The sequence below is a fragment of the Chiloscyllium plagiosum genome, chromosome 41 (assembly GCF_004010195.1).
Source record: "Chiloscyllium plagiosum isolate BGI_BamShark_2017 chromosome 41, ASM401019v2, whole genome shotgun sequence".
NCBI lineage: Eukaryota > Metazoa > Chordata > Chondrichthyes > Orectolobiformes > Hemiscylliidae > Chiloscyllium > Chiloscyllium plagiosum.
Window position 1 is genome coordinate 18,307,750 of NC_057750.1, and position 72,089 is coordinate 18,379,838.

At 42.9% G+C, this 72,089-nt stretch overlaps 2 protein-coding genes and 1 long non-coding RNA gene across 6 annotated transcripts in view; 1 reads left to right on the forward strand and 2 right to left on the reverse strand.

Annotated features, from left to right (window-relative positions):
* Window positions 1-3,212, reverse strand: part of LOC122542908 — a 14,951-nt gene extending 11,739 nt beyond the window's left edge. Inside the window, exon 1 of the long non-coding RNA XR_006309883.1 lies at window positions 3,022-3,212. This is a non-coding gene — a long non-coding RNA (uncharacterized LOC122542908). The remainder of the gene's footprint in view (window positions 1-3,021) is intronic.
* A 15,277-nt stretch (window positions 3,213-18,489) lies between these two features.
* LOC122542909 (galectin-4-like) lies at window positions 18,490-50,411 on the forward strand. Of its 4 annotated transcripts, XM_043681050.1 has the most exons (11): window positions 18,498-18,626; window positions 19,276-19,364; window positions 28,407-28,614; window positions 29,625-29,744; window positions 32,009-32,059; window positions 36,075-36,134; window positions 36,852-36,896; window positions 38,778-38,810; window positions 41,722-41,807; window positions 43,568-43,733; window positions 48,908-50,411. In XM_043681050.1, the coding sequence occupies exons 1-11, from the start codon at window positions 18,600-18,602 to the stop codon at window positions 49,052-49,054; spliced, it is 1,032 nt and encodes a 343-aa protein (XP_043536985.1). In that variant the 5' UTR covers window positions 18,498-18,599; the 3' UTR covers window positions 49,055-50,411. The 4 variants fall into 4 exon arrangements, with proteins under 4 accessions (XP_043536988.1, XP_043536989.1, XP_043536985.1 ...); XM_043681053.1 differs by lacking the exon at window positions 32,009-32,059 and having other exon boundaries at window positions 18,490-18,626; XM_043681052.1 differs by lacking the exon at window positions 36,852-36,896 and having other exon boundaries at window positions 18,501-18,626.
* A 10,946-nt stretch (window positions 50,412-61,357) lies between these two features.
* Window positions 61,358-64,301, reverse strand: LOC122542910 (zinc finger protein 239-like). The gene is made up of 2 exons (XM_043681055.1): window positions 63,904-64,301; window positions 61,358-63,238 (listed from the first exon to the last, which is right to left on the reverse strand). Exon 2 carries the CDS (start codon window positions 63,195-63,197, stop codon window positions 62,346-62,348), a length of 852 nt encoding a protein of 283 aa, XP_043536990.1. The 5' UTR covers window positions 63,198-63,238; window positions 63,904-64,301; the 3' UTR covers window positions 61,358-62,345.
* Window positions 64,302-72,089: the final 7,788 nt, after the last annotated feature.

The following is a 72,089-nucleotide window of genomic DNA, read 5'->3' on the forward strand; positions in this document are numbered from 1 at the left end:
TTTTGGGGAGGTCAAATACAGAAGAAAATGTATAGTAAATGCCAGGACCTTCAGGAACATTGGGATCTTATATAAGTATAAAAGTTGGCAAGTCATGTTGCAACTGTGGTCAGGCCACATTTGGAATATTGTGCGCAGTTCTGATCACTGCACTATAGGAAGGATGTGGAAGCTTTGGAGATGGTTCTGAAATTTACTATGATGTTGCCTGGTTTGGACTGCTTTTGCTATAAAGAAAGGTTGGACAAACGTCGATTGTTTTCAATAGAGTATCGAAGGCTGAGGGGTGATCTGATAGAAGTATATAAAATTTAGAGAGGCATGGACAGGATGGATAGTTGGAGTGTCTCTCCCAGGTTCAAACACTGGGGGGATAGATTTAAAGTCAGAGAGGAAAAGATTTAAAAAGACATGAAGGGCAACTTATTTACAGAGAGAATGCTTCTTATGTGGAATGAACTGCCAGAGAAAGTAGTGGATGCAGGTAAAGTTTAAAAGATATTTGAATAAATAATGAATAAGAAAGGTTTGGAGGGATCTGGGCCAAATGCAGGCAGGTGGGACTAGTTTGCTTTGGGAATATTTTCAGCGTATAATAGTTGGACCAAAGTGTCTGTTTCCATGTTGTATAACTCTATGATTATGACTCTGTACAAGGAAAGGTTATTACACAGAGCATAGTAGGTGCTTGAAGCGCCCTGACAGGGGAGGTGGTAGAAGCAGACACAATAGCAAAGTTTAAGAGGCATTTAGACAAACACAGAGTCACACAGCACGGAAACAGACCTTTTGGTCCAATCATCCGTGCTGACCAGACATCCCAATCTGACCTAGTCCCATTTGCCAGCATCTGGCCCATATCTATCTAAACACCTAAACCCTTCCTATTCATAAACCCATCTTTTAAAAATTATAATTGTAGCTGCCTCCATCACTTTCTCTGGCTACTCATTCCATACACCCACCACTCTCTGCGTGAAAAGGTTACTCTTCAGGTCCTTTTTAAATCTTTCCTTAAACCTATATCCTCTAGTTTTGGGCTCCCTCATTCTCGAAAAAAGACCTTGGCTATTCACACTATCCATGTCACTCATACTTTTATAAGCTATAAGGTCTCCCCATAGCCTCTGACGCTCCAGGGAATAAAGCCCCAGCCTATTCAGCCTCTCCCTATAACTCAAACCCTCCAGTCCCGGCAACATCCTTGAACAGGCAGGAACAGGAAGATGATGACCATGTACAGACAGGTGGGATTAGTTGAGAATAGCATCATGATTGGCACAAAAAGCACTTGTTCCTGTGCTGTTCTGTTCTATGCTCTAGGCCTGAGTGTTATTTGAATACTCCCCACTTATCCTCACTGATGCAGCTCCAGCAACACTCAAGAAGCTCGACACCATCCATGGCAATTCAGCCTGCTTTATTATCACTCCATCCACCATCTTCAACATTCACTCCCTTCACAACCAGCGCACAAAGGCAGCTGTGTGTATCATCTACAAGACATATTGCACCAACTCACCAAGGCTCCTCCAACAGCACTTTCCAAATCTACCTAGTAAATCAAGGGTAGCTAATGCTTGGAAACACCACTACTTACAAGACAACAGCCCCCCCACCATCTCCCCACTCCCCCTCCCCAACCAAGCCTCAAAGTATTCCAACTTATAACTGTATATTTATTTCTTCAGTGTCGCTGGGCCAAAATCATGAAAAGTCCTGTCCATCTCAAAGAGGGCTCAAAGACTTCAAGAAGGCAGCTCACCACCTTCCCAAGGAGCAGTTAGGGGTGGGCAGTAAATACTTATCTAGTCTGTGGTTCCCACATTATGTGAACAAATATAAAAGTGTAGCATCAGGGAGTGCCACTTCCTCCACTCTGTAAAACAACTGTTTGGCCAGCATTCTTTGCTTTCTTTCCATGAACTTTGTAACTAAGCTGCCACCGTTCCATTCATTCCGTGAGTTTTGATGCTAACAGGTCTTTGAGATCGCTTTGCCAAATGCCTTATATACGCTGCATTAGCCTTAACTCTGTTATCCTCACTTCAGGAACATTTTCAAAGTGCTTGACAACGTTATTCAAACAAACTTTACTTTGCAAAAATTTGTAATGGTTTATACTTACTAAGCAATATTTTTCCAAGTGTCAATTAACTTTGTCCCCTGGCCTGAAGTTACTGAGTTATCCCTCTCCCTATTAATAAATAGGGGTGCAATGTTTGGAATCATTCAGTCCTCTGAATCACTCACATAGCGAAAGATAATTAGACAATTATAGGCAGAGCCTCTATAATTTCCAAACTTACTTTATTAGCAAACTAGGTTGTAGCTTATCCAGACCAGGTGACCGTTCCACTTCAAATATTGTCATTTTAAAAATATATTTTCATCAGCATGTGTTCTATCTGATCTCTACTGCTCCTCTCCTGATTCGATCTTTGAGTCTCTATTTCCTCTTGCAGTTCTCCTTTTTATTTTCTATATCAAGGCTGGTTCTCTTTCGTCTTTTGAAAAAGATAGCTGGCATAAACCTTCCATTTTTATTTCATTTTAACCTCTACAGGCAGGGGTTTAAAGGGTGCGACATGGGCTATAATGAGATGTAATGTGTGGCAGAATTGGGGGGACAAGTATCATGAGGCCCATTTTAATATGGAGATTTTATCTTGCTCCATATTTAATACTTTTCTGATGTGGGTGAGGCAAGATTCTTGCTCGGCAATGCGAGATGCCAATTGATGGTCATTATTGATTGTTAGCAGCCAAACGCACCTCATTCATGTTCAGACTCCCATCTTACCAAACTTACTAAATATTGATCAAACTCAACAAGGAAACCAGATTTCATTTTAACCTACATATCCAGGAAGATCAGGCTTTGGAAGACTTCATTCCCTTCTCCGAAAATGTGTCTACTCTGTTCCTAAACTATCTCCTCTTTGAAGGTACCTCCATTGTTCAATCAATATTTTTTCCATCAATTCATATGAGCCAAACATTTTTTTCCAACTCACCGACCTTTGTTCTCCTAATGTTGAGCATTTCTGGCTTTTTCTTTCTTGTCTATTTGCATAACTGCCATTAATCTTATAATGTTACCATCACTGTTCCGCAATTGATATCCAAATCAAACATGTATTTGTTCAAACACAGTCCTCAGAACTAGATTCAGCATTATTCCCTTCCTTGATGGACTGGAAAAATGTTGTTGAAGCAATGTCTTTGCTGCACAAATTTCAGGAAGCTTCCCCACCCCCCTCCCATGCTGTAACTATCCTAGTCTGCCATATGGTCAGATAATATTATGGCAACTCATACTCACACGCTAGCAGCATTGAAGTCAAACATTATCACAAATCTACAGCTCCTTTGTCTTGTTGTAATGCGTTTTGCTCCTCTGTTCCCTTCTCATTATTTGGTGGCCTATAGATGATAGATTTGGATGGGCCCCTCCCATATCCACTGCTTTGTAATACTTTGATGAGTATTTTTATTTTATTTCAATTTTTCCATCCTATCTTTCCTAAAAAAATTGTAATCATGAATATTATAGGCATCCAATCCTTCTTTTATTTAACCAGGTCTGTTATAGTCACAATATCTTAGTATTATATAGCAATTTCTGTTTATTCACTATTCATTCACAGGGTGTGCTCATCACTGCCAAGACCAGCATTTATTTCTCGTTTTCCAATTCTCCTGGAGAAGGTGGTAGTTTATCATCTTCAGGAATTACTGCAATCCCTTTCAGATGGCAGTTAAGAATCAGCCACATTAACGTGCATCAAGAATCACAAGTAGGGCAGGCTAGGTGAGGATAGACAAGCAGGAGGCTGGAAGAACACAGCAGGCCAGGCAGCACCAGGAGGTGGAGAAGTCAATGTTTCGGGGGTAACCCTTCTTCAGGACTGGGGGTGGGTGTAAGGAGAGCTGCAGATAAAGTGAGGGGGTGGGGGAGAGTTTTGGGTGGGGAGAGTGGCGGGGTGTTGAGGTAGGGATAGATAAATAAAGGTTCAGAGTGCAACCTGATTGGTCAATGGGAGGAATGAATCTGGTTGGTAGCTGGAAGGAAGGGTTGATGAGAGGAGTTGGAAGGGAGGGGAAAGAGCTAGAAAGGGAGTCGGGGGATGGGAAGGGAGGTTATTTGAAATTGGAGACCTCAATGTTGAGTCCTCCAGGCGATAGGCTGCCCAGGCGGAAGAAAAGGTGTTGTTTCTCCAATTTGCAGTCTGATTTGCTGTGGCAATGGAGGAAGCCAAGGTTGGGAATGTTGGAAAGGGAGTGGTAAGGGAGGTCCAGCTGAGATGTTTGGCTCACTGGTGTAGAGAAGGCCACAATGGAAGCTCGGATACTATAAAGAAGGTTGGAAGAAAGGCAGGTGAACCTCAGTCTCACCTGGAAGGACTGTTTGGGGCCCTGGATAGAGGTGAGGGGTGTTATGCCAGCAGGTTTTGCATCTTTTCTGATTGCAGGGGAAGGTACCTGAGGGTTCGGGTGGTTGTGGGAAGAGTGGCATGAACCAAGGATTGGCGAAGGGAACAGTCCTTGCGGAAAGCAGAGATGGGTGGGGAGGGGAAGATAGCAAACTTCATTCCCTAAAGAAATTTGGTGAACCAGATGCGTTTTTATAGTAATCACAATGGTTTTATGGCCCTGCTGAAGGGCTTATGCCTGAAACGTTGATTCTCCTGCTCCTGGGATGCTGCCTGATCTTTTCCAGCACCACAATCTTAACTTTCATGGTCAATGTTGGATGAGTTTATAATTATAGATTTATTAACTGAATGTCAGTTATCTCTACAGCTATCTTGCTGGGATTTGAATACATGCTCCTGTGATATTAGCTTGTGGATTACTAGTCTGGCAACGTTACCATTATGCCAACATCTCTCCATACATATGTTTGGAGATAGTGGTATTTACCACTACATGCATTTATACAAAGGCACTCTAAGCCCATCTTAAGCTGCCTTGTTTTACCCTATAACCGATTTCTCCTATGGCTGAATTTCTTTTCATTCTAATGTTATTTGTTTTCTGTGCAGCTTGTTTATCTTCCCCTTTGTTAAACACTATCGGTTAAAGGTTGGTTAACCCTATCCAGGCATATAGTTTGCCAGACAGAGTTTTATTCCAACTCACACATCACAAACCTTCAGCATTACTTATGACTTGTTTCCCGTACACATACACACAGCTAATTGCTCATCCAACTACCCCCTAATTAATGTTGAATGATCACCCACTCAACCAGTTCCATTGGGCTCAGGCATCCCTGTCAGATGATTGCACTTTCATCCCGGGATTTTGTCCCAGTAGATTAATTTGACTTCTCTCTGTGGGATAGAAATGTTTACTCTCCCATCAAGGACATTGGTTCCCAAACACTTGATCTGCAACTAGAGCTGTTCCTAAAGGAGAAGAGGGGCCCAGACAAAGCACATTGTACTGGGCACCTTCACACACCCTGCCCCTTCAGCTTTTCCTTCTGGTTCCTCCCAAGTCTCCATGGTCCCTGCACAGGGCTCCCCCGAATGTGGACAGTTCTGGCTGCAACTTATTTATTATGTTCAAATATCACATGTCCCCAGGCAACCCAGAACTGTGAACCCCTCTCTCCTGCAGCTACCATGAGTTGATTGTTGGAAACCCATCTGATTCACTAATGTCCTTTAAGGAAGAAAACCACTCTCCTACAGATCTGGGCTCTAGACCCACAGCAATGTGGTTTACTCTTAATTGCCTTCTGGGCAGTTAGGGATGGGTAATAAATGCTGGCCTAGCATTTATTACCTGGCCAGTAATGCCCTCATCCCATGAAAAAAAAAGACAAAAATGAAGATGAAAACATCCCTATCATAACAGGGTCTGAGGTGTTGGGGTAGGTAAAGGTCATTGAGAAAAAAACTGCCAACACAAATTGAAGATGAGGTGCACAGAATTCCCTGGAAATTATCACTGAGGAGGGATGACCAATTTCCAATGATTTCAGCTACAACAATGAATAAACTACCTGTTTCAGCAGAGAACAAGTTCTCTGTGAAGAAGATCCAAGAGACTGAAGATTATAATTTCTAGATGTTCTCCATTCCCTTTGCAATGTCCTGCACATTTTCTGCAATGTCCACTACCCTGACTTCAGGGAACTCACTAGATTCACATCAGCAGCTGCCAGAACACTTGTCTCTCCCCATAACTATTGAAACTCCATCACCACATTATTCCAATGCTTGATGATGTTCCCAAACCGCCTTATTGGCCCCTGAAATAATTCCATGAAGATCCGTATCCTGTAACCAACTCACCCTTTACTTACATGTGCACAGTACATGACTCTGACCCAGCTAGCTCAGAGCCTGCACTCGAGTGATCAGAACCCCTGAAACTCCCGTTTATATTCTGTCAGCCAGGGTTCCCTGATTGAACCAGGTTTACACACCCAATCAGGAACTCATATTTTATGAAGTCCACCTGGCTGATCTTTTTCCAATCACTGCAGTACTGTCCAATCTCATTGTATCATGCCCTCCTTTCACACTGTCTCTGCCCTTGCCATATTCAGTACTGAAAACTGTTCTGTGAAGGCCATCCATCTGGGCCACATTTCTGTTCTCTCTCTCTCCCAATCCTGTGATGATCACAGATCTCTCAGTGGAACCAGGAAATTTTCAATTCCCATGTGACCTGACTTGGGTTGTTTACATTTGAAATCAGAAGTGACTTTCCAGCAGTGTTTATTGTTATGAAGGGCTACAATAGAGTAACAAACCTTATCCAGTGGTTAAGGAGACTAGTTGAGATGACAATCATTTAAAAATGATTCTTTTATGGGCTCTGAGTGTCTTCGCTGTCATTTATTGCCCATTCCTAGTTTGCCCCTTGGGAAGGTGGTAGCAAGCTACATTCTTAAACCACTGCAGTCCATGATGATGTTCTATGATTTTGTGGGAGGAACAGTTTAGGAACTTGAAGGAGACCTGGCACTTTCCAGACAATTGAGCACTTCTGAAATTTAAAAAAATCACACGACAACAGGTTTATTTGGAAGCACTAGTTTTCAGAGCTCCGTTCCTTAATCAGTGGTTGTGGTTGTTAAGATCATGCCCACAGAATGTATAACCAAAGGAGTCCATTGTCATGGAGATATGATATAGTAAATAATCTGAGATTAAAGCTGTCATCTTTTAGAATGGGATATACTGGTTTCTGTTCTTTGTTATGTAAATCTCAGAACTTCTTTCAAATTACATTCTCAAATTAGCTTAGTTTTTCGAACAATAGGTGTGAAGTCTGCCTGTGTCTCAGTGTTTAGTCAGACGGACAAACCCTCTGTGTAGTTTTACAGAGTTTTACATGGATTCATGCAATTTTTGAGCAAAATGAAATGTAATACTGCAAAAACAAATTCACCCCTTAAGCTTATATGTGTGCGCAGGTAGGAGCAACAGAGTGAGCGTGCATGTGAGTGTCTGCGTGTGGGTGTGTGTGCACGTGATAGAGTGTGTGTATATGTGTAAGCTTGGTTAAGTGTGTGTGTCAGTGTGATGGGGTTAGTGTGGGGGGTGTATTTGTGTGTATATGAGAGAGAGCTTGTGTGTGAGGGAGGGTCTGCGTGGTTGAGTGTGTGAGCATGTAAGAGTGCCTGTGTATGTGTGTTTGTGTGTGAGTGTATAGTGCAGTGGGGTCACCTATAGTGTAACATGAACCCAAAGTCCCGGTTGAGGCCATCCCCATGGATATGGAACTTGGCTATCAGCTTCTGTTCAACCATTCTGCATTGTTGCTTGTCCCGAAGTCCACCTTGGAGGATGGTCAGCTGAAGGTCCGAGGCCGAATGTCCCTGACTGGGAGGGAACACGCCTGCGTGGTGATTGTTGTGCAGTGTCCATTCATCCGTTGCTGTAGCCTCTGCTTGGTCTCACCAATGTACCATGCCTCAGGGCATCCTTGCCTGCAGCATATGAGATAGACATTGTTAGCTCTCTGAAAGCTAGTGCTTCCAAACAAACCTGTTGGACTATAACCTGATGTTGTATGATTTTTAACTTTGACCACCCCAGTCCAACACAGGCACCGCCAAGTAGTCACTGCTCTAATATAAGAAATGTGGCAAACAATTTGCATACAGCAATCTCCCACTTACAACAAAGTGACCAGTTCATCTGTTTATGTGATGTTGATTGAAGGATAAATATTGGCCTGGACTCTGGGGAAAACTCGACTATTCCTATTTGAGTACATGTCATGGGACTTACCAGAGGGTAAGGTTGGTATCTTAAGAGAAGATCTGTGTATTGGCAATATTATTCAATAGAATAATCTGATCTCATGACAGTTGTTCAGGGAGAAATATTCCCTTTTAAGAGAACACCCCACGAGCAGTGCAGCATTCCATTGGTTTCAGTGTCCGTCAAGTTTATGTATTCAAATTCTCTGAGTCTAACCCTTAATATTAAATCTTATGATCAGGAGAGAAGAATATGGTCTCTCAACTATGGCTGATGCCTCAGTAAACAATAAGCACAATAAACATGGGAATAAACAGTGTCATGGTCTTGATTTGTCAAAATCAAATCTCCAAAGACTGCACCGTGCCTCAGCTGGTGAAGGGAGTATGCAATAAACTGTACAGAGCTGGTGGACTCAGCTTCAACTCTCACTTTGTGTAAAGCTGTGTACTTTGTGCACCTGATGACAATGTCAGTGTCAAAGGAGTTAATTTATTCACCAGGTCACCATTTCATAGGAGAGCAATGACAGCTCTCCTTGGTGTCCTGACCAATATTTCTCCCTGAACAACTGTCATGAGATCAGATTATTCTATTGAATAATATTGCCAATACACAGATCTTCAGACTGACTGCTCTACTCTCACCTTGATACTTCACAGCTTTCTCTCATCCTCTCAGCAAAACCATCAACATTTTTTGATTAGATTACAGTGTGGAAACAGGCCCTTCAGCCCAACAAGTCCACACCGACCCGCCGAAGCACAACCCACCTATACCCCTACATTTACCCATTACCTAACACTACGGGCAATTTAGCATGGCCAATTCACCTTCCCTGCATATCTTTGGACTGTGGGAGGAAACCGGATCACCCGGAGGAAACCCACGCAGACACGGGGAGAATGTGCAAACTCCACACAGTCAGTCGCCTGAGGCGGGAATTGAACCCGAGTCTCAGGCGCTGTGAGGCAGCAGTGCTAACCACTGTGCCGCCTTACCTCCTTCTCTTCACTCTTCTCTTCTCTCTGTTCACCATATCAACAATATTCACTTCAAACTCTCATTGTGGTCATGAGTTCCATTTTTTTTATTCATTTGTGGGAAGTGGGCATCACTGGCTGGCCAGCATTTATCGGCCAACCCTGATGAAGGGCTTTTGCCCAAACATAGATTTTCCTGTTCCTCGGATGCTGCCTGACCTGCTGTGCTTTTCCAGCACCACATAATTTTGACTCTGAACTCCAGCATCTGCAGTCCCCATTTCTGCCCAGCATTTATTGTCCATTCCTAGTTGCCTTTGAGAAGGTGGTGGTGAGCTGCCTTCTTAAACCCTCACAGTTCACATACTGTAGGTTGACCCCTAATACTTTTAGGGTGGGAATCCTCACCACCCTTTGGGTAAAGGGGTTTTTATTGAATGCATCAGTAGATTTATTCGTGATTATCTGACATGATTCAAGAAAAACATATTGGTCCATTCAAACTCAGTGACCTCACTGGCACCAAACATAAAAGTACATACAGGAGAGAACTGCACCAGCCTGCACTGCATTTGATAAAATTATGGTTGATAGAATCATGGTCATAGGGTCATAGAGTTATACAGCACAGAAACAGACCCTTAGGTCCAACCTTAGGCTGAACATAATCCCAAACTAAACTAGTTCTACCTACCTCCTGGCCCATATCCCTCCAAATCTTTTCTATTCATGAGCTTAGCTAAGTATCTTTTAAACATTGTAACTGTGCCCCACATCCACTGCTTCCTCAGGAAGTTCATTCAACACATGTACCAATCTCTGTGCTGAAGATTTGCCCTCATATCTCTCCTTAAAGATATTCCTTCCCCCCCCCACCCCCACCCCAAGTCTTGAAATCCCCATCCTAGGGAAAACACACTTACCATTAGCCTATCTTAAAGAAACAGAGAGAAAGTGAGGGCTGCAGATGCTGGAGATCAGAGCTGAAAATGTGTTGCTGGAAAAGCGCAGCAGGTCAGGCAGCATCCAAGGGACAGGAGAATCGACGTTTCGGGCATAAGCCTGAAACGTCGATTCTCCTGTTCCTTGGATGCTGCCTGACCTGCTGCGCTTTTCCAGCAACACATTTTCAGCTCAGTATCTTAAAGAAACAAACAACTTACAATTGACTGATGTTCGAACTACAAAGGAAACTGTTAAGAGCTCAACTCCTTGTTGAATTATCAGTTTTACAGACTTGTGTTAAATAATGGGGAAGGGGAAAGCCCTCTGTTCAGCAGGTGCAAAGGTGAGTGATTCTGAATGCTTTTCTTTTATCTCTCATTCATTCCTCTACCAAAAATGGGTTTTGGACTTCAATTCTTTCTGAAGTGCAGCAAAGTTAACAGTTGAAAGTGGGCATACTCATGGCATTCCTGATGCTTATTCCACTTGAACTCATCCGCCACACATTCTCTTGCCCTCTACACCACAAAAGTATTCATCAGCATCTTGGCGATTCTTGAAATTTTGGGGTGGGGGACATTTTGTACTCTCTAGCCTGTGTCACAAAGCTGGTCCCTTTTTACTAAAAGCTCTTCCTTTTCTCAAGGGTATTGTGTCCTGGGTTTTTTTCAGAGGGGTTGTAAACAGCTCCCGGTTCTGATTAGACTGGCTTGGTACAGAGATTAAAGGGTATTGATGAGCTTTTTTGCTTATATGTAAACAGATGAGACTTCAAGTCAAAGTGGTCATGTGTTAGAAGTGTCCTGTATAATGAAAGGGGAGTGGTTAGCTCTCTAGCTGAGCAATTCCGTCTAAAACTAGTTAGGAGTTCAGCTGTGTGGAAACAGGCTGTGAAACTCTCTCTCTCTTTCTGCCCTTCTCACTTCAACCTTAAGCATATGCTCCGTTCTTTTTTTCCAAGTGAGGGTTTGATTATTGGGACTGTTACGTATAGTCGGAACAACATAATTAAGTCTAGTTTGGATAGACTAAGTTCTGTAGAGTTCCTTTATTCTGTTCTTTGTGTTTCATTGTGTAATTTTGTGAATACATTTCTGTCTGTTTGAAAACCAAATAGTCAACCTAGCTGACTTACTCCAGGTAATTTTCACTGTACACTTACTGAAACAAATTGCAAAGATATGGTCTGGGCTGTCTGCTTAAGAATGTTTTGAGTGGTCTGGCCTAGTCCATAAACCTGTCCTTCTACGACCAGCTCAATGCTCATTCTAGACCAGTCTCCTGCCACCGTTCACAGGGATCTGGGAACCATCCTGTGTGGTCTCTTTGCCTTCATCTGCTCACATTCCAGCATGCTGCTTGGGGTCTCATGCTCTGGCCCAAAAAAAGCCCCAAAGAAACCATTCCTGGGCCCCGAGAAAATTCCTGACCTTGCAGTCTATGCAACCTTCACTACTGATTGACAGCCCATGAAAATTGTGGGAGTCAAAGTGAGTCAGAAAGACAGTGCAGTCTTCTCACTGCACTTTGTCTAATGGCCCCTCATTTTGGTCTCCTCCACAAACCTCCAAGCATACAATATCAGTCACTTCTTCATCTTAAAAGATAAGATCATAATATTGAGGATCAGAAATAAGCCATTTATCCCATCAAATTTGCTCAGCTATTCAGTGAGATTCTGGCTAATCTGATAATACTTAACTCTATTTTCCTGACTTATTCCCATAATCCTTGGTTCACTTAGTGATTAAAAATTGTCCTTCTCAGCCTTGAATGCAGCAATAAAATAGACTCCGAACAACTACTTGAGGGTAAATCTATGGCACAGCAGTGGGTTCAAAAAATGACTGACGGGAATACAGGCCCACATGTTCCCTTTAGGGTGAAATGTAGGACCAAAAGGCCTGGAGAACCCTGGATATCTAGGAATATGTAGGATTGGATGAAAATGGAAGAACGACGCATAAAAGGTACATGGGGAGCAAAACATTGGGGGTCATAGAGGAGGACAGGAAGTGCAAGGGAGCTGAAGAAAGCAATTAGGAGAGCAAAGAGGGGATTTGACAAAATTGCGGGCAGGCAAGACTGGGGAGAATCCCAAGATAGTTTGCAAGTATTTCAAGTTGAAGAGAATAACCAGGGAATGGGTAGAGCCCATACGGCACCCAGGTGGGCAATCTATGTGTGAAACTAGAGGATATTGGTAGAGTGTTAGATGAGAACTTCACACCTGTCTTTACTTGGGAGAAGGAGGTGCATGTAAATAATTTGACTGCATGTACTGAGATGCTTTTGAGCAGATTGATGTAAGAAGCAAGGAGGTAAGTGGACCCATCCCCAGGTCCACATGAGTTATATCCAGGGAGAAGATTATAGGCATTCTGACCAAAGTTTTATAGTATCTCTTGCCACAGGGGAGACATCAGAGGACTGGAAGATAGGTATAGAATTATATAGAATCCCCACAATGTGGAATCAGGCCCTTCAGCCCAACAAGTCCACACTGACCCTCTGAAGAGTAACCAACCAGACCAATTCCCCTACATTTACCCCTGACTAATACACCTAACCAAAACATCCCTGAACACGATGGGCAATTTAGCATGGCCAACGCACCCTAACCTGCACAACTTTGGATTGTGGGAGGAAACTGGAGCACCCGGAGGGAACTCATGCAGACACGGCGAGAATGTGCAAACTTCCACACAGACCATCGCCCGAGGCAGGAATCGAGCCTGGGTCGCTGGCACTGTGAAGCAACAGTGCTAACCACTGGGCCACCGTACCGCCCCAAAATGTGGCTTTACTTTCCAAGAAGGGTGGTAGAGATAGACTAGGGAACTATAGACCAGTGAGTATAACATCAGTGGTAGGGATTAGTGTTGAGAAACATATCAACCATGATTGAATGGTAGACCAGACTTGATAAGGCAAATGGCCTAATTATGCTTCTGTATGTCATGGTCTTACCCTGATAAATGTGAGGTGATGCACTTTGGAAGAAGGACCAAGACAATGAAGTACTCAGTGAGTGGTAGGACACTAGGAAACTCAAAGGTCTTAGTGTGTTTGTCCACAGATTCCTGAAGGTGGCAAGAAGGGTTAAAAGGGTAAGAAGGCATTTGGGATGCTTGCCTTATCAGCAGTGGCATAAATTATACCAATGGTTTGGGAGGGGGGGGGGGGAGGGCATGCTGGAACTTTGGTTAGGCCACAGCTGGAGTATTATGTGAAGTTCTGGTCACTGCACTCTAGGAGGGATGTAATTGGATCTTACAAAAAAGAAGTTGCTGGAAGATCTCAGCATGTTGCAGCATCTGTGGAGAGAAATCAGAATTAACGCTTTGGGTTGAGTGATCTTTCCTTAGAACCCACCAGGATGTTGCCAGGAATAGAGCATTTAGCTATGAAGAGAGGCTGGATAAGCTCAGGTTGCTTTCTTTGGAGCAGACAAGATTGAGGGGGTTACCTATTAGAGGTGTATAAGATTACAAGGAGCATGGACAGGATGAATTGAAAGCAGCTGGTTCCCTTAGTTGAAGGGTCAATAACAAGGAGGTATAATTTTAAAGTGAAAGGCAAGAGGTTTAGAAGGGATTTGAGGAAAATCCTTCTCACTCACAGAGTAATGGGGTCTGAAAATATTGCCTGGGAAAGTAGTTGAGGTGCAAACTTCATAACTTTTAAAGAGTACTTGAATGAGCTCTTGAAGTGTCATAACACTCAAGGCTATGGTCCTAGTGTGGGAAAGTGGGAGTACTTTAGACAATTGGGTATTTTTTGTGGTGCAGACCTGAATGACCAAAGGGCCTCTTCTGTACCTGTATCATTCTATAATTTTAATTAACTTAATAGCCCAGTCTCCACAGCCCCCTGCCATAAATAATTCCACAAAGTAATTACAACCTGAGAGAAAAGAAATCCCCTTCATCTCTGTCCTAAGTGGGCACCCTTTTATTCTGAGATTCTGCCCTCTGTGCTAGGGTCTCCCATAAGTGGAAGCAATCTCTCCACAACCTACCCTGTCAAGCCCACCTAAGAATCTTATGTGTTTCAATCAGATCATCTTCCATTCTTTTGAACTCCAGCCAACTCAACCTCTGCTTGTAAGACAATCCCTCCATGCCAGGAATCAACTTTGCAAATGGTCTTTGGACTGCATCCAATGCCAGTGTATCTTTCTTTAGAGAAAGGGATCTTAAAAGATAAGGAAAACTGCCTACAGTTTTTCTGGGTGTGTTCTGACTACTGTTTTGTTTCATGCTTTGCAAGACCTCTCTGTGTTTATACTCCATTCCCTTTCAAGAAAAGTTAGAAGTCACATGATACCAGGTTATAGTCCAACAGGTTTATTTGAAATCACAAGCTTTCAGAGCGCTACACATTATTGCATGGACGAGTTGGACCGAAGGGTCTGTTTCTGTGCTGTGCATCTCTATGACACTATGAGTTCATCTGATGAAGGAGCAACACTCCGGAAGCTTGTGATTTTAAATAGACTTTTTGGACTATAATCTGGTATCATGTGACTTCTGACTTTGTCCACTGCAGTCCAACACCAGCACCTCCACACCTTTGAAATAAAGGCTAATAGCCCTTTCATCTTCCCTGTTATTCGTTGAACATTCCTGTGATTCATGCACAAGGAGCCCAAGTCCCTAGATGCTGCAGCTTGCTGCAGACTTTTTCTATTCAAGTGATATGCCATTATTCTATTCTTCGTGCTAAAGTGCAAAACCTCACATTTCTTCATTTATATTCCATCTGCCAAGTTTATGTTCATTTACCTAACCTGTCTGTATGTCTCTAAAGACCTTAAATCATGCCTTCCCACTATCCCCATCAGGTCACTCCTCAGCACTTTTGTTTCTAAATGGCCCAGCATGCTCAACCTTTCCTAATAACCTTTTCTGTTTTTACTCTGGATCTCCAGCATTTGCAATACTTTGTGTTTTCAACACATTGCTTCTTCTCTTCCAGGTATGCCCACCTTATAGAAGGTTTCTTCTCTCTGATGGTACTTATTTTTTATTCTTTCAACTAGTTCACCTTTACTGCTTTCTAGTTCACTCATAACATTTGAATTCACATGGATTTGGACTGAAGCTCCATTCTTGGTGTTTCAACTCCATCCAGGACTATAGGTAACGTCATGACACACAACGCTGCTCAGACAGAATGTTTCTATTATGTCCTAAAATCCACACTCAATGCAATGTATTGTCATATGTACATTCTCAACCTCTCTGTCCATCAGCACCACCTCATTGACCACCAAATTACAATTAGATTACCGACAGTGGGGAAACAGGCTCTTTGGCCAAACAAGTCCACACCACACCTCATAGGGAACAGTATGACGAGAAGCTGTCAATATCAGATAATCACCAAGAAAATAACAGGGAACTCAAAAGAGATTGGTTAACATCAAACAGTGATGAGAACGTGGGTCTCAATACTGCAGGAATTGTTAAAGTGAATAATGCAGAGAGGTTTGAAGAACTTGATCATTCACATTTGGCAAATAAAAGGAGCCTCAGCAAACAGACTTCTATACTGAATCAACACATTAAAACTTTACTGTGGATAAAGGGAAATAAGTACAAACTGGGAAGATGCAGGATGTCAGCTGATGAAGAGCTTATGCTCGAAACGTTGACTCTCCTGCTCCTCAGATGCTGCCCGACTGGCTGTGCTTTTCCAGCACCACACTTTTTGACAAAGGCAAATTCAGTAAAATAGATTGTCTCACATACAATTCTAGCAACAAGAAGAGAACCCCAGCTTTCAGCTTTAATAGAGAGAGGAAAAGCAGCTTCCAGCTTCATGATTCTCCAATAGCAACTGCTACTGAAGGCTAAAACTAAACAAAAATCCTGATTCTGTTTGGAGCTTGACCCCACCCATTCAGGCTGCTTCTATTGTTCCAACTTTTTAAAAATCCCCAAAGCCCCACAAGCTGTTTACTTGAATACCTTTGGAGCAGACTGCAAGCACCTGTCCCAACCTTTCTTCATAAAAAGAAACACGGCCAAATACACGTAAAGCCATTGTATTGTCACAATGATCATAGTTTATTTTATTAGGAACAGAATTTATTCTTTCAAAGATTCATTCATTTAATAATCAACTTCCGAGATCCAAGATGGTGGTGACCCAGCAAGTCTGAGTCTATAGTGCTCCTCCCAAGACTTGGGCAAAATGGGCCACCCGCCTTCACCACACTCATCAACTCATTTAAAATAGTTTTTACTTAATTAGTTGCTCTGTACTAAATTTAAACAGTCTAGTCTCCTGCAAAAATGACTAAGGCGAAAGGTGCACGCAGCTCTCAGCACACAGGAACCCCTCCCCCGTCCTCCCCCGCTGCAGCAGAGGCATCCGCAGCCACCCCAGGGGACTCACCTACGGTGGCGATTCCTTCATTGAAGAGTCCCAGAGCAGAAGGAACTCACTCTCGGCCGCGCTACAAAAGCACAACTGAGACATTGAGGAAATCGAGCACCGAATCAGAGGGGCGGAGCTAAAGGCCGCGACCTCCGAGACTACCGCAGAATCAGGTCGTCGAAAAAATATTAGTTTGCTGGGCCTTCCCGAACGGAAAGAGTAAAGTCAGCTTACAGCGTTCCTCGAGCAGTGGCTTCCACAGCTGTTAAATCTGGAGGCTGGATCAGGCCAGGTAAGGGTGGAATGGGCCTACCGGGTTGCAATGTGTGGGCCCAGCTCGAACCAGCGTCCCCGCCCAGTCCTGTTCCGGCTGCAGAGCTACAAGGAGCCCGTAGCCCAACACTTTAACTCCCCCTCCCACTCCACCAAGGACATGCAGGTCCTTGGACTCCTCCATCGCCAGACCATGGCAACACGACGGTTGGAGGAAGAGCGCCTCATCTTCTGCCTGGGAACCCTCCAACCACAAGGGATGAACTCAGATTTCTCCAGTTTCCTCATTTCCCCTCCCCCCACCTTGTCTCAGTCAAATCCCTCGAACTCAGCACCGCCTTCCTAACCTGCAATCTTCTTCCTGACCTCTCCGCCCCCACCCCACTCCGGCCTATCACCCTCACCTTAACCTCCTTCCACCTATTGCATTTCCAAAGCCCCTCCCCCAAGTCCCTCCTCCCTACCTTTTATCTTAGCCTGCTGGACACACTTTCCTCATTCCTGAAGAAGGGCTTATGCCCGAAACGTCGATTCTCCTGTTCCTTGGATGCTGCCTGACCTGCTGCGCTTTTCCAGCAACACATTTTCAGCTCTGATCTCCAGCATCTGCAGCCCTCACTTTCTCCTCTATTATTTATTTAAGACTTAATTGTATATCAATGTTTATGCTTGGGTTTTTTTATTTGTAAACTTGTAAAAACATGTTAAATTTTCAATAAAAATATCTCTAAAAAGAAATTAACTTCCAAAATGGGCCGGGGGTCAGGCTGGCAAATGTCTTGCAATAGGTGGCATGGTGGCTCAGTGGTACCAGGGACTTGGGTTCGATTCCAGCCTTGGCCCACTGTCTGTGTGGAATTTGCACATTTTCCTTGTGTCTACGTGGGTTTCCTTTGGCCACTCTGATTTACTCCCACAACCCAAGGGTAGGGGAATGGTTCTGGGTGGGTTACTCTTTGGAGGGCCGGTGTGGACTTATTGGGCTGAATGGCCTGCTTCCACACTGTAGGGATTCTATGAATAGTTTTGCCAAGAAAATTTTTTTAAAAATCTGTATATAGAACGGAGAGAGCAGAGTACTTTGAGAATAGAGAATTAAGAATAGCAATTGCATAACAGAGAGAGCAGACAACCCATTTAGCTTTTAAGTAATTATTAGACTGGGGTATTTATCTCTTTTGGAGTCAAGTAATAGCCATTAGACTTTATTCATTGCGTACACGTGAAATGACACGGCAGTATTTTAAAATCTTCAACGGAATTTTCTTTTGAATTTAAGTATGAAGGTGGCATAAGAATGGGAGGAGCTTAATACCTCTCCCACCCTTTTAGGCATTGAGTTCGAGATTCCCCCACCCTTTAAGAGAAAATCATTTTTCTCAAATTCCCTTGTAACCTTAAAACCAGTTACTGACCTCCCCCGCCCCCACACCCCAACTAAGGGGTAAGGTCTACTTATCTATTCTGACCACCTTCATAACTTCGTTCACTTCAATCAGCTCACCCTTAGCCTACTTTGTTGAAAGGAAAACGACGCTAGCCTTATCCAGTAACAAGAATAAGACAAGTGTGAATGTAAACAGACAATGAACTCAAAGATCACTTTGGTAGGCATTGGGAGAGGTCGGCGGAACACGTTTCTGATGAAAATCGAAACTGAATGTAAGTTTCGTTTCTGTGTGAGAGCCAACTCACTTCCCGACAGTGTATTTTTGGGAGGGACAGTAGCAGTTGGGGGATTGCACACAAGGCTGGCGCCAGAGATTCGCATTAGGACAGAATGGAGCAGCAGCCCATCTATAACCCGGTATGTAGCTGCAAACTGCCCCAGGGCCCGCAATGCCCATCCAGCACTCGCAAATACCATTTGGCCCAAAGCGCCAGCTCTTCGCCGCTGATTGTTTCCTCCGAGTAACCGCAATGTTGTATTAAATTCAGCAGTAAGAAGAGAATGAATTCACGGGGGGGGGGGGGGTGAAGGGGAGAGAGTGGGATGGCGAGAATGAGGGTGTGAGGGAGAGAAGGGAGAATGAGGGAGAGTGTGAGGAAGAGGTGGAGGGAGAAAGAGAGGGTGAGTGAAGGACAGTGAGTGAGGGTGTGAGAGAGGGAAAGAAGGGAGGAAGTGAGTGAGGGGATGGGGAAATGCTGTTGACCTGGTGATAGCAGAAGTTCCTCAGTTTTGTTCTTAACTTTGTTAAACATTGGGTCTCATAATTCGAGGACAGGGCGGACCGTTTGTCTGGCAGTGATACATCAATAAGATAAACTGCAGTAACTCAGCCAAGCTCCTTTCAACCCCACCCTCATAAACTCAGAAGGACAGAGATAGCAGATGGATCACCAACACTACAGGAGAGGTACAGGAAGCAGTGAGGGGGCGGCCTGAGACAAAATTCTGCAGCCACAGCACCATGGCGTAAGATAGAGTCTTGAGTACTCTACTTGTTCTATTTCAGATTATCCCTTTCGTTGGGACTATCCTTGGTGGACTACAAGATGGAAAGATGATTATCGTTCAAGGGCAGGTGCCAGGACATGCCAAGAGGTAAGACAGGCAGAAATGGGTACTTCAGATTAGATTAGATTAGATTACAGTGTGGATTACAGATGTTGGAGATTAGAGTCAAGATTAGAGTGGTGCTGGAAAAGCACAGCAAGGCAGCCCGCATCCGAGGAGCGGGAAAATCGATGTTTCGGGCAGGATTCCTGATGAAGGGCTTTTGCCTGAAACATCGATTTTCCTGCTCCTTGGATGCTGCCTGACCTGCTGTGCTTTTCCAGCGCCACTCTAACCAAGAGGTAAGACAACCAGGTCTCACTGTTTGTCCTGTTCTGTCTTTGTTCCCATCCTCAACTGTCATCACTCCAGCACTGGTAACTGAACCTGCAGCTCCTAATGCCTTGGAGGAGTCCTCTCCCCAAACCTGTCTTTATTTATGATGCTTTACCACTTCAACCAAGCTTTTGGTTCTAGATCTGTAACATCTACTTTAAGGTCTTGGGACAGGGGCTCTGACTGAGTAATCATCAATTCTGCAAAGCACTTGGAATGGTTCACCACACCTGATTCCATTCTTTTCCATCTGATCGTAAGCAGAGAGTCACTTGCAATGGCTTATCTTCCTGCTCCTGCATTGTTGTCCCTGATGTTCCCCAAGACTATCCCTAGTCCACTTCTATTTCTCATCTACATGCTACTCCTTTGAGACGTGATCTGAAAGTGCAGAATTTATCTTCAGATGCAACCTGACAACTTAGCTCTGCCATCATCTCTCTGCCAACCATCACCCCCAACTATATTTAAATTCACTTAATTTCCCAGAATTGTCCCAAAACAGAAGGAAGCTATTTGGTCCATGGTGGTTGCACCATTTTTCTGACATCCAGTTCTGGATGAACAGATATTCTCTCCAAATAAATATAGGGACAAGCAAAAGCCACTACTTTTGGTTTCTGCAGCACTCATATTCCAAGCCACTAAATCTACCCTTCAACCTGGCAATGGTCTGAGGTTGAACCAGGTTGAACACACATTAACATTGTTTGATTGAGATAAGCTACTGACCATCATTAAGACCATCAATTTCCCTGTAACAACACTTGATTCAATCTCTGCTTCAGCTCATCTGCTGTCGAAACCCTCATTCATGCTTTTGTTATTTCCAGAGTCAACTACTCCAATGCACTCCTGACTGGCATCCTGCATTTTGAACTCTGTAAACCTGAGGTCATGTTGTTTCCCATGTCCTAACTCATGTTAAATCCTGTCTATCCATCACTCTATTGTCACTGTCCTACATTGGGTCCTGTTGAAAACCAATGTCAATTTTAAAAATCTGATCAGGACTATTAAATCTCTTTATTGCCTGACTCTTCTCTATCTCTAACATCTCTTTGAGTTCCACAAACTTCCAAGATCTCTGCTCTCCTCGAAACCTGGCCTCTTCAGCATTCCCATTTTTAGTCATTGCACCATTGATGGCTGTGCCTTCAACTTGCAAGCTCTGAGTCTGTGGAATTGCTTCTTTAAGGCTCACTGTCTCTCCATTTGTGTCTTCCTTGAAGATGCCTCTTAAAACCAACTTCTTTGATCAATCTTTTGTTCATCTTCATTCCGATCTCCTATAGTGGTTCGTACTGCTGCTGCAAGGCATCAGTGTGATGTTTTATTGCACTTGAGTTGCTCAACAAATACATGTGACTCATGATGAATGACACATGTATTTGTTGATGTGCATTAATCCAACACTAGAGCAATCAATACTTCTTGCAACTCTGAAAGAATCTGAAATTCACTTTTGCATAAAGCTTACCACCTTCCACAAAATGGCTTCAACATGTCCCTCTTCCTCCTGAACTGAGCACCTCCCGCATCTTCCCCAGCTTGATAGTACCCTCAGCGGAGTCACCCCATTTCTTTGACTTCTGCCCTCACCTCCCAGAACAACAATAAGGTTGCCCTTGTCCACAGTTTCCATTCCACCAGCTTTCACATTCAAAACACCATCCTCCACCATTACCACCACCTCAAAAAGATACCACCACCAAATACATCTTCCTCTCTCCTCAGTGTTCCAGAAAGACTATTCCTCTATGAAACCCTGAGTCTGCTCTATCACTCCAAATGCTTCCATGACATCTTCTCATGCAATCACAGATGTAACAATTGCCCTTTTACCGCCCATCTTCTCACTGTCCAACGTCCCAAATACAGCTTCTAGGTGAATGTCCAGTGTTTCAGTTGTACATCTTTCAATCCAGTCTACTGTATTTACTGCTCACAATGCAGTCTCCTCTACATTGGTGAAACCAAACACATACTGGCTAGCAGTTTAGTGGAATACTTTTACTCTGCCCATAAGAATGACCCCCAACCTTTCATTTCCTTGCCATTTCAGTGCACCATCTTGCTCTCATGCTAACGTTTCTGACCTAGGCCGGCAGCAATGTTCCAGTGAAGTTCTGTGCAAGGTGGAAGAACAGCCCCTCATTTTTCATTTAGGTACTTTACAGGACTTTAGAACTCAACATTAAGTTCAACAACTTGACAGTATGAGCAGTGTTTTCCACTTTGATCAGGAGCCTCCCCAACATACCTAAGCATCTGCATTATGTCTTGTTTTTATCTTGTCGGCTTTGCTTTCAGCATCGCGGATCCATTTTCTCCTTCTCACTCCTATCATTAACACCTTTTTACATCTCAATTGCTCTTTTACCATTTCATTTGTCGCTCATGTAGGACCTTACTGAAAGTCTTTTGAAAATCCAAGGCTGCCCCTGACCAATTGGTTACATCCTTGAAAGATTCTAGCGTATTTATGACTTCCTTTTTCTAATTCTATGCTATCTAATCTTGTACTATTTTCCAAGTGCTCTGATTTTAAATCTTTGTTAATTGACTCCATTATTTTCTCCACAACTGATGTCAGGCAAGCTGGTCTATGATTCATGCTCTCTGTTCACCACCCTTTTTAAATAGTGGGGTTACATTAGCTACCTTCTAATCCATAGGAACTGTTTCAGAGCCTATAGGCTCTTGAAAGCTTCCACAAATGCGTCCATTATTTCTAGTGGTGGTCCTTTAAGTCTTTAAACCCACCACTTCCGCAACACCATTTCCCTAATAAAACATTAGACCCTTTGTTCCCTAATTCTTTGGGATGTTATTTGTGTTCCCCTGTTTGAAAACAGAATTAAACTATGTATTTAATTGATCTGCCATCTAGTTGTTCCCCATTTTAACATCATCTATTTTTGATTGGAAAGGCTCTACATTTGTCTTCACTAAACTTTTTCTCTTCATGTTAGTTGAAGCGCTTACAATCAGTTATGATGTTCCCTGCAAGCTTACTCTTGTACTATTTTCCCTTTCTTAATTAATCCCTTTGACCTTCTCCTAATCCTCAAATCTCCTGCTTTTTTTGGGAGGAATTTCTACAACCTTCCTTGGAACTAATGATATCCTTCCTTTCCCTTGTTCGCCATGGTTGGGCCACCTTTCCCGTTATATTTTTGTGCCCATCAGGAAAGAATAACTTCTTTGTGGATGCTGTCTGAACCGCTGTGATCGCCAGCATTGGTTGCTTTCAGGAAAGAACAATTGCTGCAGTTCCTCCATATGCTGTTTAGATGTTGGCCATTGCCAATTGGTACATACTATCGTTAAAATAGTATGTACCAATTTAGCATAACCAGCTCATGCCTCATATTTTTGTAGTTGCTTTATTTAGATTAAGGACCCTAGTCTCAGAATTAACTATGCCACTCTCTATCTTAACGAAGAATTCTATCTATGTCTCCGTCCTCCAAAGAGGAGAAACTGAGGACTGTAGATGCTGGAGATCAGAGTGGAAAGTGTGGGGTGCTGAAAAAGCACAGCAGGTCAGGCAGCATCCGAGGAGCAGAAAATCGATGTTTCAGGCAAGAGTCCTTCATCTGGAAAACCTACCAAAATGTCGATTCTCCTGCTCCTCGGTTGCTGCCTGACCTGCTATGCTTTTCCAGCACCACATTCTCAACTTTGTCCACCAAGGAACCTCATAGAGTTAGATTGCTAATTATACCCTTCCAAGATGAGCTTATATCGGGCAAAAGCACCAATCGTCGATTCTCCTGCTCCTCGGATGCTACCTGACCTGATGTGCTTTTCCAGCACCACACTCTTGATTCTAACCTCCAGCATTTGCAGCCCTCACTTTAGTCTAATTGCCACGAGTGGCTCAGCAGTACCATTACTGAATGCGTTGATTGAGTCTTAAAGGACGTAGCTGCTTAACTGGGTCTGTGGCAGGTGGTAAGGAAACTGGAGAGAGAGAAAAACAAACCTGACCAACCTGACCACATCCTCACCAAGCTGCCTGCTGCAGATGTCTCTGTACAGATCACTGCACACAAAGTCTCAACTTTACATTGAGAGTTCTTTCCATCATGTTACTCGGCACTACCATTGTGTTCCATGGGATAAGACTTCAAACAAATCTAGCAACTCAAGACTGGGTACCTGTGAAGCCCTTTGGGCAATCAACAGTAACAGAATGGTACTCTAACATAAATCTGCAACTTCATGGCCTGGCATATCCCCCGCTCTATCATTACCATCAAGCCAGGGGATCAACCCTGGATGAATGAAGAGAAAGAATGACATGGCAGAAGCAGTGCTAGGATGAGCTAACAGTAAGATGTCAACCTGGTGAAACTACAACCAGGACTAATAAGCAGCAATAGACAGTCAAGACTAGATAATTCTTAAACCAACAGATCAGACCTAAGCTCTGTAGTCCTGCTATATCCAGTTGTGAATGGTGGTGGACAATTAAATAACGATGGGGAGCCCAGCACATCAGTGCAAAAAATATTTCTGAAGCATTTGTAACAATCTCCAGCCAGATGTGTTGAGTGGATGATCTATCTTGGCCTCCTTCTATGATGGAAATGTGTTGCTGGAAAAGCGCAGCAGGTCAGGCAGCATCTAGGGAACAGGAGAATCGACGTTTCGGGCATTAGCCCTTCTAATGCCCGAAACGTCGATTCTCCTGTTCCCTAGATGCTGCTTGACCTGCTGCGCTTTTCCAGCAACACATTTCCATCTCTGATCTCCAGCATCTGCACACCTCACTTTCTCCTCCTTCTATGATCCCCAGACATTATACAATTCAGTTCACTCCATATGATGTGAATAAATGCTTGGAGGCACTGGAAACTGAAAAGACTGTGAGCCTTGACAATAGTCTGGTAGTAGTACTGAAGACTGTGCTTCAGAATTTGCTGCTCCCCCAGCCGACAGCTACAAGACTGACATCTACCCTACAATGTGGAAAATTGCCCAGGTATGTCCTGTGCACAAAATGCAGGGCAAATCTAACCTGGCCAGTTACTGCCCCATGAGCTCACCCCATCCTCCCCAACCCCTATCTGCTTAGAAAGTTACTGCTCACTGATACGCAGATCGGACTTAACCAGAGGCCATTGACTTCAGTTCAAGCATGGACAGAAGAGCTGAACTTGGGAGGTGAGTTGTGAATGACTGCCCTTGACATTAAGGCAGCATTTGCCTGAGTATGACATTAAATAGACCTTGCAAGCTAGAGTCAGTGGCAATCGCGATGTGGAGGGGAGACCTCTCTGCTGGTTGGAGTCGTTTCTGGCACAAAAGATTCATTTGTTCTTTTTGGAAGTCAGTCATCTCAAGTTCAGGTCAGCTCTGCAGGATTTCCTCACATTACTGTCCTAGGCTCAACCATTTACAGCTGCTTAATCAATGACCTTCCCTTTATCATAAGGTCAGGAGTGGGATGTTCACTGATGATTGTGCAATATTCACAAATGAAGCAATCCATGGAAAAATACAACAAGTCCTGGACAACACTGAGGCTTGAGCAGACAAATGGCAGGCAATGACTATTTCCTATGAGAGAATTTAACCATTGCTCCTTGACATTTAATGGCATTACTATTACTGAATTCCTCCCTTATCAACATCCTGAGGGGGTTACCATTGACCAGAAATTGAACTTGACTAGCCATATTAATTCAATGGTTATAAGAGGAAATCATAGGCTGGGAGTCCTGCCATAAACAATTCATCAGGTCAGGCAGCATCTAGGGAACAGAAGATTCGACGTTTCGGGCACATGCCCTTCTTCAGGAAACATGCCCTTCTTCAGGGCATGTGCCCGAAACGTCGAATCTTCTGTTCCCTAGATGCTGCCTGACGCTGTTCCAGCAATAAAGTTTCAGCTTTGATCTCCAGCGTCTGCAGACCTCACTTTCTCCATAAACAATTCATTCCCTGACTCCCAAAGCCTGACTCTCAGCTACAAATACTGCCCATTTGACTGGGTCAATGCAGCTCCAAAAACACTCAAGATACTTGAAACCACCCAAGATAAGCAGCCCACTTGATTGACACCACATCCACAAATGTTCACTCCCTCTACCACCAACACACATTAGCAGCAGTGTGTACCATCTATAAGATGCATGCAGAAATTCACCAATTACAGGCATTCTAAGGCCTGAGATCACTATCATCTAGAAGGACAAGAGCAGCAGAAATATGGGAATACTCCCATCTGCAGCAAGTTTCCCTCCAAGTCACTCACCATCCTCACTTGGAAATGTGTCATCATTTCTTCACTGTCACTGGGTCAAATTCCTGAAACTCCCTCGCTCATGATGTCATGTGTCCACTTGAACCAAGTGGACTGCAGTGGTTCAAGAAGACAGCTTACCACAGGATTCTTGAGGTCAACTCGGAATGGGCAATGATTGTTGACCTAGGCCAGCGAAGCCTGCATCCCATGAATTAATTTTAAGAAAAATATTCATTCAAACCTCAACCATAAACCCTGCCTCCATGTGTAAATCACACCTTTGACCTCTATTTGGCCCTATTTTTATCACCCCTTGACTATTAAAATGTTGGTTTATGACATTGGTATTTTCTCTTATCTTGGTTGTTAATCTTTTCCCATAACCCAGCATTGGTACTCTGATTTGTTTCATCACCTCCCTCTTAACCTTCTTATCACTCTTGGCTCAACTGTATTTTTTACATGACGTGTATTCTTTAGCTTATTCTCTATCACTTCCTTTGTCCAGCGAGATCTAGTAAGTTTACCTACCTCTCCCTTTTGGGGAACTCTTTGAAGAATATACCTCTTTGACTGCCTGGTGGTCACTCATTCCCAAACTGCCTGCCTGCCCCCAACCCTGTGGTGTGACCAGTACTCTAACTACACGAACCACATAGTTCTCTATCTCATGGGTACACCACAATGACGCCAGCCACTGTTCGGTCTCCAAAGCCTGTTACTGGAGCTCTGAAATCTTTAGAGAGGAAAGGCAAGAAAATGGATTTGATGATGATAAGATCGGCCATAATCCCGTTCAATAGCAGAGCAGACTTGATAAGCCGTATGCCTACGTCTCCTCCTTTTCTTTGATCCACTCGTCTGATGTGCATCCTGGCTGTCCGGCATTTATCCTCTGCCCATAGTTACCCTTGAGGAAGTGGTGGTGAGCTACATTCTTGAATCACGGCAGTCCATGTGCAGGTAGACCAACAATGTCATTAAGGATGGAGTTCCAGGATTTTGTCCCCAGTGACACTGAAGTAACAGTGATATATTTCCAAATGAGGGTGGTGAGTTTCTTGGAGGGGATCTTGTAGTTGGGGTGTTATATTTGCTGCCCTCGTCTTTCATGGGTTTGGAAGGTGCTGTCTTAGGATCTGTGATGAATTTCTGCAGTTTATTTTGTAGATAGCTACTGAGTGCTAGGGACGGAGGAGCTTTTGTGAACGTATGTCAAATGAGCTGATTTGTCCTTGATGGTGTGCAGCTTCTTGAATGTTGTTGAAGCTGCACTCATCTAGGCAAGTAGGGAGTATTCCATCACACACCTTGTAGATGGTAGGCAGACAATGGGAGTCTGATGCAGGATTTGCTGCAGGATTCGCAGTCCCTGACCTACTATTGTAGCCTCTGTATTTATATGGTTAGTCTAGTTCAATTTCTGGTCAATAGTAACTTCCAGGATGTTGATTGCGGGAAATTTAGAGATGATAATGCTATTGAGTGTCACAGGGTGGTAGTTAGATTCTCCCTTATTGGAGATGGCCATTGCCTTTCACTTGTGTGACAGAACCAGGAGCATTATCTAAGAATTAGGGTCAGGCCATTCAGGAGAGATGTTCAAAAGCTGTTCCACATGCGAAGAGTAGTGGTCTGGCCTTGTCCATTTCACATGGTAGATGTGTCTAAGACTAGAGGGCGATAGTTTAAGGTTAAGAGTAAGTGGGTTAAAGAAGATCTGAGGAAAACCTTTTCACCTAGAGGATGGTAGAAATATGGAACGTACTGCCTGAGATGGTAGTGGAGGCATCTACTCTCACATCATTCAAGATAGAGGTTCATAAAATCATGAGGGGCATGGATAGGATAAATAGGCAAAGTCTTTTCCCTGGGGTCGGGGAGTCCAGAACTAGAGGGCATAGGTTTAGGGTGAGAGGGGAAAGATATAAAAGGGACCTAAAGGGTAACGTTTTCACGCAGAGGGTGGTGCGTGTATGGAATGAGCTGCCAGAGGATGTGGTGGAGGCTAGTACAATTACAACATTTAAGAGGCATTTGGATGGGTAAATGAATAGGAAGGGTTTAGAGGGATATGGGCCGGGTGCTGGCAGTTGGTACTAGATTGGGTTGGGATATATGGTCGGCATGGACGGGTTGGACCGAAGGGTCTGTTTCCATGCTTTACATCTATATGATTCTATGCATCTGGATGAACACTTAAAATACTAGGGCATAACAGGTAAATGGGCAATCCAGTATAGTTTACCATTTGTTGGTCAGCATAGACACAGTGGGCTGAAGGGCCTGTTTCTACTTTAGAAGACTCTATGATCCTCCCCCTGCCCCCAGCCACCACCACCGCTACTATCCCATCCTTGTCTTTTGATAATAATCAGTTTCAGGGACACCTTATGTGTAATGTGCTGTAGCAGTGACTGTCACCATTCCCAGAACACTGGGAACCACATTGGGAGCAGCATGACTGCATCTGCATCTGTCTTTTTGCCTCGTAGGTTTGCAGTGGATTTCCAGTGTGGCAGCATTGTGAAGCCACGTTCTGATATTGCCTTTCACTTCAACATACGTTATGATGAGGGGACTGTGGTTTGCAACACATTGGAGCGTGAGCGTTGGGGAACAGAAGAGAGGAAGCCTCAGATGCCTATCTCCACTGGCTCTTACTTTGAACTGATCTTCCACGTGCGTAGTTACTGTTTTCAGGTACGAGAAAAGACTTACTGACTCCATGGAAAGACGGTCCAATTATCTTACTTTATTCTGTAAGTGGCTGCCTGGCCAATATGACTGAAACTCAATATTGAGGTGACCAGAGGGCCAGATCCCAATTTGGACTCCTTGAAGCTGCTTTGTGTTCCAACATTATAGAGAATGCAATGCAAAGTTGCCAACCCTGTAGGAATGGCCTGGTCTAATCTCCTGGACAAAGGCAGTGAGCAAACCAATTAGAAAAAAAAGATGACAAGCAATAAAGTAATTGTATTTTATAAAACTTTTCTTTTGTGATGCTTATTTACTAATTTTAAAGGTAATTGGATTTTAGTAGGAGGAGGGAAAGTGTAGTTTGCCAGTCAAGAGTCATCCAGTTTATTCTGTTTCCAACTGGAAGATCAGAGAGGGGTTTTTGAGGATGGACAAGTCAGGTGACCAGTAGGAGTGTGAGGGCAAGGGTGGAATGTTATGAGGGTCATGTGACAAAAATGCCCCATGAATGTGTCCCCCTGGAATTGGCCAACTGAAACCCAGGCAAAGCAAGTTTGGGAAGGCCGTGGATAAAGAGATTACACTGTTGCATCAGGCTGGATAAACAGTATCTGTCAGATAGAATCGATACTTATCCTGAAACCTGCAGGATTTCACTTCAGTCTTGAATCTTGGGAATTAAATCTTGTAAGGAAGCGGGAGAGGGTGGGATTAATAAGTCTCATGAAGAATTCAAGATAAACTTCTTTGCACTGTGGTGAGAAAATAGCACGTGTTGTCACAGTGGGTAGTTGAGGTGAATAACAAGAAATATATGAGGGAGAAAGGACAAGAAGGATATGCTGCTAAGGACATGTTGCTAGGGTGAGATGAAGTAAAGTAGATTGGAGTTCACGTAGAACAAACTTTTCATTCTGTTTACTTTCTGTTAACACTGAGTAACACCATGGAGGAGATGAGAGAGAGCCTGAAATTTAATAAGTAACGTGCATGTTTTCTCTCTTACAAAGGTATCTGTGAATGGTTCTCATTTCCTTGAGTATTCTCACAGGATTTCCTACAATAGAGTGGACACACTCTCGATTTCTGGAGATGTCCATGTGAATACCCTCACCTTCAGAAACCAAAATGTAAGTAGCTTGTTGGCATTTAACAAGTGCAAGAGAGGACAGGGAGGCAGAGGGTAGTTTAGTTGAAGCTGCATTTTGAGTTCTAGCACTAACTGAGCTACTGATTAAAACTTGTTTGAAAATCTTTGTCACTATTCCACAAGACTTGTATAATTTTGAAGGATGACTTTCATTTCCACGATGGTCTTCCAATCTCAATTTCCCTCACTCTACAAGTGGGGGTAATGACTGGGAAGGTGAAGGGTGAATTAGATTCTGAGGCCTACTTGAGCCTCAAAGCCTTAGACTCAATTTCTCTACCACTGCCCAAGACATGCCCACAATTAGCAGTGGATCCTTACATGTGACTGTTTGTTGACAGCTTTGCCCGAATAGGCTAAAGTATGGAATAATGTGGATTAAATTAGATACATCTTCTTATAAACTAAACTATGAGCAGTCATCAGTTGGACTGGATTTAAAAAGTTATTGGATGTTGCAGTGACAGCACTGTAGGCATTCATTTGATGGAGAAGTTGCAATGGGTTGATTGGTCTTCCTTAAGCATAATAACCTTGTCACCTGCATCAGTGCGGACGAGCCAAGTGGAAATTATTGATTGCCCAAGGGATCTGGGAAAGGAAAATGTCACCTTTCTTGGGCACCTTTCAGAAACCTGCTTCAAAATGACACCGAAGAAGACTTGATGGAACTGCGGATATGGGAGGAAGGTTCCCTTTCTTTCTAGTGGGGGAGTAATGAGGAGCAAAACAAGTGCAGTAAAATTCAAGAAGACTTTAAAAAGAAACAAAACATTTTCAATTGGAAAAAAGGGCAGGAGAAACTCGGCAGGTCTATCAGGATCTGTGGGAAGAGAAACAGTGTTCATATTTCAAACACAATATGACTCTTGTTTTGAACTGAATAGATCTTAAGACCATAAGAAATGGGAACAAGAGGAGGCCATTTGGCTCCTTGAGCCCAGTCCGCCATCCAATGGCTGATCTGACACTCCTCACATTCACTTTCCTGCCCTTTCCCCTAATGGAAAATTATTTTCTGTTTTCTGGTTCTGACCAAGAATGTTGACAAATGCAAGTTTAGCTTCCTATTTCTGATTTAACTGCCATGAAATTTCAGGATATGACACTTTCCTTCCATGTTCTTGCACTTTGGCCTGCACAAAGTTCTGATCATCAAACATCCCTTTGCTCACTGAACAGTTGTGGCCATTAGTGACTGAGTGACTTTATTTTTAAAATTCTCATCGTGCGTTTCAATCCCTTTATAATCTTTTCCTTTGCTATCTTTGTAACCTGCTCAAGCTCTATGACTCTCTGAGATCTCTACATTTCTCCAACTCGAGTCTCTTGCACATTTACATTTCCTATGTCTGCCATTGGTAGTCATACACTCAGTCATCAAGTCCCAAAGCTCTGGAATTCCCACCCACTGACCACAAAATCGGTCATATCCTGCTCTCTGGGTCCTTGATCACACGTGTCCCCATTCATCCAGACCCCCATGCTTTCTGACCTACATTGGCTCCTGGTCTTGCAAGTTTAGAATTCCTATCTCTTACTTTTAAATCCTTCTATGGCTTCATCCCTCTATATCTTATCGAGTCCTGTAACCCTGCGCGATAACTGTACATCTCCATTTTTTTGCATCTTGCATATCCCAATTATAGTTTTTCCACATTTGATGCGTGAACTTTCAACTGTTTGCATCTGAAGCTTTGGAGCTCTATCCCAAACTTTCTTCGTATCTCTAGCTCATCCCTCTTCCTGTGCATAAAATGGGGGTTCTCACATGATGCAGACATTGCTAGCTAAGCCAGCATTTATTGCCCTTCTCCAACTGTCCGTGCCACACTCTGTAAAGCCCGCCTCTTTGACAATGTCCCTATCCTAATGGATTCTTCATGAAAGCAAAATATTATGAATGCTGGAAATCTGTATTGAAAAAGGAACAGGAAATGCTGGAGAAACTGAGCAGGTCTGACAGCATCGGTGGAGAGAGACACAGTGGTAATGTTTCAAAACAGTTTTGAACAAGAGTCATTCTCGAGTTAATGTTAACGCTCTTCACAGGTCCTGCTAGATCTGCTGAGAGTCTCCAGCATTTTCTGTTTTTATTTCTAGTATTTCATTCCTTGGCTTGTTATAAATGTTTTATAATGTCAAAGGCACACTATAAACGCAAGCATTTCATGCTGTCCTGTTGTTGGCATACTATTTTGACCATCCCTAAATCCTGTTTTCTGATCCTCAATGTATTTTCAGGTTCCTCCACCTTATGCTCCTCCTGCTTACACTCCAATTCAAGCTTTCAATGTAAGTCTGCTTGTTTTGCATCTGTTCATAGTTTTTGCCAAGCGATTGACGTGAGTTAACTCAGCATTGCAATAGTGTCAGGTTTGTCAATTGCCTTTGTGAATGCCTCTCTGGATCTGCCGTGCATAGAGAGTGATTTGCATGTGGAATGAACTTCCTGAGAAAGTGGTGGATGTGGGTACAATTACGTTTAAAAGACAGTTGGATGAGTACATGAATAGGAAAGATTTGGAGGGATATGGGCCAGGAGCAGGTAGGTGGGATTAGTTTAGTTTTGGATTATGTTCGGCATGGACTGGTCGGACCGAAAGGTCTGTTTCCTTGCTGTAAGAGTCTATGATGCTATGACTATGAGACGTGTATTAGAATGTTGCGGTAAGTGAGGAATTGGGTTTATTCTTGGTGAATGTGCTTCAGTCGTCAGAATAACTTTACCCATTTGTATTTTCTTGTTATCTTTCCTTAAACGTTGCGATTAACTTAAATAAATTATAAATGAAAATTGTTCAAAGAAGGCTTTGTAAAAGGGAAATATGGGGATCATAGGGCAAAGAATGTAACTCTCTCATTCTGTTGGGGGCTTGGGAAACTCTCCCCCATCCTGTAGGGGGAGCTGTGTGTTCCTTTCCCATCTTGTATGTGGGAGCTGTGCGCATTCTGTCCATCCTTTAGGGGCTGAACTGTGTAAAATGCTCCCAGTCTGTAGGGGGCAAGCTGTAACTAGCCCTCCCATCCTTTAGGGAATGATCTATGTTTAGCCTGGCCCATCCTATAGGTTGGGGGTGGGGCATAAGCTATGGATAGCCCTCGGATCCTGTTGAGTGGACAGTAAGTACCCCTCCCAAACTGCCTTCCAGTCTGATTTTTTGTTTCTTCACCAGCTTTGTTGTGACTTTGAACTTGTGTGTAATGTTTGCTCTCTGATACGTTCCAATTCCAAAGGAAGATCAAATTCCAATCACTTAATCTGAATTATTAACATCTTTTCTTCAGCAGCACTGTACACTCCACAATCCCCACCGCTCCCCCCCAACTCTTGCATAAATGTTGCCCCCTCCACACTTCACTTCAGCTCTGATGAAGAGGTATGTAGACTCTAAACGTGAGCTTGCTCTCTCTCCATGGATGCTGTCTGACCCACTGAGATCTCCAGCATTTGTTGTTTCCAGGACAGGTCCCAGGATTTGTAGTAATTTGTTCTAACAATTAATACTGCATTAGAAGAGGGTGCCGATTGGTTGGTGAATAGATTCTGATGGTAGGGCATTGCCATAGAAAATGAACCAGGGAACAGTTAACTGCCACTTTTTTGTTTAAATTCAAACCAGAGTGATGAACTCTGATTGGTTGAATTGCTGCCATGTTGACAATGGTTGTTGCACAGACTTTGTTCAGATGAAAAAGGCTCAATGTGTTGAAATGTTCTCTCTGTTTATAGAACACCAGGTCATGTGTACACATCTAGCATGCGTAAGTGAGCCAAACTGCAAGCCTGACTATAACCCCTAAACTGGTTGTTAGTGTAATTGGTGGCACAGTCGGGTTATTTTGCAAGTACTGTACAATGCAAGGTCACATTTGATGTTGGATGTTGTGTTCTGAGTTTTGTAAGTGCTGGTTGGTTGAGTATGGAATGCGTTGCCAGCAGCAGTTGTGGAGGCAGGGTCACTGGGGACATTTAAGAGACTCCTCGACATACATATGGTCACAGATATTTGAGGGTGCATACATGAGGATCAGTGGTCGGCACAACATCGTGGGCTGAAGAGCCTGTTCTGTGCTGTACTGTTCTATGTTCTATTCTGCCTGTTATGAACAGCCTAAGAGGTGATCACCTTGTAAGATTCAAGAATATGAAGAGTAAAGACAAAAAAACTGCAGATGGTAGAAATCTGAAACAAGCACAGGGGCGGCACAGTGGCTCAGTGGTTGGCACTGCTGCCTCACAGCACCAGGGAACAGGGTTTAATTCCCACCTTGGGCCACTGTCTGTGAGGAGTTTGCACGTTCTCCCCGTGTCTGCGTCGGTTTTCTCTGGGTGCTCCGGTTTCCTCCCACAGTCCAAGGATGTGCAGATCAGGTGGATTGGCCAAGCTAAATTGCCCATAGTGTTAGGTGTATTAGTCAGGGTTAAATGTAGGGAATGGGTTTGGGTGGGTTACTCTTCGGAGGGTCAGTGTGGACTGGTTTGGCCAAATGGCCTGTTTCTGGAGAAACCCGGCAGTGTCTGTAGAGAGAGCAACAGAGTTAGCATTTCAAGTCTGGTATGACTTCTCCTCAGAATGAGCTGAGATAATGAAGGGGGCTTGGCAGAGCAGAAATAGAGCTTTAGTGCTACTTGGGGAATTGTTTAAGAGTTAAAAGGTCTGACTGAGGTGAGGAAAGGTTTATTTCCTCAGTGTTGTGAATTTGAAGAATTCTCAACCCCAAATAGTTGTGGATGCTGCTGTGTTGAATATATTTGAGATTGGGATAGTCAGTTTTTTTTTGATTCTGTGAGAATCAAGAGATTTGGGGAGCATGCAAGAAAATGGGATTGAAGCACCAAATTTAACCGTGATCATCTTGCATGTTTAGAGCATGTTTGATGAACTATTTGAAGTCCATAGCTTTAGGTATAGAATTGAGCAAGGCACTGGTCTCAGCCCAGTTTAAGTGGAGCAGAATATCTCTCTCTTCCATTAGGTTATCATTTAAAAAGAAAGAATGTGTAGGGTATGGGGAAACAAAGCAGAGAATGGGACTCCGTCGTGATGCTCATTTGAAGAGCCAACGCAAACATGATGAGCTGAATGGCCGATTTCCTCACCGTAACACTTCTGTGATTCTAAATAGAGGTATCAGTGCTCCTCAAATGGAGGCTTCTATGTTGCACACCTATCCTTGGCTCGAAACCATTTGACACATGACTGCGGTGACAACCCTGAGATGATTACCTTTCATGTTCTGCCTTTTCATTTGAAATATAACTCCCCAAATTGCAATATAGAACATCAATTCTACCTGTATTCTATCCTATTAATTCTATCTCTGTCTTTGGTTCCCATATGGACCACTGGATCTTTCTGTCCCCCTCTACAAGTCCATCTTTAGCCATAAGGAGATGTCCTTAATTCTGACGTCAAGCAGGCAACACAATCTTTGCAGTTCCCAGTCTATCCCCCGATTACATTGTCTCCCATCTATACCTCTTTAGTATTTGCTTCCCCACTAGAATGGCTTTCTTTACCACTGTTTCCTAGTCATTTTGCTCATCCACACTGTAGTCCCTCCTTTCACCTACACAGGCAATATAGTTCAGTGGCTAGGGCTCCTCTATAGCTATCTATCTGCTGAATCCCCACAATTGTGCAGCTGGCAGTCACACAGCCTTTTGTCTCTGAATATTGACCAATTTTAAAGTTCTTTTACTGTGGCCTCAACTTCACTTTCCTGTTTGCGCTCGATTACATTTGATTCCCTTATCAATTAAGAATCTATCAAAATCTGTCTTAAAAATATTCAATGGTCCAACCTCCATTACTCTCTGGAGAAGAGAATTCCACAAATGATCTTCTCAGAAATGAGAACCTTCTCATCTCAGCTTCGTAAACAGAAGACCCTGATTTTTAAATGGAGTCTCTTAGTCCAAGAGGAAACATCCTATTGTATCTCTCCCATCAAATCCCTTCAGAACTCCTCTCGTTCTTCCAAAGTCAATTCTTGTCTTTGTTCTGGTGCCACATTTTGTTTGATAATGCTTGCGTGTAACCTTGAGATATTTTCCTACATTAAAGGTACTACGTAAGTCTATATTGATGATGATAAGAACAAGAATTTCAGGAGCTCGATACTGCCACCTGCAGGGTCATGTTGATACTGCAGCCTTTCAGAAACAATTTTAGTTCCTGGAGTAATCTTTAAAACTAATTTTTCAGATCAAGATTTGCTATGATTGAGAGATTGTGTTATTTCTTTGTCTCTCCCTTTTTTCCACAGCCTTTGTGGATGATATTGTGTTGTATTTTCCTCCTAGGTTCACTCCACATTTAGCTCCAAACCTGCCTTTCTTTTTGCTGCACCATGCAAGGAAGTTGTAAGTCTCACTGTTTAAAGTTTTGATTTAGAGATGCCGGTGTTGGACTGGGGTGTACAAAGTTAAAAATCACACAACACCAAGTTATAGTCCAACAGGTTTGTGTGATTTTTAACTCCGTTTAAAGTTTAATTCTACCTTAGCAGGTATTAAAGGTTGTACAAAAATGTGTTTTTTAGAGAGTGATGCAAGAGTCAGAACTAAACAAACCAAGGGAACATGTATGAGTTGTGACTGAGACTGAGTCGCTGTTCAATTGTTCAATGTCAAACCTTATCACATGCACATAGAATGTAAATAAAATAACAAGAATACAGACAGTTGTTGAAGTTGGACGGTATTCAGCCCAGTTTGACTAAGTTTCCCATGACGAGAGAAACAATCCCTACAGATGATCTTTGGCCTCAGACTTTCTCTTAAGAGTGGCCCACTTAATTTGGACAGGTCAGTCCGTCCTATGTGGAATGACACCCCTACTCTCTTCCAAACTTATTCAATGCTCCGCCCCCAGCCCCCTTATCTTCACCTCCTCAGCTACAACACAAGTTCATGTCAAGAGCAAACGATAAAAGCAAAGAGGCAGTAGAAGCTTTTGACCATCCAGCCAAGCATTTGTAGGAGGCCTGTAGGAGGATGGAGATAGGAGCCATGTACAGGCTGCCCATGTCCAGCGGGACCTTTGTAAATCTATTGACTTTCCCCCCCACCCCATCATAGGCGTCTCCACTAATGGTTGCAGGCGGCAGGCGAAATCGCTTGAAGGTGAGTCACATGGCATCACATGGGGAATTTATGTGGCTTGTTGGTGTGATAGCTGCTAAGGATTTGGAAAGGGCAAAACTGAATTACAGCCAGATCTGGACTGGTGTATTTACCCAAGTACTGTTACTATGGAAACAAGCTGAACAAATTAGAGAAGCGTCTCAAATTGACTTTTGACTCATTTTAATGAACTGGTGCAGACACGGTGGGCTTAATGACCTCCTTCCATACTGTAAAACTTCTATTATTCTGTGACTTGATTGTAGTGGCATTGGCTACAGAACAGGCTGATAAGCTTGAACTCAGTTAGTCAGCAACTTAGAATATTTATAGGAAAGAAATATTCAGCCCATTGTGTCTTTGCTGGTCGGTTCCAAGGCTAATCCCACTTTCCAGCACTGGGTCCATAACCCTATAGGTTACACAAAATGCCAAGTGTAAATCCAAACACTTTTTCTTAATTTTGATGAGAGTTTTTGCCTCTATCACACTTTCCGGCAGTGAACACTCTCTTGGTGAATACAGCACTCCTCTAATCTATTTTCAAATCAACCTGTTCGAAGATGTTCTGACACACTTCTGGAACAGGTGAGACTTGAACCCAGGCCTCTGGCTCAGTTGTAGGACACTACCACTGCACCACAAGAGACCTTAAATCCAATAATCTAAACTAGCTTTGTTAACTCAATGCCTCTTGCCTACTGACGTTTCAGCACTGACGTCAGTGCTGAGTTTAACCTCAAAGCCTGGGTGTTCAACTGATATTTTCATCCTTTTTTTCTCACTCATCCTGGCTGGGACTGGCTGAATTGCTCAGTCCTGTGGAACCCTATTTAACTCTGACTTCTTGCTCTGGTGCATGACCTGTCTTTGATTTTTGTTTGAATCTGATCACTTTTGTCATGTTTCATTCATTCAGTCTTGGAACAAGAAGGGGCTTTTGTGCTGGACCGAAGTAAGGCCCGGAATCATTTTGTAGTGTTGGTGCTCGCTGTGTAAACCATCACATTTTAAGATGGACGGAGACATTGACTTTTTCATCAGGCAGCTGTGCTTATTACAAGCAATCTTTGTATCTACTTGTTGAATTGGGTGCAACTTCAATTTGCTCAAATGTTTGCAACACTGAACTCGATAATTAAAACTCGAAACCCAAATTATTATCTGATGCAATTATTTGCCACACCTCCGACACAGGTACTGATGCAAAAGTTATGTCTTATTGCATGTCTGATCAGATCCACATCACTGCAAAAACAAATGAATCCCATGAGAAATCTGAAAAAGTGCATAAGACATCGCCTCCCTTCACCAGTGACAGTTACTGTGATGCATTATTTACCATCTACAGGATGAATTACAACTCACTTTAATGCCACTGGACACAAATCCTGGAACTCCCTCCCGAACAGAATATTGGGCACACCCTGAGGACTGAAGGGGCAGCTCACTACAATCTTCTTGAAGGCAGTTAGGGATAAGTAATAAATCCTGGCCTAGGCAATGACACCAATATCACGTGAATTAATGCACAAGAACTGTGCCAGTGACAGATCTGATAGGTTGTGCTTGTTTAAAAAATGCATTCAGGGATTGAAGGTGTCACTGTCTGGACCAGCATTATGACCAATCCCTAGTTGTCCTGGAAAAAGTGGTAGTGAGCTGCTTTCTTGAACTGCTGCAGTCCACATGCTGAAGGTAGACCAACCATGCCGTTAGAGAGGGAGTTCCACAACTTTGACCCATTGACATTGAAGGAATGGTGATATAGTTCCGAATCAGGATGGTGAGTGGCTTGCAAGGGGTGGTGTTCCCATCTGCAAATTCATCCGTACGATCAGTGAAAAAAATCAAATCCTAACCTCATTTCTTGTTTTTCAGAAATCACCTACTCAAGTGACTGTAAATAATCCAGTGAGTATTTAGTTAAGTTTTTCTGGGCTTTCTTTTATGTAGGATTGATACTGAATTAAAGTCGGATCATCTATGAATTCCTGCTGAAGGTTAATAACATATTTAAGTAGAAAAAGAAAAGGAAAGAGAAAGAGGTGGAAGTTATTGTTAGGAATATTGTATAACTTTAATTTTTATTTTGTACATTTATCTGTTAGAGGAGACATGGTTTTAGTTTCATTTTAAACTTGCTTTTGTAGGCTTTGGACATGCACTTAGAGGTCTGTTTGCTTTTTCTTCTTGTATCTCAATCTCTCCCTTCCTCACTGCCTCTCTCTCCTTGCTCCTGTCATACCATCTCACGCTCTCCTGTGTCTCTGGACATACATTGCCTAACCCATGGGTGCATACTTGATCCTCCCACCTCACTCTCCACTACTCACATAATGAGTACTGATGAAGAGTCACCAGATTCAAAATGTTAACTCTGCTTTCTTCCTACAAGTGTTGTCAGACCAGCTGAGTTTCTCCAGCAATTACAGATCTCCAGCATCCGTAGTTCTTTAGTTTTATTTACTCCACTGCTGATCATCTGTCTTCTCATAGTCATAGAAACAGACCCTTCGTTCCAACTTGCCAACCAAATATCCCAACCTAATCCAGTCCCATTTGCTAGCACTTGGCCCATATTCCTCTAAACCCTTCTTATTCATATACCCATCCAGATGCCTTCTAAATGCTGTAATTGTACCAGCCTCCACCATTTCCACTGGCAGCTCATTCCATACCCGTACCACCCTCTGCATGAAAAGGTTGCCCCTTAGGTCCCCTTCATATCTTTCCCCTCTCACCCTAAACCTATGCCCTCTAGTTCTGGACTCCCCCACCCAAGGGAAAATACCCTGTCTATTTATCCTATCCATTCCCCTCAGGATTTTATAAACCTCTATCAGGTCACCCCTCAGCCTCCGACGCTCCAGGGAAAACAGCTCCAGCCTATTCAGCCTCTCCCTTTGCTCAAATCCTCCAACCCTGGCAACATCCTTGTAAATCTTTTCTGAACCCTTTCAAGTGTCACAACATCTTTCCGATAGGAAGGAGACCAGAATTGCATGCAATATTCCAACAGTGGCCTAACCAATGTCCTTACAGCCGCAACATGACCTCCCAACTCCTATAATCAATACTCTGACCAAAAACGGAAAGCATACCAAACACCTTCTTCACTATCCTATCTACCTGCAATTCTACTTTCAAAGAAGTATGAATCTGCACTCCAAGGTCTCTTTGTCAGCAACACTCCCTATGACCTTACTATTAATGTGTAAGTCCTGCTCTGATTTGCTTTTCCAAAATACACCACCTCACATTTATCTAAATTAAACTCCATCTGCCACTCCTCAGCCCATTGGCCCATCTGATCAAGGTCCTATTGCACCTTCTTCGCTGTCCACTACACCTCCAATTTTGGTGTAATCTGCAAACTTGCTAACTATACCGTATATGTTCACATTTTTATAAATGATGAGAAGCAATGGACCCAGCGCCGATCCTTGTGGCACACCACTGGTCACAGGCCTCCAGTCTGAAAAGCAACCCTCTACCACACCCTGTCTTCTACCTTTGAGCCAGTTCTGAATCCAAATGGCTAGTTCTCCCAGTATTCCATGAGATTTAATCTTGCCAACTAGTCTCCCTTAAGGAACCTTTTCGAATGCCTTATTGAAGTTCACATAGATCACATCTACTGCTCTGCCCTCATCAATCCTCTTTGTTACTTCTTCAAAAAACTCAATGTAGTTTGTGAGATTTTATTTCCCACTAAGCCATGTTGACTATTCCTAATCAGTCCTTGCCTTTCCAAATACACGGAAATGCTGCCCTCAGGATTCCCTCCAACAACTTGCCCACCACTGATGTCAGGCTCACTGTTCTCTTGTTCCCTATCTTTTCCTTACCACTTTCTTAAACAGTGGCACCACTTTAGCCAACCTCCAGTCCTCCGGCACCTCACCTGTGACTATTGATGATACAAGTATCACAGCAAGGGACCCAGCAATCACTTCCCTATCTTCCCACAGAGTTCTAGATTATACCTGATCAGGTCCTGTGGATTCATCCACTTCTATCTGTTTCAAGACATCCAGCACCTCCTCCTCTGTAATATGGACATTTTCCAAGATGTCACCATCTATTTCCCTACATTCTACATCTACCATGTCCTTCTCCACAGTAACACTGATGCAAAATACTCATTTAGTATTTCCTCCATCTCCTGTAGCTCCATGTAGAGGCTGTCTTGCTAATCTTTTCTCCTCCCCCCCCCCATTTTTTCTCTCCCAATCTCTTCCCACTCCCATCTCTCTCTCCATCCTTCATTATCACCCTCCCCCCACCTACTCTTTTTCTCCCACAGCTTTCTGTACCAAATCTCAACCCCTTTCTCTCACCTCTACTTCATTCCATTCTTTTCTACCTCATCTGTCTGTTCTTCCCTTCTTGTCTGTATCCCCACAACCACCTCACTCTCCAATGCAACTGTCCCTCTCTTGGCCTTTGGCTCTTCCTTCCCTGCCCCCCACACCCTCACTCTCTGCCACTTGACCTGCTTTGTTGTAATCCACTTGCTGTCCATGACCTGTCCCCACTTCCTGTGGTGGTTAGACTCCCTTCTCCGCAAGGCGTCTGGCGACATTTTCAGGTGTCAAAGGATCCTGCACCAGCACAAGTTAAAGAGAGTAGTTGTACAAATTTCGATTCAAACTTCCTGGAATCCAGTGTCTGGGAATGTCCAGGTCCCAATTTTGCCACTGTTGCTTTCAGAATACAGTTCCCCTGGCACACTCCGATGGTTGAGAAACAAAGCTAGATTCCTCTGGAGGTGAGAGACCTGGAATCACCTCCTCCTGATGGACTGCCATTTTTTTTTCAGCCGGTTCCATACCAGGCATACATAGGAGGTATCAAGCCGCAGCAGAAGATAAAGATTATTGGGACTGTGAACGTCAAACCTTACAGGTGTGGAAATTGAATAGAAGACTGTGTTTAAAGACATAGCGTTTAATGTTCTTTACAAATTGTTTGAAATTATTTGAACCCTATTGTTGGACAAGCCAGTCTGCGCAACACCTCAATTTCACAATTGTCAGTCTTGTGTTCATTTCCAACCGTGGTCTCATCCTGTTGAATCTTCATAAATATCACCACCCTCAGATTCTCGAGTGTTTGTGCTTTTCCTAATTCTGACCTCTTACACACCCTTACTTCTCTTTAATAGTGTTGTGGTGATGTCACTGCACTAGTAATCCAGGACCCCAGACTAATTTTCTGAGGATATGTACTTAAATTTTACCATAACAGGTGATGAAAATTGAATTCAATAAAAATCTGACATTAAAAAGCTGACCATGCAACTACTGTTGATTGTCATAGCGAATGGGGAAGGAAATCTGCTATTCTTATTTGGTCTGGCCTATATGTGACTCAAGACCCACAGCAATGGAATTAACTCTTACTTGCCCTCTGAATAAGTTAGAATGGCCTAGCCAGTGATGTTTGCATTCCATGAATAATAATAATTCCAAAAATCAAAACAGGAGTTTCAAATCTTTTTCTGAATTGGATCCCATTTCAAGGGTGGAAAATTGTCATGATCCCTCAGACCTGAGACAGTTCATGGAGGAGAGATGATGGGGTCTGACCATTTTGTTACTCAAGTCAAGGTCTTGAGTTTGGCTTTGATTTGGGTTATTCAGGCCAGGCCAGTCATTTTGAATAATCTCACAGTTGGTCACACAATCATCGTTCCATGGCAGCCATTGCTGCTGTCGACCAACGTTTTGGCACATGACTCTCACTTTGGAATGCTCTGCTTTACATGGTTTTGTTCCTGAATGAAGTTCTTCAGTGATGACATTGCTAAGTGCCCATTATGTAAGACCAGTGGATTTGTTTGTAATTTTGACACAATTTGAATTCAACGTTATCCCTTGTTTGATATCTGATCCAATACTCCCCAGATACTTATAGAATTGTGTTTGTCTATTTTTATTACTTGAATGATTGCTCCATGTTTTTAACCTGTTTACTGGAATGTTTTTCATATAAGTGTGACTCTGCTGTTCAACCTTCAGGGAGTGAACATTTTCCTTGGTTTACCTATGGTAATTTTTGTTTCGAACAGAGGAGGCCCCAAGAACAAAGAAAATTTACAGCCCAGTAACAGACCCTTCGGCCCTCCAAGCCTGTGCCGTCCAAATCCACTGTCTGAACCTATCGCCCAATTCCTAAAGATCTTTATCCCTCTGCTCCCCACCTACTCATGCATCTGTCCAGACGCACCTTAAATGAATCTACCGTGCCTGCCTCTACTCCCTCTGTTGGTAACACGTTCCAGGCACCTACCACCCTCTGTGTAAAGTATAAAGATATGTAAAGTTATGCAAGGCCCAGCAAAGAGTGCCTAAGCAGCGCCTGCTCCATTTAACATAAATTGCAATAAACTGGAGTCAGTGATGTTGAGTAATTTTCTAAAGGAGTGGGAAGAGTTGAACATAACATTTTTACACCTTGGATGTGGTTGATTTCTTGAAAGAGTGATGGAGGTAGAAAAACACATCTTGTTTAAAGGGTGGGTGAATATTATTATCCCAGATTTCCTTTGCCTTACCATTGATGGCCGCTAAGTTCTGAAATTCTCTACCTAAAACTCAATGCCTTTCTATCCTGTATAAAACTCAAATCATCTCCAAGTTGATGTTGTGCCTGTTTTTTTTCAGGTTTACCATTAATCTGAAGGTGAGTTATTATGACAACATCGCCCTCCACATCAATCAAAGATTTGATGAAAATGCAGTAGTGAGGAACAGTTGCATCAACAAGAACTGGGGCACAGAGGAGAGGAACCTGCCATTTCTCCCATTTTTGCCTGGTCAAACATTTGAGGTATGCTTTCTGCACGTTGCGTGGTCCTGATCAGACTTGCTGTGGATGAAATAAAAGCAAAGTATTGGAGAAACTTAGCAGGTCTGGCAAGATCTATGGACAGAAAGAGAGTTAATTAGAATATTGCGTTTAGAATACTGTGTACAGTTCTGGTCGCCACATTACCAAAAGGATGTGGACGCTTTGGAGAGAGTGCAGAGAAGGTTTTTTTAGATTAGATTAGATTACTTACAGTGTGGAAACAGGCCCTTCAGCCCAACAAGTCCACACCGCCCCGCCGAAGCGCAACCCACCCATACATTTACCCCTTACCTAACACTACGGTCAATTTAGCATGGCCAATTCACCTTCCCTGCACATCTTTCTGACTGTGGGAGGAAACAGGAGCACCCGGAGGAAACCCACGCAGACACGGGGAGAACGTGCAAACTCCACACAGTCAGTCGCCTGAGGCTGGAATTGAACCCGGGTCTCTGGCGCTGTGAGGCAGCAGTGCTAGCCACTGTGCCACCGAGCCGCCCATGCGGCTGTTGCCTGGTGGAAGGTGCTAGCTATGAAGACAGGTTGAGTAGGGTAGGATTATTTTCATTAGAAAAAAGGAGATTAAGGGTGGACCTGATTGAGGTCTACAAAATCATGAAGGATGGACAGAGATAAGCTTTTTCCCAGGGTGAGGGATTCAATAATGAGAGGTCACACGTTCAAGGTGAGAGGTGAAAAGTTTAAGGGGGGATACATGCAGAAAATACTTTACACAGAGGGTGGTAGGTGCCTGGAACATGTTACCAACAGAGGTAGTAGAGGCAGGCACGGTAGATTCATTTAAGGTGTGTCTGGACAGATGCATGAGTAGGTGGGGAGCAGAGGGATATTGATCTTTAGGAATTGGACGATAGGTTTAGATAGTGGATTTGGATCGGCATAGGCGTAAAGGGCTGAAGGGCCTATTCCTAGGATGTAAATTTTCTTTTTTTTAATATTTCTAACGATTCTTCTTCAGAACTGTTCTGAAGCACTGTCATCCTGACCGTGGAACATTCATTCTCGTTCTGTCTGCACAGAAGCTGTCACACCTGCTGGGTTTCTCCAATGTTTTGTTTTGATTTCGGTTTCCAGTTTTTATTTTCTGTGAATAAGGCTAGTTTTGGAATACTAACTGTGTGTCTGTTAACTTTGAGCTCAACACTAGAACAATAATGAATAGTTTTCTATTGAGGGAAAACATTCCTAATCCCTCTCTCAGTGCATTCTATTTCCACGTTGACCAAATGTGGTTTGGGATTTATACTGAAGTCAAGCACTCCACTTGACTGCAGCTTGAACATCTTGAGGCTGGGCAGCTGAGATTCCTTCCCCATCCCAGCCATTTCCCATCCTAGTCACCCGGGTGTGGGTCTTGCATCACTTTAGGCCAGCACAGATTGTAGTGTAAATCCAGTGTAAAGCTGTATCATAAATCAATCTGGGTGCGTTGCTGTGTTGCCTGGGCTTACAGGAGTTTTTTGAAGAGCTGACAGAAAGGGTTAATGAGGGCTCACTATGCTATACATGAATGTCCAAAACGCATTTGACTCTCAACAGATTTTTGAGGAAAGTTCTGGATCACTATTTGAAAGGGACACCGGTAACATGGATTCAAAATTGGCTAGGAGATAGAAATTAAGAATAATGGTCAATGGATATTTTTCAGGCTGAAGGAATGTTTGATGTGTAGTTCCCCAGGGGTCAATATTGGGACCCTTACTTTTCCTGATTTATATTAATGATCTGGATCTTGGTGTGCAGTGGACAATTTCTAAGATTTCAGATGACACTAGACTTGGAAGAACTGTGAGGAGGATAGTGTGGATTTCAAAAGGATGTTTACAAGTTAGAGGGGATGGATAGGTGGTAGATTAGTTTTAGATTACTTACAGTGTGGAAACAGGCCCTTCGGCCCAACAAGTCCACACCGCCCCGCCGAAGCGCAACCCACCCATACCCCTACATTTACCCCTTACCTAACACTACGGGCAATTTAGTATGGCCAATTCACCTGACCTGCACATCTTTGAACTGTGGGAGGAAACCGGAGCACCCGGAGGAAACCCACGCAGACACGGGGAGAATGTGCAAACTCCACACAGTCAGTCGCCTGAGTCGGGAATTGAACCCGGGTCTCTGGCGCTGTGAGGCAGCAGTGCTAACCACTGTGCCACCGTGCCGCCCACTAATTTTGATTCAGAGATATGTGAGGTAATGCACTTTGGTCAGAAGAACACTGAAAGACAATATAAAATAGGGAGTATAATTTTAAAGTGAGCTGGGTGTGTATGTGTACAGATCATTGAAGGTGACAGAACAAATAGAGAAAAAAGTTAACAAAATACACAGCATCCTTGGCTTTATTAATACAGTGCAAGAGCAAGGGGTTGAAGCTGAACTTGTACAAATGACTAGTTAGATCTCAGCTGGAATATTGTGTACGGATGTGGGCACAATATTATAGGAAAGATGTGAATGTATTAGAGAGAATGCACAAGTGATTTGCTATGAATGGTTTCAAGTATAAGAAACTTCAGCTTTGAGGATGGACTGAAGAGGCTGGGACTGTTCCCTGGAAGGAAGAAAACTGAGAGAAGATCTGATTGAGGTTTTCAAAATCATGAATAGGCTGGATTTGATTTGATTTATTATTGTCACATGCACCTAGGTACAGTGTGCAGTACAGGCATAGAATACCAAATAAAGTGCATTAGGATAATAGAACAGGGCGATGAATACAATGTTACAGCTGCAGAGAAGGTGCACAAAGAGTGAGATCAACATTTAAAATATGAGAGGTCCATTCAGAAGTCTAATAACAGCGGGGAAGAAGCTGTTCTTGAATGTGTTTGTATGTGTGTTTAAGATTTTGAATGTCCGCCCGATAGAAGAGGTTGGAAAAGATTATAACGAGGGTAGGAGGAGTCTTTGAGTCCTGAGGCAGCGAGAACTATAGTTTTTGTCGATGGATGGGCAGGTTGGCTGACGTGATGGACTGGGCTGTGTTCACAACTCTCTGTAGTTTGATACAGTCCTGGCAGAGCAGTTGCCATACCACCCTGTGATGCATCCAGATAGAATGCTTTCCCTGCTGCGTCTGTAAAAATTGGTAAGAATCTTTACAGGATTTCCTCAGCCTCCTGAGGAAGTAGAGGTGTTGTTGTGCTTTCTTGACTGTTGCATCAACGTGGATGGACCAGGACAGGTTGTTGGTGATCATCACTCCGAAGAACCTGAGACACTCTCGGCCATCTCTGCCTCAGCTCCATTGCTGTAGACAGGGGTAAGCCCTCCACCTTGTGACTTGAAGTCAATGACCAGTTCCTTCATTACGCTGATGTTGAGGGAGAGTTTGTTATCTTTACACTACACCTCTATCCTTTTTCTGTATTCTGTCATTGTTTGAGATCTGGCCTACAGTAGTAGGTAGTTTCGTCGGTAAACGTGGGGTTAAGATGAAATTTGGTGACACAGTCATGAGTGTGTAGGGAGTATAGTAAGGGGCTGAGTATGCAGCCTTGCAGAGTGCTGGTGTTGAGGATTATTGTGGAGGTGTTGTTTCCTATTCTCACTGATTGTGGTGTGTGGGTCAGGAGTCACGGATCCAGTTGCAGATGGCAGAACAGAGACCTAAGTCCCAGAGTTTGGAGATTAATTTGGGTGGAATTATATCGTTGAAACTGGAGCTGTAGTCAAAATGTAGGACCCTGACATGGGTATCCTTGTTATCCAGATGTTCCAGGGATGAGTATAGGGATGGCAAGATGGAAAGAGTAGGTGGGGTGAAACAAGGGTGATGTCAGAATTGAAATGGGAGATGACTGGAAGGTTAGGCTGGCCCCAAACAGTCCTCCCAAGTACCACCGCCCTCACCTCCATCCAGGGTCCCAAACAGTCCATTTAGGTACCAACCTTCCTCACCTCCATCCAAAGCCCCAAACAGTTCTTCCAGGTGTAACAAAACCTGCATTGCCTCCACCATAGTTTATTGCTCCCAATGTGGTTTTCCCTACTTCGGTGAGACCAAACATAAACTAAGTGAACATTTGGGCCTGAAAGGGCTAGCCTGACCTCCTGGTCAATGCCCATTTCAATTCTTCCCACTCCCTCTCTGACATATCCATCCTTGGCCTTCTCCATTCCCACAGTGAATCAGATCACAAATTGGAGGAATACCTTATCTTCTCCTGGGCAGCCTGGAGCCCGGAGGACTCAACATTGAGTTCTCCAATTTCAAATAACCTTCCCACCCATTCCCTGACTCCCTTTCCAGCCCTACCAACCCTTCCTTCCAACAGGATTCATGCCTCCCATCAACCAACCACTACCCACTACCTGTGCTCACCTATCACTATCTCACCATTTCACCTGTCTCCCTACCATAACTCTCTGACCCACCGCCTTTATCTGCAATTCGCCCTACTCCAACCTCCATTCCTGAAGAAGGGTTATACCCAAAATGTTGACTTCTCCACCTCCTGATGCTGCATGGCTTGCTGTGTTTTTCCAGCCTCCTGCTTGTCTACTCAGTAGGTTTGAACATGAGTATTCCTAACCCCAACTCACACTTCCTGTTGAAAATGGCCTCCCACTGGGAGTCGGGATATGGTGATTTTGCTGTTAAATCCTACCGTCAAAGTAGATGCACTCAGAATTGTAGGATCAGGTGGCACACATGGACAGTTTTGCACTTGGTCCACGGCCCAGCTATGGATAGGCTTTCTTTGGCTTTCAGTTGGACTTGGATGGCTGTTTTTGAGCAAGTATGGCTCTTGTCTGTACATTTTGATGGTTCAGGTGGATATTAAAAATCCTATAGCACAACTCTAATAGTGTGAGAGTTTTTCCAATGTTCTGGTGAACCAGGCACCACCAGTCAACAAATTGATATTGTTCTTGTTGCTAATTTTGGATGCTGCATTGAAAATGTGATGCTTTGAGTGACAACTCTTCTGTGAACATTCTTAGAGTCACAAAAAGTCTTTAGCATCACATTTTAAATGCAAGTATCCAAAATTACCAACAAGTGGTGCCTGGTAATCCAATGTAAACACCTATCCTTTGTTGCTCAGGACTTTGTATCTAATCAATCATAGAAGAGTATTTTAAATTTGGCAACTATTGATACATTTTTAATTATATCTTGTTAGATGCAGATTATGATTCAACCAATCTGCTACAAGATCTTAGTCAATGGAAGACACCTCTTCAACTTCAACCATCGTGTGCAGCCTCTGAATCAGATCGATCAATTGGAGGTCACTGGTGATGTCAGTCTTTCCCTTGTGGAATACTAATATTTTGAAGTAAACATTCTGCTGAATTTTATCCTTGGTAGAATACTTTCCCCTTCACAAGTACAAATTCTTTTAGGTTTGTCTTTTCTAGAAGAATAATCCTTTAATCTCAATCGTTAATCTAAATCCCCCTTCCACAGGGCCTAATCTGTGGTGATTTTGTTTGAGTGTAGTGAAGAAAGTCAACACCTCACTTGCATGATTAATAGCAGTGATTCATGTGGATCTCGTCTACTGTTTGAGTTTTCCCCCTCCCCTTATTCCATACCCATCACAGCGATTTATAAAATCATACAATGACACAGAAAAGAAGAAGGCCTTTCAGTCTATTCGGTCAATACCATTTCTTAGAAAGAGCCATCCATATAGACCTACTCTCCTCTGAAAACACACAACAGTTTATAAAGGAGATATTGACCATATCATGAATTTGCTGTAGCATCTTGTGGAAATCCATGTGACATACCAAGATGGTGGCCAGCAGATAACATTGAGGAGAACCCAAACGTTTGTTCAAAACACAAACATCTGTGAAATAAAATGCTCCATAGTCTTTTCACGTGGAGCACAGGTGTAGGAGAAGGCCATTCCACCTCCTGTTAGATCATGCCTGACCTGTAGCTTAACTTTATTTACAGACTTGTTTCTAGTTCCAGGTTTCCACAACCCTTTGTTCTTCTTAACATTTAACCTCCCCCACCCTACCTCCATTTAAACAACATGGCTTGAATTTTAAGCTTTTGCCCTTTTGTTCTGGACTCCCGTTTAACCTTCTCACCAGCGACTACAGTTTCTCTCCATCTCAGACGGCAATCGTGTTTAAATGTTGTTGTAAACTCTATAAAGACTGAATTATATCTTTTGACAGAACGTCTGTCTGTATAATACTCTAATGATGGAAGTCTTTAAAAATGTATACTGATGAAAACAACTTTTGCATGTTATTTGCTTGCTCCCATGTCAATGTTGTTGTCAATGTAACGGGTACGGAACTTGGCTATTGGTTTTTGCTCAGCAATTCTACTTTGTTGTGTACCTCGAAGACCACATCAGAGGACGCTTACCCAAAGATCAGAGGCTAAATGTGCTTGACTGCTGAACCGTTCCCCGACTGGGAGGGAACATTCCTGTCTGGCGATGGTTGTCGGTGTCTGTTTGTTCGTTATCATCGCATCTGCATGTTCTCGCCATTATATCATACCATAGACAACATTGGCCGAGTCACAAGTATATGCCGTGAAGACTTATGAAGACGGCCTCAACAGTGATCAAGCGTTCATGTCGCGTTATACCTAACCCCACCTATATCTGCAAAATCTTCCTTACTGTCCTGTTTTGACACCATCACCATGACGAATTGTTATGATCTCTCGACCTTAATTAGTTTATACAGTTTGGATTACTTACTACTTTGGTTAGTCCCTCAACTCTTATATCTATCATATTATTCCAGGCATTTGGTTTGCCTCCAGCACCACTTTATTTTTAATTCTTTGTAATTATCTCTCTCTGCCTCATTTAATCAGTTTATAGGCCGTCCTTTTGCTTGTTATTCAGCTAGGTCTGTGTGCTTCTCTCTCACTTCACTTGACAAAGGAGCTATGTTCTGAAAGCTTGTGATTTCAAATAAATCTGTTGGACTATAACCTGGTGTCATGTGAGTTCTGACTTTGTCCACCCAAATCCAACACATCGTAAGCCAAGAAACTCATTCCCCAGCTGGTCCACGGCTTTCCTCCAGTGCCTCTCTCCTGCTTTGATTTGATTTGATTTATTACTGTCATGCGTACCCAAGAACAGTGATAGGTGTTGGCCTTATGTGTTTTACTGGCAGATTGCACTAAACAAGTGCACCTGGGTAACAGAACAGAGTACAGGCTACAATGTTACAGCTACCAAGAAGGTGCAGAGAGAGATCAATATGAACATTGAACAGGTCCATTTAAAATTCTGGTAACAATGGGGAAGAAGCTATTTGTGTGTAGACAGAAGAGGGTATAAATTGGGGTGGGAGGTGTTTTTGATTATGTTGGTTAGTTTCCTAATGCAGCTGGTAGTACAGATGGAGTCAATGGATGGGAGGCTGGTTTGCATGATGGACTGGTCTGTGCTCTCAACTCTCTGTGGGTTCTTTGGAGCTTGGGAAGAGCAGTCATCATACCATGTCGTGATGCATCCAGATAGGATACGTTCGATAGTGCACCTATAAGTATTTGTAAGAATCTTGATGAACTTGCTGAATTTCTTTAGCCTCTTGAGGAACTAGAGACGTTGCTGCACCTTCTTGACAGTAGTATCAATGTGGGTGGACCAGGTGGGATTGTTAGGAACTTGACATTCTCGACCTCGGCATTACTGATACAGACAGACGCGTGCCCTCCACCTCACTCCCTGAGGTCAATAACCAGCTCCTTCGTTTTGCTGACATTGATGAAGAGATTGTTGTCCTTACATCATGCCATTATGCACTCCTCCTGGACTTGTTGTTGGTGCAGAGATACAAACAATGGTTAAATCTAATGGCATCAGATCAAATATAGGCTCTGAAACCTTCTGCTGATTACCCCCAATGATCTCCGTCAGCCAATGGATCAGAAGCCCTGCATGTTGAACACTATTTGAGAAAAATAGCACAGACAAAAGAGAAAAATAGCATACTGAGTGGCAAGAGAACAGAATATACACTGAGTGGGGGATCTCAAGATCCATCACTAAGGAATCACAACTTAGTAGCACTGTGGAATCAAAGAATTGTTATAACACCAAAGAAAGCCTTTATATACCAACAGATAAATTAGGAGCAGGAGTAATTATTCAGCCCCTTGAATCTGTTTCACCATTCAATAAGGTCATGGCTGATTTGTTTGTGTTTTGAATTCTACATTCCCATCTACCCTGATAACCCTTGATTCTCCTGCCTAACAAGGATCCATCAACAAATGCAAATATTCAATAATTTTTTTTCAGCCAGACAGTGTTGAGAATCCACAACTCACTGCCTGGATGAGTATGTGGCTGGACAGGCCGGCCAAAATAATTGATTTATGATGACCTTCAATAAAGTGGCCAGATATTACAGCATGCTGGGAAATGTGATGTGACTAAAGTGACAATGTCAATCCCCATGCTGCAGAATGCAGACAGGCTGCAGCTACCCACATCGGTTTGCAAACAGACAGCTGCAAAGCCTGCAATACACACCTGAAGTTGGACTTGCATGGGACAATGGAACATCACCTTTGGGACAATTGGGAGCATTGATTCATTTCCCAGACATGGAGGTGCCTAGCACCCTCGTTTGGAGAAGGCTATATGCTCCCAGCACCTAACATTATGGACGCCTAAGGGCCACCTTGCCATCAACGTGCCAACCCCTATCAGTATAATCGAACCTGATCAATCCATTGGCAGATTCTCAAGAGCCCCCTGAAAGGGTGTGTGATGATGCTGCTCTTTTAACAAAGTTCTGGTGTCCTTGGTTTCTTTTTTCAAAGTGGTCATAAGGACACAGACTCGGGGAGGTCTAGGTTTGAAGGGTTTTAGGGCCAATTTGATTATAGCTAATAGATACTGCCTCAGGCAAAAGGCTTTCAGAAAACACTTGTACAATGAAAGGGGAGTTGCCAGTTCTTCCAGCTCAGCTTCTCTCTGGTTTGGCTTGGCTTTAGTAAGCAGTCAGTTGTGAAGCTGCTGAACCGAAAGAAGCAGGTCCATCCTGATCCTCCCTCTCTCTGATATCTCTCCTGTAAGACACTGTGTTTGATTTGACCTTTTTTGGCAAGGAGCATTTTATGGGGATTGTTGCAAGTGTTTGGATTAGCATAATTAAGTTGGGACAATCTGCTGGGTTTTCAAATAGGTTAAATTTTTCTGCACTCTCTTCTCTTTTGTTTGTGCTTCATTCGGTAATCCTGCAAATACATTGTTTTGTTTACAACTAAATGGTTGGGCCAGCTGTATCACTTCTGGAATATCCACCTTAAAGCAACCAGCAAATTTAGGGTCCGGACTAATTCCATGAAATGTTTTGAAGGATAAGAATCGCTGCAAAATCCCTTTCAGGGGGGTCACTCAAGAATAACCACTGAAAGACACTCCTGAGACTCTCAGGGCCACCCTGCTATCAAGCTGCCAAACTCTATCAGGATAATTGAACCTGATCAATCCATTGGCAGATTCTCAAGACCCTTCTGAGGGTCTTATGGAGCCCAGCCAAGTTCTAGTGTGGTGTATATGATTATGCAAAATTAAGTTAAAGCATAAGTTTGTAGTGTTTATTGTTAGCTTATAGCATACTTTATTGTTCTAATATTAATTGTGTCAAGTAAATGAGTATTATTGAGCATCGTTACTAAGAGTTGCCTCACAGTTCTTTTGTTGAATATAAGAATTTAAACAGAGTGTGGCAAGCGCAATAGGTGGGAGGGGTAGAAACCCTCATAACATTTAAGAAGCATTCAGATGTACACTTGTGATGCTAAGGCATGTAAGACTTTGGACCTAGTGAGATTAGAATTGTTTGGTGATTTTTTTTTGATGTACAAAGGGCCTATTTCTGTGCTGTAGATTTCAAGACTCTCGTTTCACTGCCTTCTGAGGACAAGGGGTCCAAAACTGTACATGCCTTTGAAAGAAGCTGTTTCTCCTTATCTCTGTCCTTGTAGAGTGACTGCTAAGTTGTAAATGGTGTGCCCAATGAAAGAAACTTTGTTTTTGCATTCAGCTTGTCAAGACATTTCAGGATCTTATACAATTCAAGAAATTCATATGATTTTTTTATTCATCCTACCAAAATGTCCAACATTTTCCTCTGTCTGAGAGATTTTTGTCTACTCACTCAAGCTAACAATGCCCACTCACCCCCTATCAATGGGTGGCATGGTGACTCAGTGGTTAGCACAGCTGTCTCACAGGTCAAGGGATTCCAGTTTGATTCAGAACAATGAACCTGCATTCTTGTTCAGCAACATTCCCCAGGACCTTACCATTAAGTATATAAACCTGTCCCGATTTCCCTTACCAAAATACAGCACCTCACATTTATCTAGATTAAACTTCATCTGCCACTGTCGGTGAGTTCTATCGAATTTCTGGACAATGGCAACCCCCAAGATGTTGATAGCAGGGGTTCAATGATGGTAACATCATTGAATGCTGTTTGTAATAAGATCATTCCAATACTTTGTATTTTCTTTGTATAAGAAACTTTCATGTTATTTTGCTAAAACTACATTGGCAGCCTCTTGTGAATATATAACAAAAACAGGAAGTGCTAGAGGAATGCATCAGGTCTGCTAGCATCTGTAGAGAGAAAAACAAAGTTATCACTTAAAATCCAGTGACCTTTCATCATTACACTGAACTATGCTTGACCATTGTGTTAAATAAAAGGGAAAGTTGAATTTATGGTTTGTCAAGCTGGGTTTCATTCTGGGAACTGACGTGTCCATTATTATGATCAATGCTGGGGTCATAACAATATGAACTGCAAGGAGAAAATACAGGAAGGATCGGAAATAATTCAACTAGAGACTAAGTAAATCTCTGTCATATACAATACAGCTCAACAGTCACTCCCCCAGAGTAAAGTTGTTAATGCGCCACCAAATCATGTTTACATTTGAATTTTTCCTACGTATGAAAGTGTACAAGCTGGTGTGCCAGAAGGCTGATAGCAGAGAGAACCTGTTCCCACAACAGAACAGTCTGTTTCTGGTGTGACTACATCAATTAACTTCTAGTTTTTAAAGGGAACTGTATCCTTTCCCATAGTTTCCAAATTTTTATGGATTCTCAGTTATGAAGGTGCCCTTTTGTCTCTTCAGGGTAGATGATCAATTGAGGCCTCATTTCCATACATGCAGACTGTTATAATCATCTTGGCCATGGTTCTGAAGAGGGGAGATTCACCAGAGTTCATACATCCTCCGATTTTCTTACAGATCACTTGAGACTCTGTTTTTAGTTTTCCCCTTTTTTATTTGAGCATTTGCAGGGGAGAATGCACAACTAGTCAGGCTGAGATACAATCTTCCAGATTCAAATACAATAAGTGCTTTGTACTTTATTCTTATTATAACTGATAACTTTGATCTCTAGTCTGCTCTGGTAGAATCCAACTGACATCCTTCAGACAGTAACTTGTTATACTACCTTATCACAATTCATTTTACCTGCATCTTTCCATATAAGATACTAGCTACATTCTTGCAGTGTCACTTAACCACTTTATACCAGCTAGGCAGTGATAATGTATTGGGTCTAACCCAGTTTGAGAGTCATACAGCATGGAAACACCCCATGCCAACCAAGCTGCCCAAACTAAACTAGGCCCACTTGCCTGCATTTAGTCCCAATCCCTGTAAACCTTTCCTATTCATGTACCTATCCAAATGTCTTTTAAATGTTCTAACTGTACCTACATCTACCATTTTCATTCCACTTTACAACCACCCTCTGTGTGAAAAGGTTCTTTTAAATCTTTCTCCTCTCACCTTAAATATATGACCCCTATTTTGAACTCCCTCACCCTAGGGGAAAACTAACTTTGCTCTTCACTTTATCTATGTCCCTCATGGTTTTATAAACTTCTATAAGGTCACCCCTCAACCTCCTATGCTCCAGTCAAAAGAAATTCCCAGCCAATCCAACCTCTCCTTATAAATCAAATCCTCCAGTCCTGGCAACATCCTGGTAAATATTTCGTGAAGCTTCTCAAATTTAATAATATTCTAGCAATTTTGATTTTTCCTATAGCAGGGCAACCAAAACTGTACACAGTACTCCAGAAGTGGCCTCACCAATGCTCTGTACAATCTCAACATGACATCCCAACTCTTATACTCAATGCTCTGAACAATGAAGGCAAGCACCTTATAATGCCTTATAAAATCTGTCTACCTGTGACACAACTTTCAAAGAACTATGTACCCCTAGGTCTCTGTTTAACATCACTACCCAGGACCCTACCATTAACTGAAAGGTCACACTAGGCGAAAGTAAGTACTGCAGATGCTGGACATTAGAGTCAAGAGAGTGGTGCTGGAAAAGCACAGCGGGTCAGGCAGCATCCGAGGAGCAGGAAAATCAACGTTTTGGGCAAAAGCCCTTCATCAGGAATGAGGCTCGGAGCCTTGCTGGTGGAGAGATAAATGGGAGGGGGCTGGGGCTGGGGCTGGGGGGGAGGTATTTGAGAATGCAACAGGTGGATGGAGGTGGGGGCAAAGGTGATAGGTCAGAGGGGAGGGTGCAGCGGATAGGTGAGAAGGAAGATGAACAAATGGGACAGATCATGAGGGCGGTGCTGAATTAGAAGGGCTTTCTGCTGCTATACTTGTAACTATTACATTCATATTTGTACGTGAATTCATCATTAACAAAACTCCCTCCCCATTATCAGTGAGAATTGTGCCTGTGTTCCAAGTCCGGTTTCTATTATCTTATCTACAATTATTTTCTTATCTTTACTACGTATTATTGTTATCAGACAAAATCTGGTTGTTAAATATACAAGGTATAAAAGGAAATTATTTATTTGTTCCACATATTCAAGTCCATAGCCACTACCTCATTATAATCTCATACTAAGGTTGGACTTACTATAGACTGCTGTCAAAGAATCATGTATGTCTTCTGTTATTAATATAGGCATGTTGTGTGCCAACTTAAACATTTTTCAGTTTTTCTGTAAAACTTGCAAATGATAATAAGTGACTATTCTATCCCATCTTTGCCAGAACAGAAGTCTGCACTGACAAAAAAAAACCCCATCAACCATCCACACAGTGGGCGGCACGGTGGCATAGTGGTTAGCACTGCTGCCTCACAGCGCCAGAGACCTGGGTTCAATTCCCGCCTCAGATGACTGACTGTGTGGAGTTTGCACATTCACCCCGTGTCGGCGTGGGTTTCCTCCGGGTGCTCCGGTTTCCTCCCACAGTCCAAAGATGTGCAGGTTAGGTGAATTGGCCATGCTAAATTGCCCGTAGTGTTAGGTAAGGGGTAAATGCAGGGGTATGGGTGGGTTGCGCTTGGGCGGGGCGGTGTGGACTTGTTGGGCCGAAGGGCCTGTTTCCACACTGTAAGTAATGTAATCTAATCTAATCTCACTTTCCAGCACTAGGCCCATAGCCTTGAATATCATGACATTTCAAGTGCTCCTGTAAGTACTTTTTGAACGTTGTAAGGTTTCCTACCTGGCAGTGAATTCCAGATTCTCACTATCCTCTGGCTGAAACAACTCTATTTAAATTCCCCCAGAATGAGATCTGGAGGACAGCAGCGAGGCAGCTGATGAGTCCAGAGTGGGACTCTGGAATCTGGTATCGGCTGCCACATCGACAGAGGCCTGTGGTAGCTCAACATTGAGGTGATTTCCTAGTATCCAGAAGCCCTGGAATCCTTTGGGCAGCTTTTGTGATGTCTTCCCATGATCAGCAATGAGATAGGTCCTTGGAGCAGTTTTTGTGGAGTCTTGTGGCGTGGACGACCTGCTTCAGTGGCGGCTCCTGACCCAGTATTCCAGCAGCCCTACGTGATGGTCTTGCAGCAGTACTGGCTTTTTCTTTACCCAAGAGCTGGGCATTGAACTAAGGTAGATTTTATCTTAAGAAAACAAGTTTTTAAAAAATTATATATGTCTTCTGTTACTAATGTAGGCATCATGGTGTTGCAACTTAAACACTTTTCACTATTATTTTTGTAAAACATGCAAATGATAATAAGTGGTTATTCTATCCAATTTTTGTCAAGATTGTGTACCAAGAATCAAACCATTCCTGTATTAAATAAACGTTCAATGTCTCTGCTTCAACTACTTTTTCTGGAACTAGAAGAGATCCTTTCCACATCTACCATATCAACTCCTCCGGAGCTTATATATTTGAATCAAGTATTCTCTTACTCTTCTAAAATCCAGCCTGCCTAGGTTTTTCTACTAAGACAACCCCCTAATTCCAGCCATTAGTCTGGTAAGCCTTCTTTGAAATGCCACCAATGCACTTATATCCTTCCTTGAATAAATTGACTATGCAGACTTACAAATGTGGTCTCACCAGTACTCTATATAAATTAAGCATAATGTCCCTAATTTTGTGTTCAACTCTCCTTGCAATTAACAATAGCATTCCATTAGCTATCCGAATTACTTGCTGTACCAGCACATCAACCTTTTGTGATTCATGTATGAGGACACATAAAATTCTTTTCCATCTCAGAACGTTCAATCTTTCACCATTTTCTTTCATTTATCCTGCAAAATGGTAAATTTCCACATATTTCATATTTGCCAGATCTTTGGCCACTCACGAAACCAAACTCTATCTTTTGATAGCCTTCTTCTGTCCTCTTTACAACTTACTTTCCTATCTATCACTATGTCATGAACAATCTTACGTTGTGTCCTTTCATCTAAGTCACTGAGAATAAGTTGTAGCCAGTTGAGGTCACACTGCTGATCCCCGTGGCACACCACCAGTCACACCTTGCCAAGCTGAAAAAGACCCATTCATACCCACCATCTGCTTCCGGTTATCCAGCCAATCTTCCAACCATGTCAATATGTTACCTCTTACACCATGGAAGTTTATTTTCCACAATAATCTTTGATGTTAAACATTATCAAATGTCTTCTGGAAATTTAAGTACAGTACATTTACTAATTCATCTTTACAACATGGTGAGTTCCACGTGAGTTTCCTTTCGGTAAATCATACTAACTCTGCCAAATTACCTTGAATTTAAGTGCCCTGTGATAATTTTCAGAACAGATTATTACATTTTCCTTATGCCAGATGTTAAGCTGGCTTGTTGTTTCCCGTTTTCTGTCTCCATCGCTTTATAAAGAGAAGGGATTTATTTGCTATTTTCTAATCAAATGGAACCTTGCCCGAATCTATAGCTGTGGAAAATTAAAAACAATGTTAAGAGATTAAATGGGAAGACTATATCCTGGCCACAGAGAAAAAGGTCAATCTCTGCACAGATACATGGTACACCTTTGGCGTGGCCCATAACTTTGGCCATTTTGGTCCCAGCGAGGATTCCTGACCTCTTCAGGCACCCGTATTCACAACACACTTTATGTCCAAAATCTCCTTAAGGCCATCCTCCTCCCGAAGCAATTGGCCATAATCAAACATGCTGCCCACGTCACAGACACTACAGATGTCAGCCATAGCAATGACAGAGCTGACCAAGCCGCCAAGGATGTGGCAAGGGCTTGCAATTCAATTGTCTCCGCTATTAACCAGCAGGCACCCAACCGAAAACCTGCCTCAAAAACAAAAGATATTTCAGACATTGTCACGGTGTGGTGTTTACAGGGAGACACCCCGATTCAGAAAAGCAGATATGGAAGACGCATGGGATCACTCCAGCCGGTCAAGCACGTATACCTGATGCCTTATTAACAATGCTCGTTGATTGCCTCCATACTGATACACACTTTGACAAGGGGGGAGTTGAGTAGAATCATGTTGCGGACCTGGTGGCACCCCTGACTAGCCAAGGCAGTTCAAAAGTATGTCAGATTATGTTTGATATGTCAGCAAAATAATGCAGTCTAGGGTGCAGTATGTAACAGGAAAAACTGACTTGCTAGTGGGTCCATTTGCATGTATTCAGTTTGATTTTATTGAACTTCCATGTGTACATTATAATAAGTATTGCCTTGTTGTTATTGATGTCTTCAGTAGACGGATTGAGGCTTCTCCCACTACCTCAATGGTGGTATGATTACTCCTAACAGAGATCATACTGAGGGTTTGGGGTGCTCCGACAGGTTAGTTCAGACAATGGCGCCCACTTGGTAGGGAAAGTTAACACAGAGCTGTGTGAAGTGTTACATATCCAGCAGCACCTCCATTGTGTCTACTACCCCCAGGTGTCAGGCATAGTGGAAAGGGCAAACGGGACCCTTAAAACCAAACTGACTAAGCTCACATGTGAAATGGGCCTGAACTGGTTGAAGGTCTTGCGCCTTTGGCCCTGTATCATGAGGATTACCCCACACTCGACCACTGGGCTGTCGGCAGCCGAGATAATCTACGGCAGACCCAATAGGACGCCTTGGGATGCAGATACAAACCCAACCACCTGCGTAGACCTAAATATTATGGGAGAGGAAATGCAGGCATGCTTTTGGCAGCTAATCTCGTCTCTAAAGTTCCTTCACTCACAGGTCAGGAACGCCTTTTGATCACCGCCTCAAGCAGTCAACCGGGATTCGAACGACCCAAATAAACTTCCCAACCTGCAGACAGGAGAGCACGTGCTGATCAAAAACTTGGACCGCCCCTAGCTCGTTCCTCGGAAAGGATCGTACCAGGTGCTCCTACAAACACCGACTGCAGTTTGGTGTTTAGTCCTCACAAATGCCTTATGCGCCCAGAAACAATTTACCTGCAGGCATTGCCAGGTCAACCATGGAATGCTCACCTGCACCCGTGATGAGCAAAGGTGCTTACATGTTACTGCAAGACGGCCGTTCATTTGCGGGCACTGCAACGGTACCCACGTCAGCTCGGCGTTTTGGTCATGCCCTTTTTCTGATTACCAGCTGATTGGATTAAGAGGAAGCTCCAGCCAGGCCAGGAGCTGGCTGTACATGACAGCCACAAAGCAATTAAGTGCTACTGGGCCATCAGAAGATTGTGCCAGTGAAGAGATATAGGACAGATTGCAGCACTGACTATCCCGCTCAGTGTGATCCTGAATGGCATTCAGGCTGAGGTTCTGCTCCTGTCACAAACCCACAGCCACTTCCACCTGGAAGGACAAGGCCAGCAGATACATGGAAACACCACCACCTGCAGGTTCTCCTCCAAGTCACTCACAATCCTGAACTGGAAATACATCACTGTTCTTTCACCGTCACTGGGTCAAAATCCTAGAATTCTCTCCCCAGTGGCATTATGGGCCAATTTAAAGCATGTGGACTGCAATGGTTCAAGGCAGCAGCTCGTCACTAGCAGCTCATCACCAGCTTTCAAGAGCAACTAAGGACAGGCAAAAAGTTCTGGCCAGCCAGCTACACTCATATCCCAACAATGAATAAAATAATTGTTTGATGTGGGCGGCACGGTGGCACAGTGGTTAGCACTGCTGCCTCACAGCGCCAGAGACCTGGGTTCAATTCCCGCCTCAGGCGACTGACTGTGTGGAGTTTGCACATTCTCCCCGTGTCTGCGTGGGTTTCCTCCGGTTTCCTCCCACAGTCCAAAGATGTGCAGGTCAGGTGAATTGGCCATGCTAAATTGTCCGTAGTGTTAGGTAAGGGGTAAATGTAGGGGTATGGGTGGTTTGCGCTTCAGCGGGTCGGTGTGGACTTATTGGGCCGAAGGGCCTGTTTCCACACTGTAAAGTAATCTAATCTAAATCTCTAACAAGGTGATTAAAATCAAAAACTAAAACAATAGCCCAGAAATTCCATACAGATTAATGTAGTTTAACTTCTTATTTAATTGATTTTAAGATTGAATCTGGTCAGATTAAAAAAAATATTCACTGGTTTGGTGCTGCAGATTTCTGGACAGGGGCCTCCTATGATGAACCTATCCAGGAATCCTTGATCATCGTAGAAATCATGCACCTTTTTTTAAGTAGAGTGCTGTATTCTGAAGTTTAAAACTTCCAGCAGAGACGTGAAAGACTAAGTGAGAGGGTACGTTGGAAACAGTTGAAGGGTGACAGGTGGATGAGGTGGAGCATACTGGTAGTTGAGGGAATTAGGGTGCCAAGTGAATGTAAGACATAAATGCACGGTAAGATGATGAGTGCTTACAGTAAGTTGGAGAGTTGTCATCACAGGTGAGGTCAGAATGTTGTGTTAAGGGTAGGTCTGGTGCTGCCAGGTCTGGTGGGCTCAGGTCAGGAGTGCGGCTTGTAAGGAAACCTAGGGTGGTGTCATTGGTAAGGACTAATGCTGAGTCAAACTTTCATTTTTTTCATCCTCTACCCTTTCTTGGAGAGCAATTGAGCTTAAGTGAGATGGAACTGTCAGAATTCTTAAACTTTAAGGCTCTTTTCAAAGAGTTCTGGACACAGGAAAATTGTCCATTGGAATTTTCAATTTCCTTTCGCATCACTGATGCACAACTTCAGTTTACTCTGTTGAAACAACTACCTGGCCTATAAAGTATCTAGGTTAATGTCTTTCAACAATGCTTCCTGATTTACTCAAAATATCAAATTCCATCTCAGTTAAACAAGTGATCAACATCAGTAGGAACAAATACAGTTCAATCTTGGATGTGAATAACAGCATTATGAACAGCAGAATCCAGCCCTGCAGTCACAGGTGAAGTTGATGGTGTCTCAGCAGATCAGATGACTGAGTGAATCCTTTCCCACAGAGGGAGCAGGTGAAACGCTTCTGCCCACCGTGAGTGCGTTGGTGCTTCAATAGGTACCTTTTACTTTTAAATCTCTTCTCACATTCACAACACTGAAAAGGTCTCTGATCAGAATGGACAAGTTCATGTTCAATGAGATGGGATGACTGAGCAAATCCCTTCCCACACATAGAGCAGGTGAATGGCCTCTCCCCAGTGTGTGTTTGTTGATGTCGCAATAGATGGGATGAATCAATGAATCCCTTCCCACACACTGAGCAAGTGAATGGCCTCTCCCAAGTGTGAACTCGCTGGTGTGTCAGCAGATCCTTTTTGCTTTTAAAACTTTTTTCACAGTCAGAGCACTGAAATGGTCTCTTATCAGAGTGTGTGAGTTTATGTTCAGTGAGATGGGGTGATTGAGTGAATCCCTTCCCACACACAGAGCAGACAAATGGTCTCTCTCCAGTATGAGCACGTTGGTGCGTCAATAGGGCAGATGATTGAATAAATCCCTTCCCACATATACAGCAGGTAAATGGCCTCTCTCCGGTGTGAATACGCCGATGAGTTTCCAGCTCATAAGGATAACTGAATTCCTTCTCACAGTCTCCACATTTACAGGGTTTATCCCCAGTATGAATGCGCTCATGTCTTGACAGACTAGATGACTGGCTGAAGCCTCGTCCACACACAGGACACATGTATGGTTTCTCTCCATAGTGAACAGTGTTCTTTGCTTCAATATTCAAAGGCCAATGATGTTCATGTGCTGATGAATCAAGAGACTTTGTCAGATCTTGATGTGACATTTGGTTTATGCTTTACCTCAACACATTCTCCTTCTAAAAGCCTGTAAAATTGGGGAAAAAGGAAGCATAAAAGAGAATTCCCAAAACACAAAGCAACTTTTGAAACTAAACTTAATGAATTTGCCCATTTGTGGGTCAGGTACTAGGACATTGGCCATTGAAAGTGATGGATTATCTTTACCACAAGGACTGCAAAAGGTCCCAGAAGGCCTATCACTTTTTCAAACGATCATAGGGGACTGGCAATAGATACTGGTCTGACTAGTGATATGCATATTCTACCAATTCATTATGAACCTATATTTGAGAATGGATTAAGAACTTCCAGAAAAATATTTACTGCTAAAATTGTTCTTCATATTGGAGGGGGTATATCTAGCAACCCCCTGAATATCAGCTAAAGTCTACTTTCCAGGAGAGTCTGACATTAGCAGTTGTTAACCATTTTTTAAAGTTCAAGATGATTTGAGGTTAATCCCAGCAGCTCTTCCGTCATCTCTAACCAACGGAAAAAAACATGCAAGTGGAAGCATGCAAAAGGACATCTTCTGCATTCAACGCCTACCCTGATTCAAACCGGTTTATGTTTTTTTTAAAAATATTACCGATGTTGGAAATTAAAAAGCGAGAATGCTGCAACCATGCACGGAGGTCGGGTAGCAATTGTAGAAAAGCAGAAGTGAATTGTTTCTAGTCGCCGACCTACCGTGAGAATGTAATAAAAGACACATGGTGGCCCGTTCGGAGTAATGGCAGTCACCACTCCCACAATTCATAAGGCCTCAGAAACTACTCTATCCAACTCGCGTCTTCATCGGGCGTTGAGAATGCGCGTACACCGTAGGGCTAACCGCAAGGCATTCTGGGCAGTTCCTTTGTTGTGAGTCAGACACAGTTGAAACGGGAGGAAAACCGAGGAGGCGGCGGCTTGCATCAAGAAGGCAAAGCATCATCTATTTAATGATGCTCCCGTGCATCCTACAGCCCGGTTCACGACGCACATTCACCGCTGGGCCTGCTTTGATTCGAGGCCCCTGAACCAGTGAGACTCGAGGTCCCTGAAGCTCCGCTCGCTCCCGTGCAATCTGGTGTCGCACTACGCGTGCGCCGTGCTGGCGGGCGTTAACTGGGTTGGTGTTTGTGGGGGGGAGGGGGAGACGGCGTCTGCGCAGTTTGTCTCCGGTTATTGATAAGGCGTATTCCGGTTCGCCATGCATTCTGGGTATGTCCAACTGCCATTTCATGAATACGGTGTAGAAGTGCCGGTGTAGGACTGGAGTGGACAAAGTTAAAAAATAACACAACACCAGGTTGTAGTTCATTAATTTTATTTGGACATCCACGCTTTCGGAGTGGTGCTGCTTCGTCAGGTAGCTAGTGGAGCAAGATTGGACTATAATCTGGTATTGTGTGATTTTTAATTTTATGAACAGTGCAGAGGAAAGTTCGTGTATGATAATAATTAAAAAGTTTGATTAAATTGGACGTTTTTCACACACAATCCACAATTGTCACACAAGTTGTTGTTTCATTTCGAAGTGAAATATTTTGGTTTATAAACGGAACTAGATTTCTTCAATTGTGTTTCCCAGCTCAGATTCAATGGTGTCACCTTTCTTTTCACTCTCAGCCTCTCAGCTGAATCTGGTAGTATAATGTAGGTGAATGGTAATTGATTGCCCTGGGAGTCAACAGAAAGATAGTTCAAAGCTTCTGAGAGGCAAGGATGAAGCATGTTCTGTGATTGGTCATGGTACTTGAAGGGTGGAAGTGGAGTCCCAGTATCATCAGAGACCTTTAGGAAAGAAAGGGAGAAAAATCTAAACTTGCAACCTATCTTTAAGTCAAACCACAAGAAGGTGAGGAAAGAACATTGTCAGTTTGAGAGATTTGTAGATAGAAGAGGGGGAAAATTCACGAGAAACCAAAATTGTCTGTTCAGAATTTCTAGTCTGCACTTAGAGTTTAACCTTTGTACAAGTTTTCAGGCTCATATTCCTCTGAAATATGGAACATTAAGACTTAATTTTTTGGGGGGTGAGGAGGTGGTGTTAAATATGTTGAAAGGACAAACTAGAGAGAGACTAGTTCCTCTGGTGAGGACAAGGAATGTAACATTGAACTCAGTGCTGCTCTACAGTGTTGTCAGGAGGCACTTCTTCACATAAAAGGAGGTGTAAATGTGGAACACTGTCATTTCAGAAGCTGATGAGAATACGGGTTAATCAGAAATTTCAAAGCTGTGTATTTCAGATTTTTGTAAATCAAGATTACTGAGGATTACAGGACAAAAGTGGTTAGATGCATTCAAGATTCAGATCGACTATAAATATCTAGGCTGAATGGCTTCCTCCTGTTTTATGTTCCTACTTACTGTGATGAATTTTGTGAGTTCTATGAGGATGTAACTAGTAGAGTTGACAAGGGGGAGCCAATTTATGTGGTATATTTGGACTTTCAAAAATGTTTGACAAAGTCCCCTATCAGCAATTATTATGCAAAATTAAAATGCATAGGATTGGTGGACGTGCATTGAGACAGATAGAAAACTGGTTGGCAGAGAGGAAACGAAAAGTAGGAATTAATGGGTCCTTTTCAAATTGGCAGGCAGTAATTAGTGGGGTGCCACTGGGGATTGGTGTGGGGACTCCAGCTATTCAAAATTATATTAGTGATTTGGATGAGAGAACAAAATGTAACATCTCAAAGTTTGCAGATGATACCAAGTTGAGTGAAAGGGTGAACTGTGATGAGGACGCAGAGATCCTTCAGCATGATCTGTACAGGTTGGGTGAGATAGCAAATCAATGGCAAATGCAGTGTAATTTGGATAATTTGCTTTGGAAGCAAAAAGCAAGAAGGAAGATTACTATCTAAATAGCTGTAAATTGGGAGTGGGGAATATGCAGCAGGACCTGGCTATCCTTGTACACCAGTCACTGAAGGTAAGCATGTAGGTGCAGCAGGCGGGAAAGAAGGCAAATGGTATGTTGGCCTTCATTGCAAATGGTTTCATGTACAGGAGCAGGGATGTGTTGTTGCGGTTATACAGGACCTTGGTGAAGTCACACCAAGAATATTATATGCAATTTTGGTCTCCTTTTCTGAGGAAGGATGCTCTTGCTCTAGAGTGAGTGCAGTGAAGGAACTGATGTATGAGGTCAGGTTGACTAGGTTAGCATTGTTTACACTAGAGTTCAGACGAGTGAGTGGGTATGTCACAGAAACTTATAAAATTCTACCAGGATTTGACAGGGCAGATGCAGGGAGGATTTTCCAATGATGGATGTGTCCACAACCAGGGGTCAGTTTGAGGATTTGGGGTAGACCATTTAGGATGGAGATGAGAAGACATTTCTTCACCCAGAGTGGTGAGCCTGTGGAATTCATTACAACAGGAAGTAGTTGATGCCAAAACATTGAATGTATCCAAGAGGCAACTAGATACAGTGCTTGGGTGAATGGGATCAAAGTTTGTGGGGAGAAAGCAGGATTAGGTTATTGAGTTGGATGATTACCCATGTTTGTGATGAATGGCAGAGTTGGCTTGAAGGGCCAAATGACTTCTTCCTGCTCCTATCTTTTATATTTCTATGTTTTATGTTTCAATAGGGAATGAGAAAAACAGACAGGAAACTCAAATCAAACACCATGTCAAGATCTAACAAATTACTTAATCCATCTGTCCCTGAATGTCAGCAGTCATTGAGTATAGAAGGATGACTGCTTGTGGGAAAAGATTTCAAATATCAGTTTAACATGGAAATCACAGAGATACACAGCTCCATGTGAAAGTGTTTTAATGGACTGACTATAAAGAGTTTTAACCAGTTACACAGCCTAAAAAAAATTACCAATTCATTTTGAAGAGAAACTGTTTGTGTACTCATTGTGCAGACAAGGCTTCAATTGATCATCCAACCTGGAAAGACAGAAAGACACCAGCACCATGTAGAAACCATGGTAATGTGGGGACTGTGAGAAGCAATTCAACTATCCATCCCAGTTGGAAATTCATCAACGCAGTCATACTGGTGAGAGGCCATGCTCCTGTTCTGTGTGTAGGAAGGTATTTAGTAAATCATCTGGCCTTGTGATACATCTATGTATTCACACCATGGAGAAGCTTTTTACCTGCTCAATGTGTGTAAAGGCTTTCACTGAGTTATCCAAGCTTCAAGCACATCAACTTGTTCACACTGAGGAGAGACCTTTCAAATGTCCTAAATGTGAGAATAGGTACAAAAGGAAACAAGATCTGCTGACACACCAGCGCACTTACACTGGGGAAAGGCCATTCACTTGCATGGGAAGACTTTCTCTTGGTCATACAATCTGTTGAGCCACCAACTTGTTCACAGTGAAGACAGACCGTTTAAATGTTCCATCCGTGAGTGGAGCTTTGAAACCACAAAGGATCTGCAGGCACATCAATTTGTTCACACCAATCAGAGACTTTTTTAAAAGTGTTGACTGTGAGAAACATTTTAAAAGCACAAAGGACCTGTTGACACACCAACGCACTCACACTGGTGAGAGGCCATTCACCTGCTGTGTATGTGGGAACACACATTAATCTGACCAGTTCAGACACCAGCAAGTTCACATCTGACTGCAGGCATTCAATTCTGGCTGTCAATTGCAGCTAGTCCTGAACCATCTTCATTCTAATACTTGGGTTTGGTTTCTGCTGACAAATTCCAATCCAAACAGAAGAGTTATTGCTCTGGATAAACAATCGAGGTTCTAACTTGCAGCTCCAATTGAGGGGCAAATGATGTCTGATGCCTTGAATTGTTTCATGTTGAAATCAGTTCAGATTATTACTGAAGAAGAAAAACCTAAAGGAAATTCTCGCAGGATTTGCTGTAACCAGAAAACAAAAAAGCATCATAGATTAAGAATTAACTTTCATGCAAATTAAACAGAAAATATACAAGGTTAAGTCTCATAGAGGTTTCAGGCAGTTCATTGAGTGTATATGGCATTAGTTTCAGCTGCAAAGTCCTTTAAATTCATGAAATTTCTCCATTAGAATTCCAGTTCATTTTCAAGAGTCTGATCCCAAGGATTTAGCATAACGCAACACCCAACCAGCTCAAGATTCATAGGCACAGACTTGACCAACTTGCTTGATTCTGCTGATGTTGTTCTTGATGCCATGGATCAATGGTAACATCAAAGAGCAGAAATAGCTGCAGAAACTGTATTTGCCAATGTCTCCTGAGCAATCTCCATCTTCAATCTGCCTGTAGTGCACCAGTGGGATCTGAGCGTGATGGTTCTGTATCTTATTTTCTGCATTTCAATTTTAGCGTTCCTAGAAATCTGTAGGTTCAGTTTCCAGTTCAGTTCTGGTTAGAGCCTGTTTTAAATAATACATGCTTTTGAACCACAGATTCCATCACACCTTGGAACAGTTATCAAAAGATAACTGGAACAATGTAACAGAATAAACCAGCATTTGTCTACAGTTGGGAGCTAAGAAGGAAGAGAGACTAGTGCAGAATTGGCTCATCCTTTTGAAACTTAAGGAAAAAAAAATTGCTAATACCATGTAGATCCAGCCAAAACTTCAATAATAAAACAAGCAGTATAAAGTAGACATAAACAAATCTGAACAATGAGAAAGATTAGAAAAGGATAAATTGGAAAGAGATTTTAAAAATCAGTGATTTAAAAAGAAAGAGATTCATTAGTAAGTAGGTTTTCAGATGACGCAAAAATTGTTGGTGATGTTGATAGTGAGCAGGATGGTCTCAGACGACAGTCAATGTTGATCAACTGGTAAATTAGCACAGGCACAGGCAGCCTGTCATCATTGGCAGCGGTGATCAGTCAAGGGTGTGAATATGTTGCTGTATGTCACCTTGTTACATCTATCTCATACTTGCATCATATGCCAATAGCCCATGTGACAAACATATGTTGTCTGCACTTTTGACATTTTGACCAGATTATGTATTAAAATCACTTTACCCAAGTGCTTTTGCTGGTGAGTTAGACAACTCGATTTTGTTAACAAAATATTCCTTAGTAAAACTCAATACGAGCATTCCCAAAATTTCCACAATATGTATTCTCTATCTAGCACTATCTGACTGAAAAGGGATATTACCTACGATGATCCATGTTTGAGGTGGGCCATTGCAGTTTCCTTCCACTCCAATGCAGGGCTGGCTTTATTCTATGAAGCTGGGTCTCACAGGTCAGGGCAGATCTTCTCTTGGATCTTTTTGGGTTTCTGGGTGGTCTTCTGCCACACGTTTTTCCATGATTAATCGCCGAGTCTTCACTTTGTGACTGAGAGAGGTGGTGTCCAGGTTTGTGTTCTTATCCCATCATCCCGATCTTGAGAATGTTCTGTGGCCTTTGCCAAATGGATGGTGGCTCCTTTTTAATTTTGTTTAATCAGTTATCTGTCAGGCCTGATTTCTCCAGCTTAGATCAATTTAGAATGTCTGATTTTGGGCCCATGGTCATTTGACTAAATACTGCACATGCTTCAGCTAAGCAGCCATGTTTCAAAGTCTAAGGGATGTGGTTCTCAGACAAGTCAAGGAAGAATATCAGTCCAGGGAATTGGCCACTTGAGCAGGTTAGGGCCAGAGTTCCATATTGTGAGCATCTACACTATAGGTCCATGTATCCAAAGCGAGCTTGCTGAACCTTGATGTCCAAGGCAGCAGTCAACTAGTGCATACAGAAAGCTAGATGGTCACATGCCAGAGGTACCATGGTGCAAATTAGCATCAGTGCAGTCCTCCAACTTTTGAGATAGCTTTCCCAGTGATTCCAGAAAACCTGCCTGCTTTCTGTTTCTATTTATGCTTTACAATGGAGATCTGAATTGATGACAACATAAGATCATCTTTTGCCTCAGGATGAATAGGTGCCTGGTGACTGGCATTCCTCTAATTGCCAGCTACCTGGGATGTTGTTCCGCACCTGATTGTGATATGGCAGTGATCTTCTCTCCAGCTGGTGCTCCGAATTCTAATCTGGCTAAAATACCCACCAAGGTGTCAGTATTTGAGAATGTGGAGGGGGCAGCCGTACAAATGCATTCTCTGAGGCTTTCTGAGGAGGGAGTGTCTTGCAGGGTCAGCCTGTTAGCTGAGGATACTTTGCAGTATCTACTGACATCTGCTGGGACAACAGGGTAAAAGGGCCTTGAAAATGGGGGAGACATTTATGAACATTAAGAGAATATTCACAGTGGCGATGATGGGAGAGATTCTTACTTGTTGTTGAGACATGGAGGTTTCAGCATCTCAACCCGAGTGGGCTCACTCATCAGAATGTTCTCCTCACAGGGGTGAGCAATTGTATGTTGAGCACCCCCACCATCTATCTTGGCTCTCTCCACCCAATGTACATTTCTTAAATCAATGTGGGCCATTTTATCTTGGAACAGGACAAAGGGAGAGATTAAATGAGATGGAAGTGAATAGCTCAGTTGTTAATGCTGCTGCATGGTGGAGTGGGGTAGGAGCAGTGGTGAGATGTACTGGGTGAGTAGGCAGCTCATGCAGGGTTAAGAGTGACTGAGGGAAGACCTATATAATAGTGAGAATCGGAAGATATTGGCTTGGTGGTATTATTGCTGGGCTATTAATCCAGAGACCCAGGTAAATGTTTTGGGGACCAAGTTTGAATCCCATCACAGAAGATGGTGAAGTTTGAATTTCAATAAAAATCTGAAATTAAGAATCCAATGATGACCATGAAACCACTGTTGATTGGCAGAAAAATCTGGTTCACTCATGTCCTTTAGGGAAGGAAATTGCCACCCTTACCTGGTCTGGACTACATGTGATTCCAGATCCACAGACTCTTAGCTGCCCCCTGGTCAATTAGGATTGGATAATAAGTCTTTGAAAATTATGTGTACAGGAAATATAGACTGCAAATTTGCATACAAATGAAGCATGCACAACCCTCTAGTGTAGAGGGTTCCAAAGATTTATAATCCTATTAAGGAATTTCTCCTCATCTGAGTCTGAAATCATTAGCACTTTACCCTGAGACTGTGCTCCTGTTCTGGATTTCCCTGCCTTGGGGAAATAACCTCTCAGTTTCTTCCCTGTTGAAATCTTGTGTGTTTCAATGAACTGTACCACCTCCAAATATCTTTATATCATCAGCAAATTTGAGTGTAATACAGTCTCATTCTTCATATACATTATTAAAATGTATCTCAATATTTGAGTAACCAGGAAAGATCCCTAAAGCACTCCAGTAGTTGCACTTTGCCAACTTGAACAGAGCCCATTTCTGCTTACTCTGTTTCATATTGGTTGACTAATCCTATGTCAATGTTACTATATCACCACCAACACCAGCAGCTTTTTTCCTGTGCAATAACCTTTTATATGGCACCTTAATAAATGTCTTTTGGATATCTCAGTGCATTACGTTTACTGGTTGTGTTTTATGCACCCTGCAATAATTACATCAGTGCTGTATTCAATTCTGGGTGTAACACCTTAGCATCAATGTCACAGCCTTTGATAGTATGAAGACGAGATTATCCAGAATGGTAACTCAAATTACAACCTTCAGTTCTATGTAAAAGTTGGAGTTGAAAAGCAAAGCAAAATAAAGTTAAATTAACTTATCATGAAGAACTTTCACATTAATTATGGAAAAAGTGTTTTCAATGGCAGAAGCATTAGTAATCAGCTGACACAGATTCAAGATAATTACCAAAAGATGTTTTTAAAAATCAATTGTGTTGTGATGTTCTGGGATGCATTGCCTGAATGCAGGTGGAAGCTGCATTGTTGAGTATCATGACAGCAAGAAATAATTTAGAAATTTAGAGTCATGGAGTATGCAAACCGACCACATTACAGAAGAGGAAGTTCGGGAGATCTTACAGAATATAAA

What these genes read in the sequence shown, in the direction of transcription:
- LOC122542909 (XM_043681050.1), top strand. Translation starts at nt 18,600, where the DNA reads ATGGAGCAGCAGCCCATCTATAACCCG. An exon ending in TGCGTAGTTACTGTTTTCAG is followed by an intron (nt 28,615 to 29,624) that starts GTACGAGAAAAG and finishes TCTCTTACAAAG; the next exon opens with GTATCTGTGAATGGTTCTCA. An exon ending in CTCCAATTCAAGCTTTCAAT is followed by an intron (nt 32,060 to 36,074) that starts GTAAGTCTGCTT and finishes TTTTCCTCCTAG; the next exon opens with GTTCACTCCACATTTAGCTC.
- LOC122542910 (XM_043681055.1), bottom strand. Translation starts at nt 63,197, where the DNA reads ATGTCACATCAAGATCTGACAAAGTCTCTTGATTCATCAGCACATGAA.